The sequence below is a fragment of the Diuraphis noxia genome, unplaced genomic scaffold, assembly GCF_037042655.1.
Source record: "Diuraphis noxia isolate RWA-SAM2 unplaced genomic scaffold, SU_Dnox_SAM2 contig0001, whole genome shotgun sequence".
Taxonomy (NCBI): domain Eukaryota; kingdom Metazoa; phylum Arthropoda; class Insecta; order Hemiptera; family Aphididae; genus Diuraphis; species Diuraphis noxia.
The window spans coordinates 6,245,550-6,317,638 of NW_028301711.1; the positions used below are offsets into that span (position 1 = coordinate 6,245,550).

Here is a 72,089-nt window from a genome sequence, read left to right on the forward strand (position 1 = left end):
AACTATAAACATTTCATAAATTATTAAAAGCGATTATTACTTTAAGAGCTTTTTTAAAATTGCGAAATACAGTTAGTACAAGCTGTCCTAAAGGTTGGTTTCCAATTCCTCCATAATTTGCAAAAACTACACAATATCGGCAGTAAGCTCCATCTTCTTTTTTCGAATATACTAGCCACGGAAATCTTTCTAACCAAGTATATTGAAATCGCAAATTCTTTTTTGTATTCGTATCCAGTATAGGAAAAATAAAATCTTTTTTAGGAATCCATACATTTTTCAAAACCTAAAAATAAATAAAATAATATTGTGATATGCCTAGAACCTACTTTATTACAATTCTTTGTAAGTACTTAGTAGTTAATTAAGTCAAATACTAGAAGCGTGAGAATGATGTATTTGTAGTTTGTACCATTATTACGCTTAAAAAAGTAAGAAAAAAACTACATTAATTCTTACCTCAATTTTCTCTTTATCAGTTAAGGAACGATTTACAAACAAACAAATATCATTAGGCGGAGTCGTAACTTTGTCATTTTTGTTCACATTTTCATTCTATATATATTTAAATGTCAAATACCGCCAAGCAAATTTCATAAGGCAGCCAATATAAAAAATAAGTATAAGCATTTAGCAAAATATACAACTATGGTCTATGAGGAAAGCAAGCTTAACAACTATAGATTTCAATTATATAATCAAGATAATAATAAATACGGGTTTTAAACAGTAACATACCTGAGAATTTAATTTCTTATTCAAACTTTGTTCAGCGTCTTCGTCGATAGACCTTTTCAGATTCAAAGTCTCGGCAGTCTCGCTAGGGGTCTCACTACTACAAGTGGACTCTGTAGACCGAATCGCAGTGAAAAAAGTTGTTATTTTAGGTGTGTTGTTCATTTTGAAAGATTAATAAAAAACAACACAGTGAAGTTTCGAATTCGAACGGTTTTGAAGATCATGTAATGCATAATCATAAATAAGAAAAACCGTCAGTCATCATTATTATCTACCGGCTACCGCTATCATTTAATTTGTTTTGATAAAAGCAGAGCGTTTGTTCAATAACCAAGAACTCGGTATTTTTCAACCATGTTTGGTACCAAACTGATAACGAAAAATCATGATAACAATTGAAAATGTTGATAATACTGACGCTTCGAAATTTTTTTACAAAATTGTTCATATCGACATATGTCATATCCTATGATATGATTTGTTTTTATTAAACATATAAAAACACAAAAATTTACATGTACGAGACACTAGTCAATGGGGGGGTCCGGACCCCTTGGACCCCCCCCCCCGTAAATACGCCACTGGCCACCTCGTAGTCCTGATTTGACTTCACCAGATTATTTCCTTTGGGGATATCTTCAAAGTGTAGTTTATAAGGAAATGCCATCTAATGTAGAAGATCTGAAACAGAAAATTAAAGATGCTTGTTCAAACATCCCAAGTCATGTGTTAGTAAAAGCTACTACAAATGAATTACTTAGAAGACTGGCAATTTGTTTAGAAGTGGATGGTCATCAATTTGAACATTTATTAAAATAATATTATTGTAAATAAACTTAAATGAACAGCTTATATGCTTTGTATTTTAATTTAATTTCTTATTCTAATAGTAATTAGACAGAAAAAGTAACCAATAATTAAATAAGACCATATTTAAAAAGAATATTTTACTAATGACCCAATAGGTATTAATTCAGTATGCATGACGTGTACACATAGGTGTCCTACATTAATAAAATAAATCAATTTCCTACTTAGTTACTTTGATTTAACTTACCTTTGATATATCAATTTACTTATTGAACAACAAAATAAAATTATTATTATTAATAGTAACATTATTTCAAAAATATAGTTGATTGTTGATTAGTTTAACCAATAAATCGATTTAAAAATACAAAAATACATGACAATATTGTCTATGAGGGCTATACGCAAATTTTCATGTTGTTAATTCCCGCTTATCAAAGGTTTAACGAATCACAATTAATACCTATTCGGTAGTGAGAATTTTACATTAAACACTTGTTTTCAGAAACAGTTTACAAATTACAACAACTTATACCTACAAAAATTACTGATGAATGTTGATCACGATTTAAGATGTTCGTGCAATCGTGCTGTTAAATGTTGACATTTGTTAATTCAAGGCTTATAGATAATAATAATATAGATAATAATCCTATACTATAAGACCGTGGTGTTGATTAACCGTTAATTCTCGTTTATCTACAAATGTAATAAGTGATAAGACCGTATACTAAGAATCAGTAACCAGTGCTTTATTGTGTAACCATTTTGGTAAATTGTAAAATGTTATATTTATACGTTGTTCACTCGACACTCGATGTTCGGCTGAGAGCGGGGATAGGATAGGTAGGTCCAATTCGTACGACCTTTGTACATGGTACTTAAACCTACTATTAACTTTTTGTTATTATCGATTATGACTGTTATGGGTATCATTAAATTTAGATTTAATTTCGTTTTTACTTCTGGTTTTGACTGTTGGGCTTAATAAATTGACCAGTAGCAGTAAATTTAACGAATTTTTAAGCATTAATAAGTCGCTAACGGATTACTCAAATTAAATTCTGTAAACGTTAAAATGATTTTTTTCTATATGCTTACAGATTTTCGTTATAGAAAATAGGTATTTCCATTTGAAAATTGAAAGTTTATAGTGTTTTACTAAATAAGGGAGGCAGTTAAAATTATTAAAATTATAACACATTGTAAAACAGTAAAATCTATAAAGTTAAAAAAAAAATTTATATTAAAATTCCTAATACTTACCGAGATATTTACTGGTTCATGATAAAAGAATCACCCTGTATACAATAGTGATGATAGGCAATTGCGCAGAGGGGGGAGGGGGAGGGTCAACTTCCAATTTTTCAATTTTTTTTACACTTCATCGTGTTAACTTTCTAAATTAATGATTTGTAAACATGTATTAATAGTATTTATTTCCTAACAAATATATATTCATGTAAAAGTATATAAAAATAGAATGCTTTCCCTTGTATGTTCTTCTGTTAGAAAAGCTGAATAAATTCTAGAATCCATATTTACAATAATTCTAAGTAGGGAAGATGGAGATATAGTATACTCAAATCAAAGTAACAATTGCAATGAACGACAATTGACTCCTTGTGCTAAAAGCAAGAAATATTTAAAGGATTTAATAAATTGCTCAGATCAATTAGAGAATTTACAATTTGAACAGGGTAATTCAAATAACCATGATGATATGACAGAAGACATTTCTTATGAGGACGAAAATGTATACAGTGAAGGTCCTAATAAATTCAAAGGTTGGGCTCAGGCTATTGCTAATAAAGTCAAAGTTAAAATTATGGGAATCAAAGGGTCGACAGACAACGCTCAATTTTGCCGGAACTTGAACTAGTTATAGTAAAAACAATGAAACTTTTTCCAATCTGGTCTGGAATTATGATAAACATATTTGGATACGGGACAGAAACAGCCTCATCGAGTAGAATAAATAGTAGTTTCAACCATATTAAAAAACGTGTGTTTAAAAACGAAAATATACCATTAAGAGTTGATATTTTTTTAGAAAAATTACTCGACTATTATAGAGGTGATAATTTGTTGTTACAAGGTCAAGATCAATACCAACCTGATGAACATGAACGTACTGATGATAATATTGATAAAAATAGTGAAATATCTAATGAATTAGTGGAAGGCATTATAAGCAACAATTTAAAAAATAAAATTACAAAATATTGGGAAATCATAGATTACGATAACTTAGAATCCGAAGATGATGAATACCTAAGTGATGATGAAGCAAATTATTATACACTGGATACAAATACTGAAAATGAGAAGGAAGAAAACATAAAATATGATGACTTTGGAACTGAAGTTGATGAACATCTCAGTGATTATGAAGCAAATAAATATATTATACAGGAGAAAAAAACCGAAAATGAGAATGGAGAAAATAACAACTGTGATAATTTCAACACCGATGGATATCACCTTAATGATGATAGAATCAATGAATGTAGAGAGGAGAATGAAATCGATGATGAATTTATGAAAAGCAAGAACTATGAATTTTTGATGATTAACGAAAATGAATACATGGTTAGTAAATTTGATAAAAAAGACCAACATAATAATTTAAGCAAAATTAATCAAGAAAAAACACAAAATATATTATCAAAACGCCTAAATAAAACAACTATAAAATCATTGTTAAGTGTTATACAAATGATAATATTTCTACTGGGCTTCATAAATGCAGTAATTGCAAGAAACCAATTAATTTTTTTAGACCAATTGTTGCACCTAATGCAAAAAAAGGTTGTGAAGAAGAAAGAATTTGTCTTCATTGTGAAAAAACAGTGTCTGAAGGAGCAGAGAATGATGCATTTGAGAATTGGAACCGAAAAGGTAAAAATCAAAATATTAAATCAAAAATAACACGTTCTGCTCGTTCTTATTTAGTTCATCAACCCGGGTTTGATCTAGTTGATTTGAATAAAAAAAATCTTCAACTTTGATTTATTTATTGAAAAATGGAAATAATCTGATGAATAAGCCAATTTCAGTACCAGGATCTGGAAAGATGATTTTAAATAATAAATGCACATTTGATTCACTTATTTCCATTTTAGCTTCTTCCGCTGCGGATAGCATAGGTTTTAGAAATTATTTAGAAAAAGAAATGGAGAATTAAAATTTGACTGCAAAACTTACTTTACAATTAATAACTCAAAAAAATACCAAACAGATTTATCACACTCGATTATCACTATTGCTTCAATCTTTCAAGGACAAAACTGAAACACTAATTGGTGGTCTAAAATGTTTGGATATTACAGACACAGTCGGATCAATGGTTGACAAGCTTTTAAAAGAAATGCCATCATTTAAAATATATAGTGAATAATTTTTGTCCTGTTCCACATTTAGAACAAACTTCTAATAAATTGTCACTTAATGTTTATAATGAAAAAATTTGTGTTCAAACTGAAATAGAAGAATATATAAAAAATAACAAGGCGTTATGTGTACATTGTGGAAATGAAAGGCAATCAATTATCGAAACAACACCACACATTGTAGTTGAACTAAACTGAATTCCTAAAAGTAATGTTAATATTATAGGTCAAATTATATATAATATAGAGCCATACGATATTTCGAGTGCTCGAGATTCAATAAATATTCAAAAAACTGTTTTTTTTTTCAAAATTATTGTTTATATATAATATATACATCACTGTTTTAAACCTATCTTCTAAAATGTTATGTTATTTTAGAGTTGTGGAATCAGCATTTTAATAATTAAAAATGCACAAATTGGATAAAAATACATTTTACTTATAGCTAAGAATTTTAGTAGGATTTATTATATAACAATGTAAGTAAGTAAACATACATGTAATCTACTATAATATTCATTCAAGTATGTTGATTTTCTTTATTTATTTATATATATTACTACTATCCTTTACATTGGCTTACACATATTAATAATAAATTGAATTTAAATTCCTCAAGTGGTGTAACTATTCTACTTTATAATATTTTATTATATTAAACTTTATTATTGTGTTTAATGTTATATATTAATATAATATATATATATATATATATATATATATATATATGTGTATGAAAATAATAAAAAGAATTAGGTAGGCATAACCTATCTCCTAAAAATACAATACACATATATAAAAATAATAATGCTATATTATGCTTATTATTATACTTTAATTAATAAATTGTAAATGTTCTCATTCATATGATGTATTATGTAATGTAATTATTTAATTTAATAATTTAAAATTATATATTATTGCTATTATAAATTAACGCACCAGGTACATTTACATTGTTATGACAATGCATACCATCTCATTTTTAAATACATGATCAGCATTTTATAATAATTAAAAATATAAGTAGTTTGAATGCACAGACTGCAATACATTTTACTCATACCTAAGACATAGTAGGAGCTTGGTGTGTCAATTGTTTATGACATTGTAATGTAAGTAATGTGCAAGTAATAATAATAATAATAAGTATACTATAATTATTTTTTATTTATTATTATTATTTATTTTTAACATTATTAGTATATATTATAATATTTTTATTTTATAATATACAAAAAAATAAAAAATACATTTCAGTGCAATAATGATTGGAATATACAATTGTATGACTAAACACTAAACTGCAGTGTACCTATATAGAAACATAATTAGTAATAAATAGTACAATATAAGGTTTTTCTGACACACAATTCACACAAATTTAATCAGTTATATTATATTATATTATTATCTAGATGATATTATGAATAATGATTTGTTTTAAATCACCACACCTACAGGCAGTGGCGGTGCCAGGGTGGGCCCAGGCCCAACTTTAACAGTCTCGGGCCCCCTGTGGCAAGGCCCCAAAATTAAATTTATTCATACTAGAATACTAAAAATATCTTAAGAATAAATCAAAATATGAAAATATTAAGTCATAATAGATGGTGTGAACAACATTTTTAATGGGTGGAAAACTATGATAAATAAATAAAAAAATTATAACCCAAACATTTGCAAAAATTTATAGTTGTAGGTAGTTCATTGGAAAGTTCAGAAACTGATTTTCAAAAAAACCTTTATTTAATTATTATAGATAAAATCAATGCTGAACTGAGAAAAAGATTTTCTAATAATGAATATTTATTGATGGGAATTAGTGTAGGTAATGGACCCAAGAAATAGTAATTTTTTGGATTTAAACTTTAGCTTATATGTGCAATATTGATTATAATATTAGATAATCAATAAAATAATTTGAATTAAAATGCCATTCTATAAAAACTATTTTTCAATTTCTTACAATTTTTATTGGAGTATCAATTAGCATTTTTTTGAATTATACAAGTTATGTACTATTGAAATTACAATACCTGTATCTTCAGCATCACGTGAAAGAATTTTTTCGTGTATGAAAACGATTAAATCATATTTGAGAAATTCTATGCTTCACGACAATCTTTCTAGCTTAAGCATAATTGCTATAGAAAAATCTGAAGCAAAATCATTAAATATTGAGGATATAATCAATATTTTTGCTGAATGTGTTTGTGTTATATAGGTAATTTATTTTTATTAAGTAAACAAATAATTAATATTAAAAGTTTTTAATTGTTCAATTTAAACTTTAAACACAGTTGTTTTTTATTTTATCTGAAAATATTATATTTATAATGTTTTTTTTTTTATATATATACATATTGCTATGGACTAGCGTCCCGCATTGTCTAGTTCACGGTCAACTATAGGTACCAGCCGAACCAAGATAGGGTAGGGTGCGACCAACTTTGTAATTATAAGAGAGAAAGCATTTCGTGGAAATCATTAACGTTAGGGCAACACGAATTCATGTGGTTAGACGACCATAAAAGATCGTTGATAGGTGTGCACAGGATGTGGGGTTATGTATCAATACAAAAGTTCCAAGAACCAATGTTATAATGTAATGTTATAATATATATTTTTACATAATAATAATGTTAATAATAATATAAATTATCGAGGTCTGTAGCTGCATGGGATACGCATTTAGCTCGTACGTGGGTGAGTGGCATTTCCGTCAGTTTAGATGATTATACCACATCCGTGAGAACAGCGACAAGAGCAAGTAGACTATGGGGAGTAGAGGGTAGCACTATATAAGAGACCCCGAAACGGACTGTATTCAGACGCGACTTGACCAGACTAGCCAGAGCACCTTCACGCCAGTCTGTTGTTTAATTTAATTCATTGGACTTAGAAAATTTCTTATAAACAATATTTTGAACTTAGAAAATATTCGAGTCAAACCGAATTTATTCTATCATTCAGAATACTTAACTTACATTCAGCTTTCATGTTATAAATAAATATATGTTTTACCACAATAAATAAACAATTAATGTGTACTGCAATACATTTTACTCATACCTAAGACATAGTAGGAGCTTGATGTGTCAATTGTTAATGACATTGTAATGTGCAAGTAATAATAATAATAATAATAAGTAAACATAAAAAAAATACAATACATTTCAATTTCTTATAACATACATGTAAAGTTGTATTGATATATGTATTACCAAGTTTAACTTATACCTATACATTGGCTTACACATATTAATTTTTTTTTCGACGGAGTCGACCTCATCGTTGGGGGAGACTTCAACGCCCGATCAGCGTCCTGGGCGGACCGCCTAACGGAGGTCCGCGGTGACGACCTGGCTGCGTTCGCCGATTCCTTGGGGCTGATCGTTCTGAACAGGGGGCGGGAACCGACGTTCTTCGGGAGGGGGTTGGGGTCGTGTGTCGACGTGACCTTCGCCTCTGAATCTGCCGCGAGGAAGATTCGAGAGTGGACCGTGCGTACGGACGTGGAGAACATTAGTGATCACCATCACTTGTGTTTCTCATATCGCACCGGACGCGCGCTCCCGGGCGTCCCCGGTGATCCCCCGGCGGCGGTAGCGGGCGGTCGGTGACATCCGGGGTGGCGAACATCCCGGATGGACGCGGACCTCTTGGCCGCGGCCGTACTCACCGCGGAATGGACGGGAGTGACTCTGCCCACGGCGGCTGCAGCCGCTTCCGCGAACGCCGAGGCCGAAGCCGAGATGCTAGTCGGCAGCGTAGCAGCGGCCTGTGACATGGCTCTCCCCCGAAGGAACCCTCACCCTCGGGGAAGACCACCAGTTTACTGGTGGAACGGCAGTGTCGCCGCTGCACGGGCCGAATGCGTCCGACGGAAGCGGCTGTGGATCAGGTGGCGCGGACGCGTTTTTGACGGAGACGGGTCCTTAGCCGACGCTGAGCGAGCCTACCGTGAGGCTCGAAAGGAGCTGAAGCACCGTATTCGTGACGCGAAGACGAAGTGCTGGGCAGAGCTGGTCAGGACCGTCGACGACGACCCTTGGGGAAAACCCTACAAGGTCGTCATGAAGAAGATCCGTGGGCCCCCGGCGACGGCGTCGATGGAACCGCAAACGGTCCGCGACATTGCCGCCGTCCTCTTCCCCCAAGGGGATAGAGACGGGGAGCCTGTTGACCTCGGAGGAGACTGGTCCGATGACGTTGCGGAGTTCTCTCTGGAGGAGGTTAGTGACCGCCGGTCAGACGCTTCGGGAGCCGCTCCAGGGCGCGGGGCCCGGATTGCATTCCAAGCCGGGTCTGGAGCGTCGTGCACGCGGTGAGTCCCGGGTGTCTTCTCGGTGTGTTTAACCTCTGCCTGAGCGAAGGCGTCTTCCCCGGACGGTGGCAACGCGCTCGGCTAGCGCTTCTCGCCAAGCCGGGAAAGCCGTGGGGGACGCCGTCTTCGTATCGTCTGCTGTGTCTCCTGGACGACGTCGGCAAGATCTTTGAGTTCCTGCTGGCAACCAGGACATGGCGGCCACGGGGATCGGACTGTCCGAAAGGCAGTTTGGCTTCCGTGGCGGTTTGTGCACGGACGACGCGTTGCGGTTGCTTCGCGGGCGGTTATACTCTGCCGTGAACGCACGCCGCTAAGCGGTCGCCGTGAGTCTGGACATCCAGAACGCCTTTAACTCCGTCGGGTGGGGTGTGGTGCGTGCGGCGTTGGTGCGTATGGGTTTCCCGGCATACGTCCGACGGATCCTCGATTCGTACCTCAGCGACCGCGTCCTGCACGTGTGCGACGATCACGGGGGCGATCCGGTGACTGTGGCTGTCACTAGCGGAGTCCCTCAGGGCTCCATGCTAGGACCGCTCCATTGGAACGTCGCGTTCGACACAGTGTTCCGCTTGCCGTTGCCCGCTGGTACTACCATCATCGGGAACGCGGACGACACGCTCGTCGTGTCGGAGGGGAACACACTGTAAACCCTGCAGGACCGCGCAAACGAGGCTTTGGCTGTAGTTGCCGGGCAAATCGGGGACTTGGGTCTGCGGCTAGCCGTGGACAAGACGGAGGATGTGGTCTTCAAGGCCCAGTATGGCCCCGCTGACCTGAGTTGGGGATCAGGCCGTCCAGTTGTGTACGACTCTCAAGTACTTGGGAGTTGTGCACGAAGCTAAGGGGACGTGGTACGGCGCGCACTATCGTGCCGCGGACGACAAGGCCAGACGCGTCATGGCGGCGCTGCGCAGGCTGATGCCAAACATTGGTGGCCCCCGCGAGATCAGGAGGCGTCTCTTGTTGGGCGTCGTACACTCAGTTATGTTGTACGGTGCTCCGACGTGGGGCGCCGACCTGGCTCTCAGTCGGACCGGCCCCAAGGTGTTGGCTTCGGTTCAGCGCCTGGCCGCCATCGCCAGCGTAGGTGCGTATCGTACCGTGTCCTACGACGCCGCTACGGTCGTCGCGAGCACCATCCCCATCGTCCTGATGGCCAAAGAGCGATTCGCCTCGTTCGAGACCAAAAGGGATGCGCGGTTGGCAGGAACACGTGGCGGAGGATCCCCTCGGTCGGACCATCCAACGGAGATAGTGCGGGCGGACGACGCTCAGTCACTGAGGGCTCGTTTGCTGGCAAAGTGGGCCCGGGCCATGCGGGAGTCGGCGCCACCTGCGGACAGCGGACGCGAATGGACCCACGTCCTGATTCCCCCGGACCTGCTCTTTCGGTGGTCCACCAGGAGGCAGGAGGCATGGTTGCTTCAACCGGTTCCTTCGGAAGATCAATCGTGCACCGTCAGAAGGGTGTTCCCATTGCGGTCCAACCGACGGCTACAGTGAGGAAGTCGACGACGCTCGTCACACCCTAGTTCGCTGCGAGGCGTTCAGGGGTGAACGCGAGCGTCTAATCGACACGATGGGCCATTCGGCTCGGGTGGACTGGTGTCCAGGATGCTGGAGAGTCCGGCCAACTGGACGGCGGTTGCCCGCTTCGCGAGGGACGTGATGTCTGCCAAGGAGTGGGCAGAACGGGACAGGCAGTTCCGTCAGGGTGTCGCTCAGTCAAGGCATCGGAGGTGACGTGGGGCGTTCCCGGTGACGGTGGCTCGACTCCTTCGTCTCATCGGTGGCCAGTCTCCTTGTCTTTGGCTAGGCTTAGGTTAGGTCGATTTGTGAGGGGCTGTGGTTGGGGTTTGTCCCACCCATTCCCCATATATTTCTGTATATTGCTGTGAGGGGTAGCGGTTAGGGGATTGTCCTTTCCGCTTCCCAATGCGTACTGTTGTATCATTTTATTTTTGTTTAATAAATGATGGCGCTAACCTAACCTAACCTGACGCATTGCTTAACGGCAGTTCCGGGTGGCGAGTGTATTGCCGATAGTTTGGAAAAAAAAAAAAAAAAAAGGTTCTCCCCCGACGTGACTCACCTTGACGTGGTGGGGGAGCTTGCGGGTTTTTAGCTAGATCTTACCAAGCGGTCCCAGCCCTACTAGGGCTATTCACAGAGCCTTACCTTAACTGGTCGGGCAGGTCCGCTCCACCTGCAAGCGCCTGCAAACGGAGATAGGTGAAGGTAACACTGACCTAAAATCCCCCTGGCGGTAGGGCTAAAACGCAAGGGAGGCACCCTTTCAAAAACTAACGATGTACGTTCAAAACGAAAATCTTGTTACTGTATCAGGGGATTCGGGCCCCAGATGTCGGCGGTTGGGGGACAGTGCTCGCCCCAGGTGTCGTTATCACCCTCAAGCACTAAAAGCGTAGGGTTGCCGAAGCAGGACCCTACCGCCAACAACGGTGTTGGTAATGCTACTGCTGCCGGGGGTGCAAAACAGGCCCCCGGCGATGGTCGGACAACCATGGACGTGACTGCAACAGGCTACGTAAAGTATTCGAAAGACATGTGAACTGCGCTAAGAACACTAAGGAAGTGTCTCTCGACCCAGGAGGGTGGGTTCAAGCTGCTGGACCAGAGGGCCCAGTCGCTGAAGACTTGGTCCGCCAAGGTCTGGAGCCTTGATGTCAAGAAAGCGATCGAGGAGTTGCTGGAGGTCATCGATTGCTTTGGGGAATCCCGAGACGCCGTCCACAAGGCGTATAACTTTCTTGCGGAGAAGATTAACCGCAGCGCCGACCAGTCGCAATCGAGGGCGTCCTCCAAGCCTGCAGGTCGGACCGCAGGCACCCAGACTTCGGTCAGCAATACCGGAACCGTGACGCTGACAGACGGTGATCTAGTGGCACCGCTTAAACAAGCTGTCACAAGCAGGTCTACGCAGACCGTCGTGGAGTCAGCAGATGTGGGGACGGACACGCCGTGCTGGTGGGGGGATCCACCCCCTCAACGGCAATCATCGAAGAAGTTCCTGGGTAAGCAGAGCCAAGGAAAAGATGCGGAGGACCCTCAGTCATCTATGGGCATGGAAGATGCGGAACCATGTGAATCACAGGTAGATGTGGATGAGTTTAAGGTAGTTAGGAAAAGAAGACCCAAGGCAAAGAAGAAACCGGTCATTCCTGTAGGTGGATCTGCCAAAGTGGATACTGCTGCAGTCAGTCCAAGGAAAACGCAGGCGGCCTCCTAGAACGCAGGCAGTGGTCCTAGAGAAGCCGGGTGACAAATCCTATGCCGATACCGTGAAGGAGGTGAAGGAGACCGTCCAGGAGTCCCTGAATTTCGAGATATCAGCCAGGAGATCCAAGTCTGGGAACTTAGTCTTGGAGACGCTTGACAATGTCGTATATTGTAGACAGTCATCGGAATAAAATTATTTAATATATATGTAATATAGGTGGGAATATTTTTATTATAAATTGCTAGCTTAGGTCGGGCCGAGGAAGCAAAATGTGCTGAGGCGACAATTATATTCTGTATATAACACCGCCATACGCGCAGGCACGGGAGAGTCCGAGGGTCGCTGAGCGTTTAGGCGAGAACGCTGGTACTACGATCGTACGTGTGAAACGACGATTATAGTACGGGCTACCCATCTGGACTTGTCAGTGTTTTATTATTATTTTATGTTTGTTTTGTTTTAATAAAAGTGTTTCCGACCTATAAGATTATATGTTTTGTTTGAGTAGTCACATAATTCTACCGTACTCCTTGAATCCGATCTGTAACCGGTTAATTTATGGCCGTTGACGATTTAAGGTTTAAACGGTGAAGGTATAGTCCTACCTAATATACTAACCTAACCTACGTTAATTGTATTCTTTCAAATCTGATCTGTAACCGGTTAATTTATGGTCGTTGAGGATTGAAAGTTTATTTAACAGTAAGGTAGCGATATCGTTTTTCTTGAGAGCCAAATTGTAACCGGTTAATTTATGGTCTTTTGGTAACTCAAGTGTCGATAGAGGTATATTATCAAAAGGTGCATATACGACAGTGGAGCCCAACGGGGTTCTCATTCACGGTCGGAGACATTTTTATTTTTTTTTTTTTTTTTTGTGCGTGTGCCCTGGTACCTCAACCTTGGCACATTGAATTTTTCGAAGTGTTTATATGTACGAGAAGTACAAGTAGTACAACAGTTTGTGTGTGTTTCGGGTGGAGTAACCTGAAGCGCAAATTTTTGATTTTTTGAAAGTTAAAGTAAATTAAATCGTTCGAGTGTTTTGGGTGTGCTATGTACTGACGTTCCGCTGAGACATCTAAACACGCATATACACATAGATATGTATAAGTGACCCTGGGGCGTATGAATTCGCCAACCAATTCTATTGTGTAGGACCTCAATAGTTATATCGAAGGCCAAACTTCTAGCCTTTCCAAAATATTACTATAGTAATTAGATATACGAAATATTAAATATTAAATCGTAGTCTTGACAGGCGTATCTAGAGATATGATTAATGTCGTCGGGTTATGGAGATAACGTATCGCGAATAACCAGGATGTGGACCGACCGGTCGCATGGGCGTGGGAAGCTGCGATATTAAAATTATACACGCGTACGCTTTTGCACGACTCGGCCATGGACACATACGTATCTTATCGATAGGAGAGGAAATGCAGAGAGTAGGACTATCGGGACTATATAGGAGAGCCCCGATTAGACCCAATTCAGACGTGAGCCACCAGAGTCAGAACAAGCACCTTCACGCCAGACACCAGTCCAATTTAATTATTCGGACTTAGAATATTTTACAACCAAATCATTTTGTGCAGTAAAAGTGTTTTATATACATAGTAATCAAATAAATATCTAATAAATTAATCACAAATTAAGTTGTTATACTTATTACACCCAATCCATCTACCTCAACACCAGTCGTTTGTCCTCCTGTATGCTGGGACGCTACAAATTTGGCGCAGTCGGTAGGATTTTCCATCAACGGGAAGCTGAAAATTTTTTGTTTTCAACTTCACGGAGGCAACTCACCCAAGAGTCACGTTTGGAGGACTGATCACCTTCCAGCAACTCCGGAAAAAAGAGAATCTACGTAGCAAGCAGCTAGAGCAGTCAGGACAACAACAAGAGCAACAATGGAAGCAACTCAAGCAGTGACAGTATTGTGAGTTGTAATTTAAGTTTTGGGGTACTTATTTATGTAGGAATTTTAATTATAAGGCTCTGCCACGTCTCCTTTGGATCTGTTAGGACCATCGTATAAAATTTATTGTGAAGGTGTATATATATATATTATCTACTTAAAGAAATAATATGGTAGGTAATGTATAAAAGTGTAGGAAAATTTTGAGAAATATATATATGTTATCTACTTAAAGAAAAATATGGTAGGTAATGTATAAAAGTGTAGGATAATTTTGAGTATATAAAGGGTATATGTACCGATAAAAGTGTTATAAAGAGAATAAATGAGTATAAAGTGAATTTAAATAAATGTTATATGAGAATAATTTTGTGGTATAAATTAATATGAAATGAATATAAGTGAAAATAAATGAGAATAATTTTGAGATATAAAAGTGAATATTGAGAAAATAATAAAGAGTATATATATAATTGGAATTACGCGCGTAATGTCATATAATGCAATGTCATATAATAGATTGAATTGAAATAAAGAGATATTGAGTTAAAAAAATAATTGAGAGTTTATTAAATGGTAGTTAAACCATAATTTTTGTGATTTTGAAAAATATTGATATAAATGGATAATTGAGTTTTAAAAAGAAGAAATAAATAAGTGAATAAATATTTGAAAAAAATGTGCGCACATACATATATAAGTTGAATTAAAAGAGAAATACTAAAGAGTAAAATTGAATAAAGTGTAATTGAGAAAAGATATATAATAGAGTAGCTTAGGGGCCCTAGAATAAGCATTATATTAAATAAATTAGTGAGAAATAAATCGTAGTGAATATTGGAGTATTGGGTAATAAATATTATAGTTACTATTAGTAGGTAATTAAATTAAGAATTTCAAAATAAATATTTTGAACAGTTATAGAATTAATAATAAATAGTGGTTATTATAAATAGTGATAGAATAGTTAGCGAAATTAGAATACAATTTAGGTATTTAAATTTTAGGCACATAAAATAAATAAATAATTTTATTATTTAATTTTACTAAATGAATAAAATATACATTGATGAATAAAAATTTGGGAGATACGTCAGATAATCCGACAGGGAATTTAACGGAAATAAATAACGATAGTACTGCGGACATAGGCGTACAGGTAGGAGAGGCAAGCGGTACTAGCGTAGTAGCTGCCGAAACAAATATAGTAAAAATCGAAGAGTTAATCGATTTGAATAAAATAATTGAATACCCGAGTCCACAATATTCTGACCAAGATAGGTATTTAAGAACAGCTAAGGGAATAGCTTGGGTAGATTTAATTGAAACACCGAGTAGTTTACCTAGAAGAGGAGGAACTCGATCTGATCCGGGGGTAGTACACACGGAATTAGTCGCAGAAAAACGAATCAGAAAAGTTAGTAACGCTACACTAGAAATGGAATTCGATAAAGCTACGTCCCTTATACCGATATGTACGGGCGCTAACAATGTCGCGGAATTTATTAATACGTGTGATATTGTTGTAAAAGCAGTAGATAAGGATAAATTAGACTTATTAGTTAAAGTAATAAATTCGAAGTTAGCCGGAAATGCTTTAGAAGCATGTAAATACCGCGAGATTAGTACATGGAATAGTATAAAGTCAATTTTAAAGGGAGCTTTTGAACATAAGTCATCTGAGAGGACACTGACTTTAGGGTTACACTTCGAATCGAGGAAATCTATTATAAATTATGTACAATTGCAACAGAGAAATTAAATGAAGCCGAAGCCAAAATCTATAAAAGTCAACTTAAAAATCAGGCATTAATAATAAAAGATAAAAATGACTTTAACGAAAATAAAATATGTTTCACATTAAAACCGCGAACGGAAACGGTGGTTTGCATACCGATTGCAGATCCCGATATAGAAAATAAAAATATTTTAATAAATAAACAACATTTAACAGAGGATGTGTATTGTGCAAATATATATAATACGGTTAAAAATGGCAAGATTACAGTTAGTGTATTAAATATATCAGAAGTAACACAGGAAGTGAAAGTAGCTCAGATTAATAAAATATCATATGAATACGACGTGGATACAGATAATCACGAAATAAAAAATATAGTTCATGATAATGCACGCGTAGATAAAATAAAAAGTCTTATTAGGAGCGACCATTTAAATACAGAAGAACGCGAAACGATAATAAAAATTTGTGAGCAATATGCCGACATATTTTATTTAGAGAACGATTATTTAACTATGACAACAGCGGCAGAACACGTAATTAAATTACCTGTTGACCAAGCCCCAGTTCATCGAAAACCATATAGGCTACCGCATGCGCAGTTACCTATAATTGAGGCAGAACTTGCGAAAATGGAAGAAAACGATATCATAGAACGGAGTATGAGTCCGTTTAACGCACCACTCTTATTAGTGAAAAAGAAGGCAGACGCGTCAGGGAAGGAAAAGTTTCGAGTAGTTATAGATTTCAGGGCATTAAATAATGTTACCTTAAACGAATTCCACCCTTTACCGAATATCACCGAGATTCTAGACCAACTAGGTCAATGTCAGCTTTTCACTCTACTCGACCTTCGAGCGGGATACCATCAGGTACCTTTAGCAAAAGATTCTAGAGAGCTTACGGCCTTTTCAACAGGTCAAGGTCATTACCATTTCAAGCGATTAGTGATGGGATTGGCGTCAGCACCCAGTACGTTCGCACGTATGATGGCAAACGTTTTATCGGGACTAATTGGAGTAAAGTGTTTAGTTTATTTAGATGACATAATAATATACGCGAAAAACTTAAGTGACCATAACAATAAATTAATTAGCGTATTCGAAAGATTACGTATACATAATCTAAAAATAGAACCAGACAAATGTGAATTTCTAAAACGAGAATGTCTGTTCCTAGGACATATAATTTCGGAACATGGAATTAAACCAGACCCAAAGAAAGTTACTGCAGTTCTAGATTTTCCAATACCAAAGAATGTAAAACAAATAAAAAGTTTTCTTGGACTTAGTGGATATTACCGGAAGTTTATAGAAAATTATAGTTCGATAGCTAGACCGATGACTAGGTTGTTAAAGAAAGATGTAAAGTTCGATTGGGACGATGATTGTCAACAAGCGTTTGATAAATTAAAGACATTACTTTGTTCAGAACCAATTTTGCAATACCCAGATTTTACGAAAGAATTTATACTTACGACCGACGCGAGTGGGAAAGCGCTAGGAGCAATATTATCACAAGGAAAGATAGGGAGCGATCTACCTATATCATACGCGTCTAGGACGTTGAGTCAGTCGGAAGCGAATTATTCAACAACGGAATTAGAATGTTTAGCAATTATATTTGGGGTTAAACATTTCAGACCATATCTCTATGGTAGAAAGTTCACGATTCTTATAGATCATCGACCATTATCTTGGTTGTTTAACTTAAAAGATCCTTTATCTAAATTAGCTAGGTGGAGAATCGAATTGGAACAATATACATATGAAATTAGTTATAAACCAGGTGTACAAAACGCGAATGTAGACGCGTTAAGTCGGATGTATAATATTAAAGAAATAAAAGATGAAAGTTACGCAAACTTTCTTGAAAAATCGGAAACTACCAATAGAAACGTGAAAGAGGTACACGGTGAACTAATAGAGTCACCAAATGAATACAATATAGTGTCAGAAATAGAAAAGTATTATAATTTTAGGTCAGGAATAAATTACGAACTAAAACAAAGATTCGGAAAGGATAAAACGCTAAAATCGAATAAGGATATCGGGGGCGTTGTAAAATTTAAAACGGACGATAGATATATAATATTTTTGATAACAAAAAGTAAACAAAAGCAATTAGCGACGTATGAAAATATGCATCTCGCATTATTGAATTTAAAATATTTCTGCGAAAAACATTCATTAACTAAGTTAGCTATGAACCAGTTAGGGCGGAAAGACGGTTTAGATTGGGCAAAAGTTCGATCTATGATACGATATGTATTTCGTAACACAAACATCGAGATAATAATCTGTACTAAATTAGAATACAGTAAGGAGGAAAAATTAGTTATTTTTAAACAATTTCATGATTCTTTACTAGGATGTCACGCAGGAATACATAGAACATATAAAAAAATTAAACGGCAATTTAACTGGCCAAATTTAAAGCAGGAAGTAAAAGATTACATAAAAGGTTGTGCTTCATGTCAGGCGAATAAAACTACTAACAAACATCATAGAAGTCCCATGGTAATCACTACGACAAGTTCTAAACCATTCGAAAAATTATTTATGGACATTGTAGGACCATTAATAGAAACTGAGTCAGGTTTCAAGTACATACTTACTTTTCAGGACGATTTGACAAAATATTCGTTGGGAGTCCCGTTACATGACCACACGGCGAATACGGTAGCGAAAGAATTTGTTACTAAGTTCGTATGCGTGCATGGAATACCTCAAACGATTTTAACAGATCAGGGCACTGATTTTCTTAGCAAAATCTTTTCCGAAGTATGTAAATTACTAAAGATTAACAAAATAAATACAAGTCCTTATCATCCACAAACCAACGGTAGTTTAGAAAGGTCACATAGAACTTTAGCCGAATATCTAAGACATTACGTAGATAAAGATTTAAATAATTGGGATCAGTTACTGCCTTACGCACTATTCGTATATAACTCGACAGAACACACCGCAACTAATTACCAACCGTATGCGTTGTTATATGGAAGAGATTTAGATATACCAGTAAAATTAAAATGTAATCCAGAACCTAGGTATAATTATGACGATTATGTATTCGATCTAAAACAGAAAATGCAAGAGTCGCATAAAATCGCGAGAGAAAGGTTAATACAAAAGAAAATAAAATCTAAAAATCATTATGATAAAAAGGTTCACAGTGAGGACTTAAGGATAAAAGATCTAATATTACTTAAAGATAAAACCCAAAAGAATAAATTGAGCGCGTTATGGAAAGGACCATATGAAATTCTAGAAGTCCTAGATAGTGAAAACGTGGTAATAGCGTGAGGTAGACAGCGGGTCACCGTGCATAAGAACGATGTAAAGAAATACTATGAGACCATGGTATAAAGTAAATAAAAAAAAAATAGATAATTAAATATTGTGTAAAGAAAAAGTAATAGACGTAAGTAATAATAGAGTAGTACGTAATTAGCGAAATTAGATATAGATATAAGTAGTAAATAAGTGAAGAAATGGAATAATCATAAGAAGAAGATATTTTCATAAATAAATAGGTATAAACCCAAAATAGTAATAAGAAAATGTACTATTATAGATTAATGATCGTAATGGCAGCCCACGGGGACTCAGACATTCCGGACGAGTCAAGTGTGCAAACTAAAATATATTATAAATACACGGCGGGTAACGTAGTTATCAAAAATGTGACGGAAACTCAACATAATGATATATTAATACCTTATATGTATGGACGGAGGTGTAACTTAAACAAGTTGCGAATTAAGTGTACTACGTCAAGTGGCGATGACATGGAAGTAGGAGTAAGAGATCACCCAAGAATGATGGTGCTAGAAAGGAAGTGTGTATTGGTTATAATGAGTTTAGATGGTAAAGAGGATACGACCGTTATTGCTAATAACCTTTACTTAATGCACCACATATTGGATTTGGAACCGGTAATGGAAATACAGACTACAGAAGCAACAGAAGTGACACAAGGGGGAACTGAAGTGAAGAAGAGATCCCTACCTGATAGTCTGAACTCTACCACCGCTACGAATAATATGAATGAAACAGCAAGGACAGAATCAATCATCAATTCGACATTATCAATAGCTGAAGCAACGAGACCAGTTAATGGAACGAGTTTGGTTAAGCAAGACAACGCGACGACCACTACTATGACGACACGAACGGATAATGCCACTAAACTTACGACCGAAAATCCACCCACAACTAGAGTAAAGAGGGGGACCACGCAATATACGCCAAGTTTTATGATCAAGGTACCACAAAGAACCACGGACGCTGGACAGAACAGTCCCAAGCATACTAAATTTTACGACGCATCTGATGATGAAATAATTAATAAATTGAATACGGACGACAACGGTATCAATAACACGAATAGTATATTCGAAACTGTGTATACAGAGAAAGAAAAGAGCGATAAAAAGGCAAAAACTAATGGGAATATAAATCTTTTAAACTACATGGTCTATGTTTTAACAGGATCATTGTTAATGACGACTATTGTTACGAACCCCTGAATCTGATTATTATAAATATGAATAATATAATGAATATTATTCTACATGATATTTTGTAAGACCATCAGGAATAGTGTGTTGTGCGACGGCTAGACCGTGGAATCTGCTGACACAGGATTTTGATTGTGACACGGAGCGTCGTCGTACAATACACTATACGGGAGGCCAGTCAGTCTTATAATTACGTCTGAACTGATACATTGTTATTAGCCGTAGTAAATAATAAAATATAATTTTTATTTAATTATTTTGCGTACGTTATTTTATTTTGTTGTGTAAAATCATAACATTTTTTGGTGGCAGCGGTGGGATCCGATAGTATTCCAGTTCTACGCTCAAGAATAATAATTACTTAAATCGGCAAATTAATAACCGTATTTTATATACCGTGTATAAGTAGTGAACAGACGTAATTTGTTTTCGTCAAGACTCAACAGATACTTCAGACCATCCACAAAAATTCAAGAAAATCGCAGACAATCTACCAGAATCTCATTCATCTCAAATTCCTGAAAAACCAGGTATATTATTTTTTTTTCTTATTCAACACATGTTCGGGTGACGCCTACAGAGCGCAGCCCGAATCGTTGACTGATGAAAATAATCGATAGTGAAAATCGATAGTGAAAGTCGATAGTGATAATCGATAGTGAAAATCTCTTGCTGAATATTGTATGATTTATACTATAAAAAATAATAAAGTGATTACAATATTATTATTGTTTATTATATTTTTTTTTTCATTTAATTTATTTTCAGCTTAATTATGAAAAGAAAAATGGTGACAAAACGTCAGCGAATGACATATGCTGATGAAGGAATATTTGAAATTGAAAGATTTAAAAAATGTTCAAAAACTTTTATAGTTAAGAATAATTTAAAATTTTTAGACTACACACTTTTTTTTAACTATACTTTAGACAAAATAATTCCAAAGTTAAAGGAATCATGTCTACAAACATCTATAAAATTTAATTTATATGTAGATAGTGTATATGAACGAATTATCACACAAGAAGTACAGGATATAGCATTTAAAACCTCTAATACACTTACATGTAATTCCTCTGATTTTAATAAATTACTGAATGGGATGTTCAATAAATTATTAAGTGAAGAAGATGATTTTTTAGCAAAAGCTTCTGGCTGGTCACTTAAAACAATAGATGCATTACAATTGAGAATTAATATAGTAAATCCTCTCAGAGGAGGAACGTATCTAGATCTTCCTGAATATATCAAAGATAAAAGAGCAGTCATAAATGTAAAAAATAATGATGTTAAATGTTTTAAATATTCAATACTATCAAAGTTTGACAATCGTTCAAATAAAACTTATTTTAATAAGAAATATTTTGAAATGTTAGAAAAAAAAAGTGGCTTAGATTTTAAATGTATAGATTTTCCTACACCAATCAGTCAGATAAAAAAATTTGAACGTATAAATAATGTATCAATTAATATTTATAGTTTAAATGATAAAAAACATATTTTCCCTCTATATATTTGTAATACTGAAAGAAAAAAACATTTTGATCTACTTTTGTTTAATAATAATAACACATCACACTATTGTTATATAAAAAATTTTTCAAGATTTATTAGAAGTCAGAAAACTAAAAACTGTTCCAGATTAATTATCTGTAAAAGATGTTTTACTACTTTTAGTGAAAAGCCATGTAAAAGCAAACTTTGGGGTAAGAAAGGGTTGAGTGAACACCAGCATAATTGTAGAAAGAACCAATTAAGGAGACCAATAATGTTTGAAAAGGGGGATGATGATTTTATTTATTTTAAAAACTATAAAAATACACAGAGAATACCAATTGTTATTTATGCAGATTTTGAATGTATTTTAACTCCTAAAAATAAGTCTAGTGAATTTAATAGTTACGAAAAATCTAAAACTTATGCTACACATTTACATGAAATTATGAGCTATGGGTTTTATGTCAAAGTTAACTATGATGTTATATCAAAAGAACTAGTAAAACAGTTCAAAATTCCGAGAAAGGTGGTAATTTATAGAGGTGAAAATGCTGCAAAAAAATGTATGGAAAATATGATTGTTATTGGAAATAATATTAATAAAATTTATCAAACAAATAAACCGATGAATAAATTAACTAAAGAAGAAGAAAGTAATTTTAAAAATACTAAGTTTTGTGGAAAATGTTCGAGACATTTTAAAAATAATAATTTAATTAAAGTTCGAGATCACTGTCATTTTACTGGTAAATATAGACAATGTCTTTGTCTTCAATGTAATTTTGAAATAATTAACCCCTCATTCGTACCAATTTTCTTCCATAATTTATCGTACGATAGTCATTTCATAATTCGGGAACTTGGTTGTAATGATAAAGATATTCACGTTATTCCTAATTCGTCAGAAAAATATATATCTTTTAGTAAAGAAATCGCACATAGATTTAGTATTAAATTTGTCGATACATTCCGTTTCATGAGCGAATCATTAAGTAAACTTGCATTAAATTTATCTGAAGATAAGTTGAGGTTTAGAGAAACTCTTAAAAATTTTTCCATGAAAGCATTAGATCTAGTCACTCAAAAAGGAATCTTCCCTTATGAATATGTCGATAGTTGGAGTAAATTAGATGATACTTTCTTACCATCAAAGTCTGAATTTTATAACTCTTTGACAGACGAAAAAATAAGCGATAAAGATTATATGCATGCTAAAAATATATGGCGAACATTCGATATAAAGACTTTAGGTGAGTATAGCGATCTTTATTTAAAGACTGACGTTACCATACTGGCTGACGTGTTTGAAAATTTTAGAGACTTATGTTTATCTACTCTCAGATTAGATCCTGCTCATTACATGACTGCTCCTGGATTTGCTTTTGATTGTATGCTTAAGTACACTAAGGTAAAATTGGAAAGGTTAAAGGATTACAACATGCTCCTCTTTTTTGAAAACTCAATCCGGGGGGGCATTTGTCAATCAACTAAAAGATATGTTAAAGCAAATATACCAAATATTGAAGGACTGGACTATAATTCGAATGAACCAATCACATGGATTACATATCTTGACTGTGTAAATTTGTATGGTAAATCTATGTTAACAGAATTGCCTTTCAAAGATTTTGAGTGGGTTAATGATCTCAATATCGATGTCACTAAAATTGCCGATGATTCAGAAGTTGGGTATATATTAGAAGTCGATATCGAGTACCCTAAGTATTTACATAAAAGTCATAATGATTTCCCATTTTTACCCATTAATGAGTGTCCTCCTAATTCTAAAGCTAAGAAATTGCTTACTACATTATCATCAAAAAAAAACTATATAGTACATTATAAAAACTTAAAACAGGCGATTTTAAACGGTATTAAAGTGACGAAAATTCATCGAGCTATTAGCTTTTCACAAAGCAAATGGATGGCATCATACATTGAATTGTGTACAACTATGAGAGTTGAAGCTAAAAACGAGTTTGAAAAAAATTTTTGGAAGTTGTTAATCAATAGCGTTTTCGGTAAATGTATGGAAAATGTTCGCGCAAGAACTTCTATAAAACTTGTTTCATCAGCAAAAAAAGCTAGGAAATTAATGGTTAAAACTAATTTTAAAGACAGAACTATATACACTGAGAATCTTATGGCTATTCATCAGCGTAAGGAAATCATTAAATTTGACAAGGCAATTTATGTAGGATTCGCAATTTTAGATGTTTCAAAAACATTTATGTATGACTTTCATTATAATGTAATGAAAAAAAAATATGGTGCTAAAATTAGTTCTTTGTATTCAGATACTGATTCGTTGGTATACGCTATCCAAACAACAAATTTTTTCGATGATTTAAAAAATAGTTTACTACCATATTTTGATACATCTAATTATCCTAAAGACCATTATTGTTTCAGTGAGACACATAAAAATCAACCAGGATATTTTAAGGATGAAATGAAAGGAATAATTCTAAAAGAATTTGTCTCATTAAGACCGAAATTATATGCGTATAAAACTGTACATAGTGTTGAGGAAAAAAAAGCAAAATGTGTAAAAAAGTATATAATTAAAAATCACATGAAATTTGAAAATTACATGGATATATTAAATGCATTTATAAACCATATAACTGTTGAGGATAAACAAACTCATAGAAAAATGAATTTTATTCAATCCAATAAACATATTGTCCATTCGAAAACTATGACTAAGCTTGTTCTTAGTGCTAACGATGATAAACGTTATATAATGGATGATGGGATTAATACATTGGCTTATGGCCACTATAAATTAAAAAACTTTATATATCCGCAATCGAAATAAACAAAAAGCGCTATCTATCAGTATTATATAATGTTTTAATTGTTAAATGTTTCATGTAAATGAACAAATTTTTATTGTTATCAAAGAACAACAGTAAAAAGGTAAAATATAATAATATGATAAAAATAATATAATATAAAATTTTATTTTAATATATCTGACAACGTTATCCATGAATTATAACTTGTATCAAAACCTAACCACTTGACAAACATTTTATTCCCAACTTTTTTTATAACACGTTCAACAAGAAAGGTGTTTGGAAAATCAGTTAATTTAATTTCTTGTTCATAAAAACCACCTAAGATTATATTGTTCGATTCATCTTTTAATTGATACGTTACTGGATTTGTATGTAAAATTTTTGAAATTGTAAATATTTCTGTCGTCCAATTTGGTGTGTATCCCTTATCAAATATATGTTTATATTTAGATATTCTTACTTTGTCATTAATTTTAAATTTTGGTTTGTATAATGTTTTGATATTTGTATGTGTGTTAAGTTTAATTTTGTTTGCATCCATTCGAGCTTCACTTGGTGTACATTTAATTGTTCTATGTTTTGTATTATTATAGTTTTGTATAATTTTTGATATTGTATTATACCAATTCCATGTACCTGTTGCAGTAAAATGTTTATATATTTTATTTTTAAGAGTTTGTATTACACGTTCACAAATTGAACACTTAATGACACTGAATGAACTATAATGTTTAATTTTATATTTTTTCATTAAATCTTGAAATTGATTATTATAAAATTCTGTACCATTATCTGTCTGTAACAATTTTGGATTAGCTTTTTTCAATATATTAAACATAGCTTTTGTACATTCCTCCGCTGTTTTATTTTTCAATGCTTCTACCCATACATACTTGGTAAATGTATCAATTATGATTAAAATGAATTTAAAACCTTTATTTTGTCTAGAATGTGACTGCATGTCTATTAAATCAGCTTGCCAGAGATCATCTTTAAACCGTGTAACTACGCTACGTCTAGGAAATATTTTTCTCGCTGGTCGATGTAGCTCATTAGCTATATTCTCTAAGGTTGTCATTATACTATAATATTCCTCTCACGTAATTCTTCTAAAATAGATATGATTTCATTACTAACGCCAGTATTACCAACTCTTTGTGATGATGTTAAAAGATTTAATCTAGTTACTAATTCATTTGGATCATCATAATAAACTAACTGTGTTTGAGGTATTACATCTTTATATAAACCAGAACCTTTCTTAGCATGTGGTGATGCAGTAAAATTAAACATCTTTTCAACTGGAGGATCTACAGACATAGAACTGTTTGCTGTAGGGTTAAAATCAAATGGTTCATTTGTTATGGTTGTATTATTATGAACGTTACTACGTTTAGCACTCGAACTAGATAAATGTTCGTTTAATTGTTTAAAGCTTATCCGAGGAGCTCTAGAGTTATTAATTTTAACTATTTCTTCGTTTAACTGTTTTTCTTCATTTTTCATTCTTTCGTAGAGAGGTTTTACAACGGTCGCCCATTTATGAAACTTTGAGGTTTTTGGTTTCCCATCCGCTTTTAAATGAACTCGAGAAGTTTTCAAAATATCGTAATAAGATTCCATATCTTGTATAGTTGTATTTTTTGGTTCTTTCTCACATAATAAAGACTGTAGTCCTAATGTCCATGGATAGTATTTATTAAGCAGCTGTAAGTTACCATGGCTAAAAGTTACAGAGTAATCTCCTATTTTGTAAGAATCACTAGTTCTATCATAATGTAAACCATAAGATTTATCATAACGTTGTGATTTAGGACGTTCAAAAAAATTTACAAATGTCGAATTTAATTCATCATCTTCATTTTCTCCACTAGTGTATGAGGTTTCTGCATTTTTATAATCAGCTAGTTGTAAGTTACACGATGTATTTTTTTCTATTTTTGTACTGAGTGGTTCAGTTATTGGTTTAAATGCTTCACGGAAATAGTTATCTGAATCTATAATACCACGTTTCATTTCCATTATTTTTCGTTTAATATTTTTTTTTGATATTATTAAATTTTTCAGCAAAACTTTTTCTTTGTTCATAGTAAATAATAAACTCAATATTACTGTATCGTATGACCACTGGCAAGACTATGTAGATAATAAAAATGTTACATTATATATATATATTATATATATAATTATTTTATTTTAATAAACGTATGAAAACCACATCTATATCTTCCTTCATTCATTTCTCGAGTTTTATCAATAACCATAAACCCATAATCACTTTGATTCCAACATAAATGAGAAATTTTCCGAAATTCTGAGAAATCCATATCTGTCGACGAATGATCATTGAATATATGACGTAAATTCATGTCATCTTGTTTCAGAATTATTAAAAAGTTTGAGTTATCTCTTACCAACTGTTTTGGAATTTTAGAATATGTTTGTGCTAAATAAAATACGGAGCTAGCACCTGAATGTCTACAGATGCTAAAGTATTCTCTAATAACAGACTGTGAGTCACATATTACATCATCAAAAATTATAATAGAATTTTTCTTAGTTAAGTTAGGTTTTATAACTTTATCTGCGTTTGTAAATATGAACAAATTAGCACCTTGTATATCATCCATTATTTTTTTTAACAAAACATATTTTTCTTGATTAGAGGTTTTAGAGTATAAATAAATATTTTCAAATCTTAACCCGTTTTCATGTGTGATTAGATTGTACATTATATTTGTTTTACCCGATCCACTAGGACCAACTAATATAGCACGTATAGTATCAGGTAATAACGAACCATGTCTTGATGGTTTTTTCGATATTTGTACATCTACGTTTATTATTTCTAATTTATCTTTCTGTTCAATTAAATCCATTTTCTTATAAATACTCAAAGATTTTTATTTTATATTCAGTTATTGATGATGCGTTCAACTCGAAAGTGTAAATCGAAAAAGACTGGTAAAGGTATTGTAAACTCTCTTATAAATAGTCTTCCGTTTGAATCTCATGTTCCAGGTTATCAGTTTTGTGGGCCAGGTACAAAATTAAAAAATAGTTTACTACCATATTTTGATACATCTAATTATCCTAAAGACCATTATTGTTTCAGTGAGACACATAAAAATCAACCAGGATATTTTAAGGATGAAATGAAAGGAATAATTCTAAAAGAATTTGTCTCATTAAGACCGAAATTATATGCGTATAAAACTGTACATAGTGTTGAGGAAAAAAAAGCAAAATGTGTAAAAAAGTATATAATTAAAAATCACATGAAATTTGAAAATTACATGGATATATTAAATGCATTTATAAACCATATAACTGTTGAGGATAAACAAACTCATAGAAAAATGAATTTTATTCAATCCAATAAACATATTGTCCATTCGAAAACTATGACTAAGCTTGTTCTTAGTGCTAACGATGATAAACGTTATATAATGGATGATGGGATTAATACATTGGCTTATGGCCACTATAAATTAAAAAACTTTATATATCCGCAATCGAAATAAACAAAAAGCGCTATCTATCAGTATTATATAATGTTTTAATTGTTAAATGTTTCATGTAAATAAACAAATTTTTATTGTTATCAAAGAAAAACAGTAAAAAGGTAAAATATAATAATATGATAAAAATAATATAATATAAAATTTTATTTTAATATATCTGACAACGTTATCCATGAATTATAACTTGTATCAAAACCTAACCACTTGACAAACATTTTATTCCCAACTTTTTTTATAACACGTTCAACAAGAAAGGTGTTTGGAAAATCAGTTAATTTAATTTCTTGTTCATAAAAACCACCTAAGATTATATTGTTCGATTCATCTTTTAATTGATACGTTACTGGATTTGTATGTAAAATTTTTGAAATTGTAAATATTTCTGTCGTCCAATTTGGTGTGTATCCCTTATCAAATATATGTTTATATTTAGATATTCTTACTTTGTCATTAATTTTAAATTTTGGTTTGTATAATGTTTTGATATTTGTATGTGTGTTAAGTTTAATTTTGTTTGCATCCATTCGAGCTTCACTTGGTGTACATTTAATTGTTCTATGTTTTGTATTATTATAGTTTTGTATAATTTTTGATATTGTATTATACCAATTCCATGTACCTGTTGCAGTAAAATGTTTATATATTTTATTTTTAAGAGTTTGTATTATACGTTCACAAATTGAACACTTAATGACACTGAATGAACTATAATGTTTAATTTTATATTTTTTCATTAAATCTTGAAATTGATTATTATAAAATTCTGTACCATTATCTGTCTGTATGTGCGTTTGTAAATATGAACAAATTAGCACCTTGTATATCATCCATTATTTTTTCTAACAAAACATATTTTTCTTGATTAGAGGTTTTAGAGTATAAATAAATATTTTCAAATCTTAACCCGTTTTCATGTGTGATTAGATTGTACATTATATTTGTTTTACCCGATCCACTAGGACCAACTAATATAGCACGTATAGTATCAGGTAATAACGAACCATGTCTTGATGGTTTTTTCGATATTTGTACATCTACGTTTATTATTTCTAATTTATCTTTCTGTTCAATTAAATCCATTTTCTTATAAATACTCAAAGATTTTTATTTTATATTCAGTTATTGATGATGCGTTCAACTCGAAAGTGTAAATCGAAAAAGACTGGTAAAGGTATTGTAAACTCTCTTATAAATAGTCTTCCGTTTGAATCTCATGTTCCAGGTTATCAGTTTTGTGGGCCAGGTACAAAATTAAAAAAAAGATTAAATCGTGGTGACATAGGAATAAATCCATTGGATACTGCTTGTCGTGATCACGATATTGCGTATGCATCTAGTAAAAATTTAAACGATAGACATAAAGCTGATGAAGTGTTTCTAACTTTCTAATCGTGCTTGGGAAAGATTTAAAGCTATAGATACTCCTAAAAAGGAGAAAATTGTTGCGTATGCAGTAACAAACGCGATGAAAGCTAAAAGAAAAATAGGAATGGGTTATAAAAAGAAACGTGCTACAAAAATAAAAAATCTTATGATAGCAGTAAAGAAAAAAAGAATGTCTAAGAAAAAAAATGGTAGCAAAAGACTGATTTTACCACCGAGACAAACAGGAGGTGTAATTCCCTTAATACCTATATTTGCGGGATTGTCAGCACTTGGTAGCTTAATGTCTGGAGGTGCTAGTGTGTATAATGCAATTCAAAATTCAAAAAGAAAAAAAGGTAGTGGTTTAAATTTAAACAAAAACAAGGTATGGAAAAAAAACTGTTAAATACGCTACCTAACAGACCGCTTTCGTCAGAAGATATTATAAAATGTATAACAAAGTTGAAAATCAATCATTTCCGTGGAGTGTTTTCACGTGATAACTTACCTAAAAAACCGTATGTAAATGAATGTGGTATTTTAAACTTAGATATATCTTCAGGTAATGGAAGTCATTGGGTAGCGTTTCATAAAAATAAAGATAAAGTAGTATATTTTGATAGCTTTGGTGATTTACCTCCACCAATTGAATTACAACACTATTTTAAAGAGTATAAAATAATATATAATTATTCTAACTATCAAGATTTCAATTCATTCAACTGTGGACATTTATGTCTTGAATTTTTATTATGCATGAATCTGTTACATTAAGTTTGACTGGAAACACAACTTTATTATCCACGAATTATTTCCCACCTCTTAACGTTTACGAGGATTCGGAAATAGCTTTGTTATATTTGAAAACACGAAATTTATTTCCAAACATAAATTTAACTAATAACCGACTGGAGATAGATGTAATTCCGTCATTAAATCATGCGCATAAACAAAAAACGTTTATATGTATTTTGGAAGAAGGATGTTATGAAATTGAAGATATTAACAACAAAATTAAGAAAGAGTTATATCACTTCAATAATGAATGGGGAACACAGCTAACATTCAACGTATCTATTGATCACGTCGATTTTAGAACATACATTAAATGCAATGGAAGACTAAAGTTAAATGTTCCAAACAGTATAGCATCTGTTTTTGGATTTGAAAAGAGAACCTATGGACCATTACATGAAGATCTTCGTTCGGGAAAAGCTGCTAATTTAAACACAATTAACTCTATAAAAGTTATGTGTAATATAGCACATGGGTCATTCAACAATCAACTTCAAAGTCATTCAATATATGAGTTTTTCCCTAGTGGAAGAACTGGATCGAAAGTAGTTCAGTCGCCACCAAATTTGATATATTACAGATTAAACAAAACAGTCATTAATTCAATAACTGTACAGTTAGTTGATCAAAACAATAATCCGATCGATAACTTTAATGAGACATTGACAGTTGCTCTGCATATTAAGCGTCACTAGTTTCATTATTAAATTTATATCTCAGATATTAGAATGTACGAGTCAGTCACTTTAAGTTTAACCGGGGACAAAACCACATTATCTGCAAATTATTTTCCGTCTATAAACCTTTACGAAGATTCAGAAATTGCTTTGTTATGTTTGCAGACATTTAATTCATTCCCGAATATCAATAAACATAATAATAAATTTGCTATAGAAGTAGGTGATCATAATAATAATAATGATCGTATGTGGTGTTATATTAAACTGGAAGAGGGATGTTATGAAATTAAAGATATTAAGCATCGCGTTAAGGAACAAATAAATATTTATAATGAAAAATTCAAAACTCAGTTAACATGTGACATTTCGGTTGATCCTAACGATTTCAGATCAAATATAAAATGTAATGGAATACTACACTTTGAGATTGCACATAGCATGGCACCTGTATTGGGTTTTGAAAAACGAGAATATAAGCCAGAGTATGAAAGACTCTTATCTACTCATAGATCGGAAAAACCTATGAATTTAAACACAATTAATTCTATAAAAGTAATGTGTAATATAGCTCAAGGATCATTCAACAACCATCTTCAAAGTCATTCGATTTATGAGTTTTTCCCTAGTGAAACGCTAGGATCGAAAGTAGTACAGTCACCGTCAAATTTAATATATTACAAATTGAATAAAACAAATATTGATACGATAACCGTTCAGTTAGTTGATCAAGATCATAAATTGATTAACAATTTTGGTGAGGCATTGACAATCGTGTTACATATTAAACGTTACGGATCTTGATATGGGATTAAAATTCAATATAAATCCGCTACTTCAGATCAGTTCAACTAGTCATAAGACTAAAGTGGTACCGGTAACATCAAATAAAGTAAAAAAATTGACGTTGAAAAATAAAAAAATTTTGCAAGCTCTAGGTTATCAATTAAAACAAAATGCCTGAAAGTGATATTTTAGATATAAGTTCACGGTACGAGACGGATTCTAAAATAACGAAAATTGAATATCATTCATATACACCGTACACAACATCGTTTAATAATAATGATGAAATACGAATATCAGTACAGCAAACAGATGTTTATCCGTATCTACACGAGAGCTTTATTTTTTTAGAAGGAACAATATCTGAACCTGATAAAGTGAAACTGTGTAATAATGGTTATTCATACCTCTTCGAACAAATACGATTAGAAATAAATGGAATAGAAGTAGATAGCACACGTGTTCTTGGAATCACAAGCTCGCTGAAAGGATACTTATCTGGTACACCAGATAACTATAATTGTTACGAAAATTCTGGCTGGAATTTGAAAAATGGAACACAATTAACAAACGATAAAGGTGAATTCAGTGCTTGCATTCCATTGAAATATTGGTTAGGACTGTTTGAAGATTATAAAAAAATATTAGTAAATTCAAGATTGGAATTAATATTAACTCGAAGTCATACTGATTTAAATGCGTTAAGTCTTAAAAGTGATATAGTTGCTGCTTCAGGTAAAGTTGTATTAAATAAAATAGTCTGGAAGGTTCCGCATATTACTGTTGATGATGAAGAAAGGTTAAAGTTATTGAAACTTGTAGAAAAAGAAAAAAGTTTGTTTATTCCTTTTAGATCTTTTGAAACTTTTGAATATCCTGAACTCGGGACTACTAAAAAAGTAGTATGGAACTTGAAAACCGCTTCAAAATTAGAAAAACCACGATTTATTATAATTGGATTACAAAAAGGTCGTAAAAATACACTAACAAAAGATTGTAGTATATTCGACCATTGTAATCTAACGAACGTTAAAGTATTTCTAAACTCGATTGCATATCCGTATGATAATTTGAATTTAGATTTTTCAAAAAATAATTTTACATTATTATATGATATGTATACATCGTTTCAAGAATCGTATTACGAAAAAAGTATACGGAACCCTATATTGAGTCCATCTACTTTTCTATCGAACGCACCCATTATAGTTATTGATACTTCAAAACAGAATGATTCGGCAACAGCCTCAGCAGTGGATGTTCAATTGGAAATTGAAGCATCGGAATCTCTTACAGGTGTAACTGCTTATTGTTTGTTAATTCATGATCGTATTGTAGAATATGTACCTTTTACTAGAGAAGTAAGAAAACTTGTGTAATTTTATTGAACAAAATAAAAAAAGTTTATTAAATAATTTGTGTTCTTTACTTGAAATATAATTTTTATAAAAATATTTGATTGAAAAAATTTTAAAAAACGGGGAAAAATAGTTGATACGGTAAATATTTTTGTGTAAGGCGCAAATAGGTGGACAATCTTGTGTAATCACCGTATTGTGTTACGCGGTAAATGAGAGTGCTCCAAGGGAGAATTTTCCCCTTGAAAAAAAAAAATTACCGTGGAAAAGCTGGCTGTGAACATACAAATATATACTACTGATCCGCTATACGCCATATCATATTCAAATGCGTCGTGTGTGCTCGACATCGAGCCACCGCGCCACAACCAATTATGGCCGCGTTACCGTCGTTCCGTGTTCGCCCGTGCCGTCCGTTCAGCAACGTCGGTGTCGACTTCGCTGGTCCATTCCAAGTAAAAGAATCTCGTCGTAAAAATGCTAAATCGATAAAATGTTATCTTGCGGTATTTGTATGTACTGTTATTAAATCCGTACATCTAGAAATTGTATCAGATCTATCTACAAATGCTTTTATGGCTTCTTTCAATCGATTCATTTCTCGTCGGGGTATTCCATCAAATATTTATTCGGACTGCGGGACCAACTTTCAAGGCGCCAACCGAGAACTACACGAAATGTTAACGACCACAGCCAGTCGGCAAACTACACTGTTGCCGTGTAAATGGCACTTCAACCCTCCCGCGGCTCCTCACTTTGGTGGTATTTGGGAGGCTGCAGTCAAATCCGCTAAATACCACTTAAAGCGAGTTATTGGTGTCCAAACGTTTACATTCGAAGAAATGTCTACCCTATCCACGCAATTCGAGGCCATTCTTAATTCAAGACCTCTGACCGTTTTATCGTCCGACCCAAATGATTTACGCCCACTGACACCGGGCCATTTTTTAATAGGACAACCGTTCTTGACCCAGTCATGTACATATATACATTATCTGTTTGGTGGGGTCGTTATCCGCCTAGCCCAAAGGTCAACGCCGCGCTGTACGGCGATCAAGTATACTATATTAATATACAAAAAACCAGTGTGTATACGGCGTCCGAGCTTGTGACTGGCGTATGCTATTAAGCCGTGGTCGCCGCTTGACGATAAGTTCATTTTGTATATTCCGCCTTCTTGTGTGGTTTTCATTTTTTTTTACGCATTGTTACGTCGATTAGTGCGCGCGGTTTCGCCGTCCTGAACCCGACCATTAAGTTCGTGCGGTTTCGCCGTCTTAAACATAACCTACCATAATCAACGACTCAAGTCGCCAGGTCCCGGTCACCGTCCATACCCAGCAACTCAAGTCTCCAGGTCCCGGTCATATCGTGTTTTGCATTGTCACGCTGTCGTGAGTTATTTGTCCATTTATTTGTATTATTATTTAAATTTTGTTGTAAAATATTAAGCTCATGATAGTGACATATTGGTTAATTATTTTTACCTGCCTAATCCTCTGATTCATTACGGAACCCGCACAGCGTGTCCAATCTCCCGATTATTGTTAAAGGGATTGGTACGTGTTACAAAAGGTATTTCGACCATATCTCTTTGGACAAAAATTTAATGTCATAACGGATCATCGCGCACTAGTATGGCTCTTCAATCTAAAGGACCCTGGTTCCAGGCTTACTCGTTGGCGACTGAAATTAGAAGAATATCAATATACGATTCAATACAAGCCGGGAGCAAGTAATACTAATGCCGACGCTCTTAGTAGAATTCACAGAGTTGTCACTAGAGCACAACAAAACACTAACACCACTGACTCTATTCAAAACATCGAAAACCAAGTAATACCTTCAGAAATTCCTAATTCATCCTCAGAAACTCAATCACAACTTCCAGAGCATTCAGAGCCTTCAAAGTTACAAGGAACAGATGAGTACAATACAGGCACGTCACCAAGGGGGGGGGCCTTAGGGGGCCTGGCCCCCTAAGAAAAGTCAGTGGCCCCGAACTGGCCCCCTCAATTTTATTTTCAAATATAATGGCATTTGATTATTCCGAATGGCCGAATCAAACAATCGTATTAGGTAGGTACATAAATTAAATTCCAAGATTTTATTTTATTAGTCGTTATTATACTCGCCACGGACTAAAGTATCTTAATTCTTAGTATATGGCGACATGGCGTATATGCGTTAGTCCGTAAAATTCGTCACTCGACAATTTGAGATAAGAGTGATAATCATAAGATTAGAGTGAATTACACGTCTAAGAATAGATTGAAAACTAGAAATTCCAAATACGGGTCTCGAACGTGCATTTGATAAACACGACCATCGACCACAGACAACACGACTAGGTACAATAGTTTATATTCCACTATTCCAGTAACATTGTGATAGTGATCACCATTTACTACAGTCTACAATAACGTCAATAACAAATAAACATACCTCATCAATATAATATACACAGTGTATCGATTTGTATTGATTCATTATTCATAATCAGGCAGAGGCCAAGTCACAAGTAGTTGTAGTAGTATTACAATGAAGAGAAGTATAATAAGTTATTTTAATAATCCAAAAAACTTAAAAACTGAGAAAGGTATGTACGATAATATTATACACAATTCAGGTACATTTTATCTACCCAAGTCTTATTTACCTACATTTTATATTTACTAATTATTATTAGACTAATTTTCTTAAAGCTGTATATTCTATCATTAATAGGTACCTACGTCCTACATATTATTAATCCGTAGTTTTTTTAAATTTTTAAGACATTTCATTCTATTATATTGTTGAATTTGTAGTATTTTAATTTTTAATCATTAAGATGATTATTATTTTATAGTGTTTATGTGCATTATACTCTTTGCACACTCTTATTAATCTCAACATTTACACTATTTTTACAAAGTATAATTTAGGTAGGTAGTACTAAATATTTCTGGACTTATGGTATTTACTATTTAGTATTGTATTTACCTGTTACCATTCGGTGGATACATTATTTTCATAAATAATTGTTTTTATTTTATTTTATTTTATTCATGAAATTTTGATTTACTTATTTGTTGATCATAACATAGTTGATAATTAATACTAATTTGTACCTGCCTATTTATTATATTGTTATTATTATTATTATTATTATATGCAGGGTTTGAAAAGAATGCATTCAATTTTTACATTATGAATTATGATTGTGAATGCATTTATTTTACAAACGAATATGAATGGAAATTGAATGTAACTATGCATTCTTTTTCTAATCACATGGAAAAAATATTATATTTTTAATACCAAAAAATTTAAAAAAAAATTTTATTCATGTTTGATGTTAATGTTACTATGATACATATACATTTATATATACAGTATAGTTAATGTGGACTAAAGACAAGTATTTCTATACCTACTTTATTATATTATTTAATATTTATTGTGAAACAAAAGATGTTTCTCATTCATCATTTCAATAGTCATTAGCCATTTATATAACATGTTAATATATATGGTTCTAAATTATAATTATAATTATTATTATTTTTAATATCTTATTTATTTATTTATTTATATATAATATTGTTAAATTGCAGTTAATGTTTAAAATGTGTGTTATTTCAATTTGCTATACCTCCTACCTCGTTTATTGTTATTGTTCATGAAATATATAAAACGCCTTGTTATTTTGTTAAACAAAAAAATAAATTAATAAATTATGTTTTATTCATATAAAATAAAACATTTTTTTTTTACATGAATGCGGTTAAGAATGCATTCTTTTTGAAAAATTGAATGTTGAATGCGAATACATTCAATTTTAAGCTCTATGAATATGAATGTGAATGCATTCATTTTTTGAATGAATGTTCCAAACCCTGATTATATGTAATGTAACCATATAAGACTTGGATAATTTAGATAACTTAACAAAAAATAATTTTAATAAATAATATGTTAAGTCCAATAATCATGTTTTAGTTAATGAAGATGATATTAGCAAGAAGTTATTATGTGAAGCATCTACTTCTACAGAGATAAAAGAGATAAATAAAGGTTAATGTTACAGTTGCACTGTTGCGCATACTTATACTTTATAATAATACTTACATAGTTTCATATTATCTACATACATATTTAATATTTATACATTTATTTATTAATACTTATTACTTTTAGATGTTGAAGATTTCAACAATAGCGTTGGTGACATTGTGACTTGTAATTATGAAGAAGAACAACTACAAGACTCAAGTAGCAATGATAGCAACAGTAGTGATGAACATGTGAGTTGTGCTACAATTGTTGATAGTGTTGATATAAATTCTTCTATAGATTCTTCCTCTTGTACACTTGAAATATCAAAAACAATACCAGGTCCAAAAGATCTTGCTCAACATTTGGATGATGGACCAAAACAACCCAAATTATTATTTTATCCAAAAACAATGTTTTCTAACAGAATGAGACATTTCTCAGATACATGGTACAAAATGTTTAATTGGATCGAGTACAGTATAATGGACGATAGAGTATTTTGTTTTCCATGTCGTTTTTTTTCTAAGCATTATGACTTACACACTGTGTTTATTACAATTGGATTTAAACAATGGAAAAAAGCTTTAGACAAAAGTTCAGGGTTTAAACGACATGAATCAAGTAGTGAACACAAAAAATGTCAAGTTATGTTTGTTGAATACACAAGTATGAAAAGAAAAAATATATCTGTATCAACTTTAATTAATGAAAATCATTTAAAGTTAGTAAAAGAAAATCGTAAATACATTCAGTATATTGGAAAAGCGTTGTTATTCACTGCAGTTCAAGGTATTGCTCAAAGAGGGGATGACGAAAGTGAAAACAGTGTCAATCGTGGTAATTTTCTGGAGCTTGTACAGTTGCTCGAATATTTCAATGATGATTTTAAGCTAAAAAGGCAATCACTTCCAAGTAATTCAAAGTATACCAGTCCTAGCATGCAGAATGAAATACTTACAGTTTTTGGTCAAATGGTACGGGATAAAATCAGTAACGAATTGCAGAAATGTGAATACTTTGCAATTATGGTTGACGAAACAAAGGATATTAGTAAAACTGAGCAGTTGTCTGTAGTATTAAGATATTACCTGGATGGTATTGTCTATGAGAGATTTATGGGTTTCCGTGCTGCTGGTTCTTTATGTGCTACATCTTTATTTACATATATTAAAGAAATACTTGATATCAGTAATGTTGACATAAACAAGTGTGTGGGACAAACGTACGATGGTGCCAATGTAATGAGTGGTAAATTTAATGGTGTGCAAGCATTATTTCGCAAAGAAGTGCCACAGGCTTTATATGTGCATTGTTACAATCATCGTCTGAATTTGGTTATTGCAGATATCTGTAAAAATGTATCTGGAGTTAAAATGTTTTTTGATTTAATTGAAAGTCTGTATGTATTTATTTCTGGTTCTTCTATTCATGCTCAATTTGTTGATATTCAAAATGCCATGAAATTAACTTCAAAAGTTGAACTTAAGCGTATTTGCTTAACTCGATGGACAGCCCAAGTATTTGCATGCTTAACAATGAAAAAAGCAATTAGTCCATTACTTGTACTATTAAACAAATTAGCATATGAAAGAGGAGACCGTGCTGTAGAAGCTATAGGTTTACTTCATCAAATTGATTTTTTATTTATTTTAAATTTAGTAATGTTCTGTTATATCCTACATATGTTTAAAGGAATAAGCGATTATTTACAAAATGTAAGTGCTGAACTAGCTAATGCATTGATTTTAATATCATCTTTAGAATCAACCCTTCAAGATATGCGGTTAAAAGATACAGATACAACTTTTAGTAACATATATGCTGAAACCATTTCTATATGTGGTAAAAATAACATACCCATACCTTCACAAGATACAAATGTAAAAAGAATAAAAAAAATACCAAAACACTTTGAACAATTTATATTTACACAACAAAACTCATTAGAAGTAGAATTGTATACATCCAAAATAGATTTAAAAGTCAATCTTTATTATACAGTAATTGACTACATTTTGTTGGAAATTAAAAATCGATTTTCCAATAATAAAGATATTTTAAGTGCTGTCTCATACTTACATCCTGGTAATGAAAAATTTTTAAGTTTTTCGCACATTCAGCCTTTAGCCGAACATTATGGGGCCAATACTGATGTACTAAAGTCAGAATTAAAGATATTACCAAACACTATAAAAAGATATGAATTACAAAATAATACAGAAATTAAAACTATGATGAAATTATTGGAGCTGTTAGAAAAATACAAGTTGGCTTTTATTGAAACTCATAAAATTGTACAAATTATCATAACTATTCCAGTTTCAAGTGCTGCATGTGAGAGAACATTTTCTTGTTTAAGAAGGCTCAAAAACTATATGAGATCTCTTATGACAAATGAAAGGTTAGTGCAGTATTTAAATATGTAAAATAATATGACTAGTAAACTCAAACAATTATACACTTCTACAAAATATGTATTATTACATATCTTTAAAAATGCTATTATGTATAATACAATTATCTAACAAAATAAAAATAAAATATTTCATTCATAAATTCAAAAAATATCCCATTGAAAAACAATCAAACTGGAAATTTTTTGTTTTTGTAAATTATAAGCATCTCAATTACTTAATTAAAATTAGATACCTATGAGATAATAGTTTTGTTTATTATTTTTTGTTGTAGGTTGAATAATTTGGCACTATTGTCTATAGAAAAACATTTATCTAAATCATTAGATTTAGATGAATTTACCAGAAGATTTGCTGTGAACCATAAAAACCGAAGACTTATTCTAGTATAAATAATAAAATGTATATTATAAAATGTACCTACCTAATATAAATATAATATAAAACTTTAACAACCAATACAGACATTATACTGTTAAAATGTAGTATATATTTTTATAGATATTATGTGATAAGGAAAGGAGTGGTAGGGGGTAAAAAAACATAAAGGGGCCAACAAATATTGGCCCCCTCATAGAAAAATTCCTGGCTACGTGCCTGGTACAATAGTTTCTTAACAGCTGACTCAAGTAAAAAAAAATCTACACCAAATGTTCTCGAAATCCAAGGGAATATTTTTGACGAAAAGCTGAATGCATCTCTAGTAATAGATGTATCGGCAGATTTTAAAATGACACAAGGACTAGCGTTAGCTGTGCGAAGAAAATTCGGGAACATCCCCTCACTGCGTAATCTAAACAAATCCGTCACGGAAATTGCCTCATTAGACACAGAAAATACATCAATATTTTATCTAATCACAAGAGAACACTATTGGCAAAAGTCTACATACCAAAACGTGTTCCAAAGTCTCATAAATCTTAAGAAAATCTGCACGGAACGACAAATTCCACATCTGGCAATGCCGCGTTTAGAGTGCGGTCCGCAAGGATTGAAATGGGAAACCATTCGCTCCATGTTATGCTATATATTCCGGAATTCTACTACCACTATAAAAGTGATGGTAAAAGAGCAGCCGACACAAGAAGAACAGCTACAAATACTGAAAGAATTCACGAAAATCCTATGGGTGGACACCAAGGAATTACTCGTACTTATCGACGAATATCTCAACAATATCAATGGAAAGGTATGAGACGGATGATAAAAAACTACGTCTTATCATGTACAGTTTGTCAACTTAGCAAGACAACTAACCGAACAATCAAAGAGCCTATGGTGGTCACGACCACTGCATCTCGTCCTTTTGAAAAAATATTCATGGACATTGTTGGTCCATTACCTAAGTCGGCTAGCGGAAACACATTTATCCTAACATTACAGGATGACTTATCAAAATTCGCATGGGCAGTCCCCATGTACAATCACGAAGCCAATACTGTGGCACATCACTTCGTTACTCAATTCGTATGTCTGCATGGACTTCCACAGACTCTCGTCACAGATTGCGGAACTGAATTTCTAAGTAAAGTCTTTAAGGAAGTATGTAATCAGCTAAAGATCAAACAGACTTCGACAAGCCCTTATCACCCGCAGAGCAATGGATCATTGGAAAGGAGTCACAGAACCTTAGGCGAGTACTTGCGTAGTTTTGCAAATAAAGATCCTCAGAATTGGGACGCACATGTTCCATTTACTATGTTTTGCCATAACTCAACAGAACATTCTGCTACGAAATTTCAACCCTACGAACTAGTCTATGGAAACAAACTCACAGTTCCAAACTCATTTACTCGGACTCCGGAACCCCAGTATAATTATAATGATTATTGTCATGAATTAAAGAAAAATATGCAGGAAGCTCATCAATTAGCTAAGGCACAACTACAAACTAGCAAGATTGAATCGAAGAATCGTTACGATCAAACGCTAAAATCTCTAAACATAAACCCTGGTGACAAAGTAATGATGCAATAAAAGCAAAGCAAAGGGAAACTAGCACCGAAATGGCTAGGACCCTATATTGTTATAGAATCTCACCCAGACTCTCCAAATCTAACAATACAAAAAGGGAACACACTAGTAACTCTGCACAAAAATTTGTTTAAAAAGTTTCATGAAAGGAATTAAACTATGTTTCAGAATTAGCATGATCACTCTACAACCTATACAATCTTCAATCAAGAATCTCGAAATGAGTGATTTTAACAGAGCATTCACACCAATGTTTAATGTAACATCTTTTGGAAACAATCAAGGACTGTACTATGAGTCACATGGAGATATTAGATTATCACATCTCAGTTGGAATTTGGTAACTTACCTCGATCTCGATACATTCATTTCGAAATACGCCATGATAATGAAATACTACGAAGCAACTACGGATATTTGTAAGGAAATGACAGAAAATTTTGGAAGCGTGGAAATATCTAACACTTGTGAACTATTCCTACAACAGTTTTCTCGAGCAACATTACCCTATTTAAATGAAATTGACACAAATCATCGTAGTTTGATGTTAGCCATTGGTTATAAACAGACAGAAGACACTAGGATTCGCCGAGGATTGGGATCTGCCTTTAGGCGTGTGGCCAACGTTCTACATGGCATGTGCTCAAAAATCGATATTGAATTCATAATAAGCAAAATAATAGAGTTAAACAGAACCAAAGCTAACAGCCTAAACTTGATACCAGAGAAGATAAGAATAGCACAAACAGAAGCAAATCATACTACACAGAAAATTGAAAAACAACAACAAAAGCTGGAGGAAAACCTTCATTTCTTACAACAACAAACAAATAGTAGTATTCAAAACATTAATAAACTAGAATTTAAAACCAGAATATTAGAACAAGTTTTTACATTTGAAGTAATATTGAACAAGTATGCATATGAAACTCAGAACCTCGTAGCCGTATTAAATGCAGCAGTAGACGGAAAATTACACACTAGTATGTTCACACCACAAAAGCTATACAGAGAATTGCTAGAAATAAAAATGGAAATACCTATCGGAAATGCTCTTCCATTGGAAGTTAACACTGAAACTCTAATCGAATTTTACAAATTATCCGAAATCACCATAATTCACAAAAATAATTATTTAATATATGTTATGGAAATTCCTTTAATTTCCAGCGATGAGTATACTATGTATCAACCGATACCATTACCAATACAATACAATGGGAATACAATAATACTAATCGATCCAGAATTAGACTATATAGGATTTAGCAGAGACAATGAACATTTCCTAACGCTAAGATTAGAACAATGGGAAAAATGTATACAAGCAACACCCTACAAGATCTGTAAGGACATTCAACAAATCCACCTTAGTGCAACATCCGGGTTATGTGCTATCTCACTAATCACAAATCACCAATCAAGCTCGAATAATTGCAAAGTCAAGTTTTTATCCCTACATTCACCAATTTGGCATAGATTATCTCAAACCAACTCCTGGATATATTATAGTCAAACTGAGATAGGAACTATAACTTGCCAGAATTCACCACAAACATCTAAAATTGAGATTTCAGGGGTAGGAAGGCTGACTTTATCTCCCTTATGTAAAATCCACATAGGAAATTCTATACTTTTCACAACTAATCGATCAATTAAGAATACCCAGTATGATATTATACCAGATAATAAAAATAACTTAATGAAAAAATTGGAAGAATCTGTTAAGAATGTTTTGCCCCAGAACGTTACGAGCAACATCCCAATTAAAGATCTTAACCATTTAGCAAACATAGCATCTGATATTAGTAAGCTTCCACACGTTTCCTCAGAACCTCTATTAATATTAAGAATTGAATTTTATGTAATAATTATTTATGTATTTTCTATATTTTTCGCCATTACAATTAGCATAATAATTTATAAACTAAGAATTAATCGTATTAAAACATACAACCCTGAAATACCAGATAGTAAATCAAGTAGTAGTCAGGTTGAAATTCAAGTATAAAATTAATTGTATTCAGTAATTTTATTTAAATTTGTACAATTTGTAACTTTTATTTTATTTTTTTTTCTCTTACTGTAATGCACTGACCTCCTCAGAACATTTCGGATCCTCGCAGACACTTAGGATTGGGTGAAACTCGGTGGTCATAGGACCCCCGTGTTTCATTTAGTCTGGGGGGTGTTACGAACCCCTGAATCTGATTATTATAAATATGAATAATATAATGAATATTATTCTACATGATATTTTGTAAGACCATCAGGAATAGTGTGTTGTGCGACGGCTAGACCGTGGAATCCGCTGACACAGGATTTTGATTGTGACACGGAGCGTCGTCGTACAATACACTATACGGGAGGCCAGTCAGTCTTATAATTACGTCTGAACCGATACATTGTTATTAGCCGTAGTAAATAATAAAATATAATTTTTATTTAATTATTTTGCGTACGTTATTTTATTTTGTTGTGTAAAATCATAACACTATATTATTAGCACTTTTTATTAAATGTAATTATAGATGTGTACATAAAAGTAGGTACAGATATATGGTACAAACGCTAAGTGAAGGTCAGGAAATGAGACAAACAGAATGCTGAATAAAATATGAAAGTAACACGAAAGATAGTATAATATAAGAAATAAACTATAAGTTAATCACGTACATAAATAAATTAATAAAGGAAGTAGAATTAGTAAATATTGATAGAGATGTATAATAGGTACGCTGTAGGAAGTAATTGATTAAGTAGAAAAAAAAAAGTAATAAAGTAAATAAACAAATAAATAATAATGGCGGGAATATAGGAATTAATTAAGTTACTAAATATAAGGTATATGTATACTAACATGTACTAATAAGTATATTATTACGTAGGTTAACACTAGTGACAATGAGTAAAGGACAACTTCCGTATACCATCGAAGAATTTAAAAATCAAACAACAATGTTTTGCGAAAATCGAGGGGTAGTTAGAATCGAAGGGGCTATGTGGGAGTTCGTAACATATGTACCATTAGAAAATTACGATGCTAGGCATGATAAACTATATAATGAAATTATGTCAATGACCAGCCATTGCAAGGATAAGCTGATGGAATATGAAATCTGTTCACGGTTTGATAATATATTGAAAACGATGTTCCAAGAAATCTCTATACAACGAGAGCAAATGTATGAATCTATAGGCAGATATGTGTCCGATAGCAAGAGGGAGTCGACTACGAAAGGTCATAGGGCTAAGCGAGGTTTAGTAAACTTTATAGGATCGGCTATGAAAACGTTATTCGGAGTATGCGATGACGACTGTACAAAGGAAACAACCGAACACATAGGTCAGATAGAACATAGTAATGAGAATATGATCCATATACTTAAAAATCAAACGACAGTAGTAAAATCAGCCATAATAGGTGTGTACGGCTGCCGTCGAAATAAATAAATTATATGGGGAGTTGGAAGAAAAACAAGGGATGTTACATAAAAAGATTAGCGAATTAGCAAACAATACACACACACTAGAAACTCTGATTCTCACGAATAGAATACACAGTATTTTCACGGCATTACTAACACAATACGCATACGAAACCACCACGATCAGTGCGATTATAAACGCAGCTAGAACGGGGGTACTTCATCCGTCGCTTATAACGCCACGGGAACTTGCAAAACATCTAACTGAAATTAAGTTAGTTTTACCACTCAATTTTAATTTACCAATGGGTACAAAACCGAGCGAGATATATGAACTAAGCAAAATTACTGAAATGGCAGTTTTTTATAGCGGTAATCAAATAGTTTTTCTAATTAGAATACCTTTGATCACGGAAATAGAATTAACATTATACAGGATTTTACCTATACAACACCCGATAGAAACACAATTAAACGGAAATATAGATTATAAACACAGTATTATTCTAAAACCAGAATTCCAATACATCGGTATTACTAGAAATCGTAGGCAATACACCACGTTTACGGAAACGCAATTACTTCAATGTAAGGAAACCGAAGTTTTTACAATTTGTCCAGAATTTCAACCTATTCAACATGAGTCGGAAAACCAACCATGTGAAATAACGTTATTTAAAAATCCGGACACTCTACCAAGCTCATGCGAGGCAGGTATTATCATATTATCTAAAAATATATTTCATAAATTAAAATATGCAAATGCATGGATCTATACAACTAGTGGGGAAACCTTAACAATAACATGCCAAGGAAATAGAGAACCATATATAGTAAAGCTAAAACATCAGGGGTTAATCAAACTAAATCAAGATTGTAGGGCATATGCCGAAGATATCATATTGAATCCAACGAGAGATATTAAATCTAAATACTACGTTAACTTTATACCACGAGTAGGGGAAGGGAAGTTAGTAGCAACGCTTCCTAGGCAAATTAAAAACTTGAATTTACCTAATATAAAGACCAGACATGATTCACATAAATTAGATAACGTAAACGATTTAACACATTCTTTAGACGACGTACAAAGTATGATCGATGACGAAATATTTAGGCAATCGGGACATGTGACCGATAATGAAAATAATAATTACTTGATATATATAATAATAGGATTGATGACCTTTGCGACGATACTATTGTTATTTATATATATAACGTATAAGTGTAGATTAAGCACTTGGGAACCGATTAAACCACGATATAATATAACTCCACACCCTATACCAACAAGTCGAAGTACATTTTATGTTGATACACCGATAATTGCGGAAGAAAGACCTAAAAGTCCACTACTGGGGGATACACCGGACAGATTGTCCTTATCTCCACCAAGAATAAAAGATTAAATTACTGTAAGGGAAATGTAAAATAATTAATATTAGAAAGTAATAAAATTATAAAAATAAAAATATAAAAATAATAATAATTAAGTATAATTCGTAAATAAGATATAAGTATAATATAATAAAGTATAGTATAAAAGAGGGGGTAAAAATAGATTTAAAACTATACATATTAAAAATAATGACCTATTAAATTAATCAACAGAAAAGAAACACACAAGTTTGTCATCATGGATTTTGAATTTCGATGATAAATAGGACTGATATGGTTCTGATATCCGGGGACATATCCAATAGTTTGGACAGATACAAAATAAGGAAATTGGAGGGAAGACCGTTAGTACTACCAACCAACACGGAGGTCAGACCTATATTGGACCGAGAGGTTGTGGTAGTAAGAAAAGAAATTAAACGTATTTGTAAATGTAAGGAAGTGTTGAGAGATACTTGTTTAGGACAGTTAGAGTTAAGTTTAAACACAGAATTAAATAATTTAAATACGGAATATATAGAGGAATATTTAGCACACGGAGATAAAATTAATATAATCGTACTATGGAACGGACATTCGGATGTAAGAGTATTACATAAATTAAAAATAGACCAGGTTCCGGTTCTTAACATTACTTGTTACGACACGAGGTTTGACCAAAATGTCAGCATAAGGTTAGAAAAACTAGTAAATAAAGAGATAATATTCGAAACCGATATCGGAAAGTTCGATAAAATAGGGAGATTGCTGAACCTCCAAGAAACGCATGATGCAGTTTGTAAAAAGACACATAATATAACACATGCCCACGATCCTCGGACGGATGTACAATTTACGAAATGTATATTTGACCACGTGATAAGAAAAATGGGGTATGATAATTTAATTAAACATTTTAGATAACTATAGGTAGAGAATAGAAAACTATGGATGGACCGCTACGACTTGAGACCTATGCAAAAGAGTCGTAACGGATATGTCCATAGGTTGGAATCGATAAAGAACACCGGAAAAACCGGATAGTACCTATAAACTAGAATATATATATATACACTTAGGACGTATAGAATGTATGGTTAAGGGAATTAAATTAAAGGGATAAGTTAGTTAGAGGAACTTTATTAATATTGTTATAAAAAAAAAAAAATGAAAAAAAAATATAATGTAAACTATGGTTATGGGAAAATATTATTAGTATTATAGGACAATTATGTTAATCAAATAAATAAACAATTAATGGAATATACATGTACTACTAACACAATCTTTATTATTATATAAGTACGAACAAAAAAAAAAAAAAAAATATATATTATTAATATAACTATTAACCAAAAATATATCATATTATATAAAACATTATTATTATTGTAATCTAATTATTGTAAATGCGATAAGCATAGTATATTTATACATTCTAATCATTGCATGTAAAACTATGAAATTGTAAGAACTTGTAAAACATATAACATTTGAAATTGTACACAAGCTAAAGCTTGTAAATGTAAAAATGTAAAGTAACTGTTACAGATACTATTTAAAGATTTACGTAACATAACCACAAAGCACGTAACGACCGACCGACCACGCCGCCCGACTTACGGACGCACCGATCTCAGCGCGCGCGACACCGCAGACACACGGAGTAGGATAGGTAGGAACGCTAGAGCGCGACAAAGTCACACAACTACCGCCAAGCACCACCACCCGCAACGTCATCCGCGATCACCCGGGACGGAGATACAAATAACTGCCGCCGCATTCGTAGTTAATTTCTTAAAAGTTAAATTCGTTAATTTCGTATAATTACCTAATTATATTTATATTATATTTTTAAAGTGTTGTACAGTGTTATTCAGTGTTTTATTTTCAAATATTCCGATATTCGTCAATCGTCATTTAATCGCCGACCGCTGAGAGACTCGGGTCACTGATAGTAAAATATTATTTGATGGTGTTCAAAACGCTCTGACAAAGATATGGATCAACATTTGCAAGTAGGTACGTTGTTTCGAATTTTTCTAAGAAATTATTATAGCTCTCTTCTTTTATCTCATTTATGGTGTACATTCTCGATAAAGCATCTACATTTCCATTATGTACTCCCGGTTTATATTTTATTACATAATTATATTGTTCTAACTGTATTCGCCATCTAGCTAACTTTGATAACGGATCTTTCAAATTAAATAACCAAGCTAATGGTCTATGATCACTCAAAGTTGTAAATTTTCGCCCATAAAGATATGGTCTAAATTGTTTTATTCCGAATATTATAGCTAAACATTCAAGTTCTGTTGTAGAATAATTAAGTTCACTTTTATTTAAGGTTCTAGAAGCATATGCTATTGGCAAATCCCTTCCTATTTCTCCTTGTGATAATATTGCACCTAATGCTTTTCCACTGGCATCGGTCGTTAAAATAAATTCTTAGCGAAAGCTAAAGAATTTACCGAAAGCTTTACCACACTCCTCATTCCATTCAAACTTTACATCTTTCTTTAATAAATTCGTTATTGGTTTAGCAATTCTACTATAATTCTCAATAAATTTCCTATAATATCCTGATAATCCTAGGAAAGATTTAATTTGTTTAACATTCTTAGGTTCAGGAAAGTCTAAAACAGCTTGAATTTTCTTAGGGTCCGGTCTTATTCCTGTTTCCGATATAACATGACCTAAATATAAACATTCTCGCTTTACAAATTCACACTTATCGGGTTGTATTTTCAAATTGTGCAATCGTAATCGTTCGAACACATCGATTAATTTTTTATTATGATCTATTAAATTTTTCCCATATATTATTATGTCGTCAAGATATACTAAACATTTTATTCCAATTATTCCAGACAATACGTTATCCATTAACCTTTGAAACGTAGCAGGGCTAGTTTTCATTCCCATTGCCATTCGTTTAAACTGATAATGCGCGTTATTAGCTGAAAAGGCTGTTAATTCACGTGAAGCTTTAGATAAAGGAATTTGATAAAATCCAGAAGCAAGGTCAATGACACTGAATAATTGACATTGTCCTAAATGATCTAATATTTCCGTAATGTTCGGTAAAGGATGAAATTCATTTAAAGTGACCTGATTCAGAGCTCTAAAGTCTATTACAATACGAAACTTTTCTTATCCACTGGCGTCTGCCTTTTTCTTTACTAACAAGAGTGGTGCGTTCCACGGTGAACTAGAAGGTTCTATAATATCATCTTGCTCCATTTTATCTAATTGATTTCTTATTTCTGTCTGTTGTGAGTAAGGTAACCTATAAGGTCTTTGATAAATTGGTTGTTGGTTAATATTTAAATTAATAACATGCTCGGCTGCATCTGTAAAAGTTAATCGATCTCCTTCTAAATAGAATATTTCTGCGTATCGTTCACATATTTTAAATATCGTTTGCCTTTCCTCATCACTCATATGATCGCTTCGTATTAGATTTAAAATTTTATTTACACGATTATCATTATTAATTTCGGTTTTTATCGCGTGTATGTTATAATTGTTTGCGGTTTCATACAATATTTTATTCATAATATTCGTATCTATTTCTTGTGAAAGTTCGGACACATTTAATAAACTAACCATGACCCTTCCTGTTTCCACGGTCCCTATTATATTCGCACAATATACATCTTTTATCAGTTCCTGTTTGTGTATTATAATATTTTTATTTTCCATGGCTGGGTCTGCAATAGGCACTGCCACAACGGTTTCCGTTCGTGGTTTTAATACAAATTTCATTTCATTTTTATTTATTTCATTAATTAAACTATCATTACTATCATTATCTATAAATAACGAATTTTTAGCTATATCTATAATTGCTTTATTCTCTATTAAAAATTTTTGTCCTAAAATACCATCCTTAGGTATTGGAAACGAATCATAAACTACTTGAAACTCAGTTTCTATATTAATATCATCAAATCTTAAAATTATTTTTACTAAACCTACTGTTGGTACAATTTAGTCATTAATTCCTTTTAAATATATTTTTTTATTTTCATGTACTAGTGTATCTGGTATCAAAGTACTAAATTTTATTAAATTAACATCACTTCCAGTATCTAAAAGTAAATCTATAAATTCCTTCTTTATATTAACACTTTGGCATGACACATGATTATCATTTATAACAGTTACAAAGTATAAGCATCTTGTTCCTCGACAGCGGCTATTAAATTTATCGGGCGAGCGCCACTTACCAGACATATCGGATTTCAATAAAAACACGGAAATTGAAAAAAATAATTATATAAACTTTATAAAAGATTGGTACGAATCAGCATTCTTAAATAAACCTCATATTAAAATAAATTATGACGACGATGAAGTAATAGAAAATATTGTTACGCTTAATCACTCAAACAAATTGAATGAATTCCAAAAATTTTTATTTTGCAACAATGACAGAATAAAAGTCCCATATAATTACTCTGAATACGCAGTAAATATTTTTTCATTACCTGACAATATTGCAATTGGCCACTGCGTTAGTAAATGTCTGACAATGTCAAAAGGAATCACGTTACAATTCAAAAATAAATTCAACAATGTAAACAAATTAATTGACCAAGAAAAAAAAACCACTGAAATAACTTATCTAAAAGACAAAAGCGATGGATTTTGTATCTAATTACAAAAGACAATTATTACGATAAACCCTCCTATTCTAATATATTTAATACATTAATAAACACTAAGCAATTTTGTATAAACAATAAGATAACAACATTAGCTCTGCCAAAAATCTGTACCGGATTTGATAAAAAGAAATGGAACATTATTTCTACCATGATAAAGTTTATTTTCCAAAACTCATTAATAAATATTATAATATGCTTACTACCAGAAAAAGAAAAAGACGAACAACACATGTACAATAAAAATAATAATTCGCAAATTACAAACATTACGTTAGGTAATAATTTTGATGACGAAATTAATGACAAATTAAAAATTGAAATAACCAACACTGCCGGTTCATTCATAAAATCTGAAAACGTTTTAAGTGATGGTGATTGTGGTGCCCACGCACTTCGTATTTGTTTAAAACAACGGCACAACGCGGTATCTATAGAAAAACCATAGAGATACTAAATATGCTTAATATTCCGAACTGCAAATCAGGATACTACCTTAAAGATGACGATTTGGCATATATTTCTGACCAATTTAATATGAACTTATACATTATATACGAAACATCTGACTATACTAACTGCATAGTACATTGGAAACCAAATAGAAAAGATATCACACTATTTAATAAAAATGTTCATTGGACGCCAGGGATTATAACAAAAACAGACCACCCGCTCAAATTCAATAATTTAACAATTAATACAACTTTTCCCGATTTCCGCAAAATCAAAAAACACATAGACCATTTTCTATACGAAGGTTTAGAACGTTTAAAAATTTCACACCAAAATTCAATAGTAAATAATTATACCGATTTCAATATTAATAACAGCAAATCAATTGACAAATCCACAATAGGGTACTCTCAATTTTGTCACAATTGCGAAAATTTAGCTGTGTCGCAGTACGATTCAAACATAATACCTGAAAAAGGTGAAAACGAAGCGTTTTGGACTAAGGATGAAGATACTATGTTGTGCGAAATATGTAGAGACTACGTTACACAATACTCTGACAGACCCATACAAGACGAAGAAATGACCTTAGTTAATAATTCGAATGAATCACTAAATCAGCATAAAAATATAACTAAAATTAATAATAATAATAGTGATACTTATAATCAACATTCAGATATGGAGCGTAAACAAAGAGTCCTATCAAAAAAAATAAATATTGACAATATCGAAAGACATGCAATTATAGATACCGGATCAAATATTTCCTGTATAGACTATTCTCTAATAAACAATATAGATCTGATAAAGACAATAGAAAATATTAAAATAACAGGAGCAGATAATTCTGAACTTGAACAATTAGGGAGGATCGATTTAAAAATTAAAATAAACAATATAACATATATGGTAGACGCATTCGTAATCAATGGGCTAAGCTGTAAAATACTCTTAGGTAATGATTTCCACATTAAAAATAGTTTAATCATAAATTTTGAAGAAAAATATTTAAAGCTAAATAACGATACTATACAAATGGACGAAATATGGTATAATTACAATAAAACATATAATATCAATTTTAAAATCGATGTTATAGAACAAGAAACCTGTCCAAACATAAATAAGAAAATGCTTATTAAAATTATATCAAATGAAAATATAACTATATCCCCAAAGATTAGGTCAAAATTAAAGGTGTACACTAACACGCAAGATAAGCAAACACATTGTATAATAAAACCAATTGAGCGACTACACAGTAACAAACACACAACTCTAGAAACACGATTATTAAATAGTGATGACGAAGTCATATTATACAACTTCTCTAATACTTATAGTAATATACCAAGAAACATGGTTATAGCTACTGCTACAGAATTAAATACGATAAAACGAGGTAAATACGAAATAAAAAATATTAACTCGGACAATAAAAATACTAATAAAGAAAAATCAAAAGTAACAGAAATAACCGATAAACAAAGTACTAAAATACAAATCTCTAACGAACTTAGTCATGAGCAACATATAAAAGCAGAAAAACTAGTAAACAAATTCAGGCATTTATTCACCTCAGATCCTTTAGATATTGGGTGTGCAAATGTTGAACCTTGTGAAATAAAGCTAAAATCCGACAAACAATATTTCAACCTCCGTACAGAACACCCCCGAATCAAAGGGAAAAATTAAAAACACTGATAAATCAAATGATCGAAGCTAATATTATCGAACCCAGTAGAAGCAACTACGCGGCACCTGTATTTTTAATACCAAAGAAAGAGAAAGGCGAGTATAGGTTTTTAGTTGATTATAGAAAACTAAACGACGAAACTATTAGCGATAAACACCTTATACCTAGATCGCAAGACCTTTTTAGGAGCTTAGAGGGAGCAAAATATTATAGTACATTAGACCTCGCCCAATAATATTTTCAGGTACCAATAAAGGAAAAAGATAGACATAAGACAGCCTTTATCACAGATTTCGGTCTATATAATTTTAAACGGATTCCACAAGGCTTCAAAAACTCGGGCCCTATTTTCCAAATAGTCATTAACAACGTATTTAGCGACTTCTTATATAGAACTATGATAGCATACTTGGATGATATATGCTGCTTCGGAAAAGAACTTCGAAGAAGCACTAACCAGATTGGAGGAAATATTTATTAGATTAGACGAAGCAGGATTTAAATTAAAAACGAACAAATGCACAATATTAGGTACCGAAATAGAATTACTAGGCCATAAGGTATCCTTATACAGGTATAAAACCACTAGAAAAAAATATCAGGGCGATAACAAATTTCCCCATACCTACAAAAATCAAAGACGTGCGGGCATTTGTGGGACTTACAAGCTACTATAGAAAATACATTAAAAATTTCACAAAAATTTCTAGTCCATTAACCGACCTGACAAAAAAAGACTATAAATTTCATTGGGGAGAGTCTCAAGATAACGCTTTGTTATTATTAATGTATAATATTATTTTGTTATAATTAATACAACATAATTGGCTTTAAAAGAGATTTATAAAGAAGTAATTTAATATTTAATTTAGAGTGTTTGTTGTTGACTATTAGGGTTTTGATTATTTGTAAACGGGAATTTAATTGAGAAGTTTTGGCTTTGATGTGGTGAGCCCAGGTTAGACGGCGGTCAAGAGTTATGCCGAGATATTTAACGTTTGGGGATGAGGGGATCTGAGTACCAAAAAGCGATACCTCTGGACATGGTGCTAATCTGAGTGTAAATGTAGTATGTGCTGATTTGGCTTGGTTAATTTTAAAACGCCACTTTTTATACCAATCTTCCATTAATGAAAGATGGTTTTGAAGGTTCGTAGAGGCTAGAATAGGATCTGAACTGGATGATATTATGACTTTATCGTCCACATAGTCTGCTACTAGTGTGTTGGGCGTGGTCGGTTGGTCAGAGGTATAAATATTGTACAGCATTGGGGAGAGGATACCACTTTGCGGAACTCCTGCCGCAATACCTGCTATATTAGAGTCAGAAGAACCATAATGGACCTGGAAGTGTCGGTCTGCGAGATATTATTTAAGTATAATGTAGTATGTTGGGTGTAGGAATTGTTTTAATTTGTAAAGTAGACCTTCATGCCACACTCTATCAAAGGCCTACGATACGTCAAGGAATGCGCAGGTGCAATAACGTTTTTTTTCGAGGGCAAAAGAGACAGCGTCAACAACTCTATGGACTTGGTGAATAGTCGAGTGTTTAGTACGAAAACCAAATTGATAGTGGTAAGATTTTTTTATTTAACATGATAGGTAGGATACGTTTAAGCAAAAACCCTTCCCATTATTTTGCCAAAAAATGGTAATAAACTAATTGGTCTATAAGAATTTAATAAGTCCAGTGGTTTGTTTAGTTTTGGAATTAGGATGATTTTAGAAAATTTCCAGAGAAGGGGAAAGTAAGAGAGTCTTAAGGAAGCATTGAAAATGTGGGTAAGGAGGATGATTGCACGTTTGGATAGGCATCTAGTGACTTCCGCTGTAATTAAATCAAATCCTGGGGATTTCCTAAGTGAGTATTTTTGTATTGTAAATTTTACTTCACTGGAGGAGAGTCAAGATACATTTGTACAGAGTTTGTAGTAGCTAGTGAGAATGTTTCAGGGTTAGGTTGGAAAATGTCATGAAGATGATATTTGAATAATTCTGCTTTTTCAGCATCAGAATAAGCAAGGCTACCGTCTGGGTTTTTTATTGGGGGTGATGCGGCTTTGTATTGGAGAATTTGTTTGGTTGCTTTCCAGACACTCCCGTCTTTGGTCGAGAGGTCAGTCAAGCGATTTGCAAATGAGATATCTTTATTTTTAGATAAAACTTTCTTGAGAGAGTTGTCCAATTTATTATATTTTTGTTTCAGAGTAGGGAGACGGTCACGTTGGTACAGGGCTCTTGCTCTCCGTTTTTCCACTATAAGTGTACGTATATGACTCGGCAAGGAAGGTTGGTATGAACAGGAATGGTTTGCTTCAGAGGTGGTTGACCAAGCCGCTGATTGGATTATATTTGTGAAGCTATTTACTGCTGAGTCAATATCCTCCGTGGATTTTAATTTAACATTCAGTTTTATTTTTTGGTTAGGTCATGAAATCTGTAACGATCAGTTGGAGCATTGAAGAGTTTGGGAGGTTCCAGGCGAATTAATGGATATTCGTTAAGTGTTAATACGCCTGAAGAGTGGTCAGAGTTTAAGTCCAAGATATTGTCAATAGAGTGAAATAAATTGGATGGGGTTTTTGAGACAAATATGTCGAGTATATCTGGGTTTTTTTGAGCAGAAGTTGGCCAGTAAGTAGAGCCTGGGGGAGCAAGTATTTTAAGTTTTTTTTATACATGTGACATCTCGTAAGACAAGTCCACGTGGGTTATTTGTTCGACATCCCCAACTTTGGTGTTTGGCATTAAAGTCGCCTCCAACTATAAAATTATTGCCAAAAGTACAAAAGTAGTTATTAAAGTCTGCAATTGTAACGGTATGTTTTGGAGGTGAGTATAGTGCAGCAATTGTTACAGGGATATTATTTATGTTAATTAAAATCGCACAGGATTGTAGGAAGTTCTGACAGAAATTGGGAAGAATTTGGAATGTTATGGTGGATTTAATTAGTATGGCGACTCCGCCGTGAGCCGTATTATCTGGATGATTGGCTTTCAGTAATTTGTAACCTGGAATATGTACATTAGAGTGTTGAGTAAGATGTGTTTCCGTAATTAATGCTATATCAATACGTTTGTTTTGTAGTACTGCTTGGATTTCAATTACATGATTTTTGAGGCCATTTGCGTTGAATAATAAGATTAAAAGGGATTTGTTTGTGTGTGTGTTGTTAATCATTTTTTATTATCTAAGAGACTAGTTATTACTTTGGTAAGTAGGGATATTAAAGGATTAATTAGAGATTTAAAATCCTCTAGAAAGCTTGTTATTGTTTTGTTGATATCAGCTACCAGTGGAGGCGGATGTTGATTTGAGGATTGACCTGACGTGGCCTGAGCATAGGATGGGTTGGGGTTTGGGTTAGTGTCATTAGTAGGGTGGCTATCTTTTACAACTGGTGCCTTATCTCTAATATTATCTGATAAAAAGAAATGATTACTAGTGGAAGGTTTCTTGCGTCGTTGGAGATCCTTGTATACTGCGCATCCTTTGTAACTGGCTGGATGGCTCCCTTGATAGAGTGCACATGTTGGTGGAGTATCACGTGGATTTGGACAGGCGGATGAAGGGTGGCATTCGCCACAGCGGACGCACCGTGGTGGATAACCGCAGTACGTTTTGGTGTGACCGTAGTTTTGACAATTTAAACATTGGCTTATAGTTTTGGCTTAGAAAGGTTCCTCTACTTTGATTTTTGTGTGTAAAAGAGATGTCAATTTGTATATATCTTTTGATTGGCTGCTGAGTTCCAGATCGACAAAAAAAAGTGGTAATGGGTGCTTATTTGTTTTGTGTAGAACATTGGTAATATTTCTCACTTCAAATTGACGTAATTCTAATTCAGATTTTATAAGACTAATTGGCGTTGTTGGGTGCAATTTGCGAATTACGACTCGGACAGGTTTGTCTTGTTGAAGTTGGTAGGTGTGGTATTCGGCTTTTTCTTCCTTTAGATACCGTATTAGTGACCTATATGCGTCTGGAGTGCTAGTTTGAATTTTTAGTCTGTCTGTAGATGATTTGCAGACAAAATTATCAACACCGATTAGTTCTATAAGTATCGTGCATAATTCCGGAAAATCCTCGACGCCTCTAACGAAAATTGGGGGAGGAGGTTTAATTTGTGGATCAGTTGTACAATCAGTCTGCATGTTGGTGGTAGTATTTTCAGTAGAATCATTGAGAGAAAAGTCGAATTGATTCTTCGACTGATTAGAATCTTGAACTTCGTTAGAAGCGAGAGCTTCGTAACGATTTGCTGATTTGAATATTTTTTTTTTTGATTTGAGAGGTTGCTCACCTGGAGAGTTTGGTTCAAAATTAGTAGAACTGGAGAGATTTCTTTTAGATTTTTGTATGGTCCATCCTTCATCTAGTTGATTATTACTTGTACCGAGTGATGAGTTGGAGGTTTTATTTTTACTAATAGTTAACGGGGATACGGTGTTATCCATTTTACTAATATCTTTATTATTATTATTGTTGTTGTTGTTGTTGTTTCTGCTAGGCATTTTGATTAGAATAAATTATTAATTAGTTTCTGAATAAATACAAAGCAATTGCGATAAGTACGATTGAAGACGACGGCGGGTTGCGATAGCGTAATTAGATTGTTATATAACAATATCGAGGCCGCCGAGGCGGTCGCCGATAAGACCGTATGCGCTAGCACGCTGACAATATTGCAACTATAGGACAATATTACTGCAAAATAACTCGACAAATTTTAACCTTATTAAAAAATATAGATGAAAATATACAAGAAAATCTTTTTGACATGTCAGATAGGTTACTAAAAATATTTAATGATAATAAACGATAAAAAAGGGGAATACAATTCCTAGGCAACTTATACCATTTCTGCTGTAACGTGGCCACGGAAAAGCAATTAAAACAATTTTATACTAATGAAGAACTATTAACTACACAAATAAAAAAATTCAAGGATGCTTTTGTTTCCGATCACCGAGATTTAATAAACATAACTTCTGAAATAAATAAATATACCAAAAATATTGATAACAACTTAGAAGTTTTAAAAAATTCATTTATTGAATTCGTTAGGGAAGAAAAAGGTAACGACATGCAAGAAAAAAATAACCAACAAAATTCAATACAGGGGCTTCAGGAAATAATATATAGCCTAATGACAATAATCTCAAAATTCACCAAGCACGAAACAGATTCAAGCAATCACTTACATTGTAAGCTACATAAAATTCCAACTAGAATAATAAAACCAGACGTATTGCAAAATTATTTAATCAAACTATCAGAAGTATTATTAAGAGACGGTTATGAACTAGTTATTCCTATTGAAAACATACCCGCTTACTACAACTTACCTATTACAGAATGTAAATTTTCAAGAAATCAAATTTTAATAAAAATAAAAATCCCAATACAGGAAGAGAAGGCAAGATGGAAATTGTTTCAATATATACCAATTCACTTTAAGTTTGAGGAATCTATTTGCTTAATTTTTTCCGAAAAAACATATATTGCCATCAACTCCTATAACAATGAACACAGGTTGATAACAGGTGTAGGGCTTCAACATTGCGACCCACCAGTCACAGACTTATGTTACATTCCTAGATTTTCTTCTGACATTACACTTTCCCCAAGATGTGTAGAATCTATATTCAAAAATGAACCGCTAAACGTAATTAACGAATATTGTTATTTCCAATGCGTAAAACAACGCAGACGATACTATAATTATTAAACAGATAGGGATAAATATATTCGCAATAACAAACCCGCAACCTACGTTATTATTAAAGATTTATAACAATAAAAACAATAAGATACGAACAGAGAAATTAAAGATTAATTATAACCACCCGGGTCTTATAAAAATATACCTTCCGTGTAATTACGAGCTTAAACAAAACACTAAAACTATCATCCCGAAAATGTACCCCTGTGAAACAAACAACTTAAACACATTCAAATTAAAAAGAATCCTACCAATATCTTGGACCACTATAAAATCTCTAAAAATCGACAACGAAGAAAAGAAAGAAGAAATGTATTTTACTAATATTACCGAAATATTAAATAGTAATTGGAAATCTGACATACCTAACTTTCACATCACCAAGAAAATTAAAGACCCTGAGAAATATTTTAACGACGTAATTTTAAAAAAAATACCACAGTCATATATAGACGATTTTTGGGGAGACATCTTTATTTTTCATGGCTTACAATACTTACGATAGTTGTTGGGTTTATTTGTTTTAAGATATTCCCAATCATAATTAAAATAGAATTATTATTTAATCCCCCACCAATCCCTGCAAGGTTTTAAATAACATATAACCTTATAGTGGCGCAATGGATGTCATCTAACGGCCTGACTCTCGCACCGGAAAAATCCGAATGTATTATATTGACACGCAGCACTGCTTTGGATCGCCACAGCTAAAAATCCAAGGAGTCCAGGTACCAGTGAGACGGGATATACGATACCTAGGGGTGCAACTGGACACCCGACTCTCGTTTATCAACAACCGTTCGGCGGAGCGCAACTTGCACTGGTCTCTGCCCCCAGGGACGCAGCACAGGTGATCATCAGACAAGGCAGACTCAGGGTAGGCATGGTCAGTTGCAGCGTCTGGCGTTGCGACGCGAAAGTGAGATGCTTTCGGTGCCTGTCGCATGGCCACGAAGCCAAGTCTTTCCAAGGCCCAGACAGGACTAAGTGCTGTAGGCGTTGTGGACAGGATGGACATTACGCCAAAACTTGTACAGCCACCCAGGAGGAAGCTTTGTCCTTTGCGAAGACTCTGGCGGCAACCAACCAGGCAGCAACGACGGAAAGGAGGTTGCTGAAACCTCGCAATGATAAGAGTCCTACAGATAAACGTAGGAGTCTGCAGAGCGGCACAGGACCTATCCCTGGCGTCAGCTACAGAGAAGAATATCGACGTTATTGCCTTCAGCGAGCGATATCGCCACAGGGACGAAGAAAATGGTTGGTACGCCGACGCCAGCGGACGAGCAGCGATCGTCGTCTTCTCTGGTCAACACATTCAAGCCGTAGGACCACGCCAACTGGGCTTCAGATGGATCCAGATGAACGGACACAGGTTGTACAGCTGCTACTGCTCACCCAATGTAACCCTTTCTGATTTCGAGGACTTCCTGAGCGCGCTGTTCCTCGAGACGAGTGTTAGGAGTTCTCCCGTTCCGACCATCATTACCGGCGACTTCAATGCAAAATCGAGGGAGTTGGGCAGTCCAGGAGAGGACAACAGGAGCAAAGCACTGGCCGACCTCTCCGCTTCCCTAGGGCTGATCGTGTGCAACAGGGGCCAACCGACGTTCGTCAGGGGGGCTTCGGAATCACACATCGACCTTACTTTCGCGAAGCGGTCCACGAAGTGCTGGGTTGACGGCTGGAAGGTCCTCGACGAAGAGTCGTTGAGCCTCCACAAATACATCGAGTTCAGCGTCAAGACGACAAGTCAGCGCGGGCAGGAGATGAGCACCCGCAGGGGGTGGGCATACCGGAAGCTGGACCAGGGCAAGCTGATCGAGGCGCTGAAACGCGACGCCCGACCGGTTGCACCTGAAGCAGAGGACGCGTGCAGGCAGACAGTCGACTGGCTGACGCGCGCGTGTGACGCAAGCATGCCGAAGGCAGGCAGGGCTAGACGCCCCCCCCCCCCGTCTCCTGGTGGACGACGGACATCGCTGCGCAGAGTGCAAGATGCCATAAAGCAAGGCGAATCTATACCTGACTGAGGAGGAAGACGGACGACGCTGGGTGCGCGGAGCAACTGTCCGCATTCAGGTCCGAGCGTAAGCTCCTAGTCATCAAAATACGGGAGGCGAAAGAGGAAAATTGGAGGAAGCTGTGCGAGCTCATCGACAACGACCCGTGGGGTCTTCCATACCGCATCGTTACGAAAAAATTGACCCGGAGGAAAACGATCCCGGGAATCAACTTGCCGGGGAGACTGGAAAATATAGTTAGCAAACTATTCTCCACGAAGCCCCCGTGTACGAGAGATGTTATACTCGTCAGCCAAGAGGACACTGACCGAGCCTGCTTCTCGGTGGATGACGTTAAAGCTGCTGCGAAGGGATTACCAAACGGCAAGGCGCCGGGGCCAGATGGTATCCCCAATGAAGTGTTAAAGGCTGCGGTCGGACTGTATCCCCAGATTTTTGCAACGCTGTTCAACAGCTGCATGAGGCAAGTGTATTACCCACCGGAGTGGAAGACCGTGAATTTGGTACTACTGCGCAAGCCGGGCAAGGAGCTTGACAACCCGTCTGCGTACCGCCCCTTGTGCATGCTGGACTCAGTGGGCAAGCTGTTTGAGAAGCTACTGACGGGGAGGCTGCGCGAGCAACTCATGAAGGCCGGCCAGGCGGGCAACCAATTTGGCTTTCGGCCTGGAAAGTCCACTCTGGACGCGATGTCGAAGGTCCGATCCGCATACAAAAATGCGAACGGGAGGGGACAGGCATATAACCTGTTCGTTGGCATATTAACGCTAGATGTGAAGAATGCGTTTAACAGAGCCCTCTGGGACAAAATCATTGACGCGTTAGCGCGAAAAAACACCCCGCCGTACCTACTAAATATAATAGGACGATACATGTCGGAGAGCCAGATAATAGTGCACGCGCCAGACACGTTGACGTCAGCTGTGGCGTGCCACAAGGTTCATTCCTTGGGCCGGATCTTTGGAACGCCCTGTACGATGAACTCCTGGAGATTCAGCTCCCACCCGACGTGGAGATAATCGCGTTCGCAGATGATTTGGCGTTACTGGCAACGGCATCCGTTCCGTTCCTGCTGGAGGAAAGACTTGAACAGGCCCTCGGCGATGTAGTAGACTGGCTGACTGCAAATGGGCTTGAACTGGCCATTGAAAAGTCAGAAGCGGTACTACTCACAAATCGTAATAAACATAACCGAATGACGGTAAGATTCCAGGGACACCTTTTCGAGTCGAAGCCGGCTGTTAAATACTTGGGTGTATTGATTGACCCAAGGCTCCACTTCAGGGAGCATGCTGAACTGGCTGCCAAAAGAGCGTCGGATACCTGCCGCTATCTCACGCAGATACCTAACCTAACCCAGACAGCGCACTAGGAAAGTACTAGCCACGGTGGTAACCTCCCAAATGCTGTACTGAGCCCCATTTTGGTTTCCCTCTATTACGGCGGAGGCATTGCACAAAATGGAGGTGGTGTACCGGAGAGTCATGCTGAGGGTCGCCTGTTGCTACCACACGGTTTCGTACGAAGCTGCGGCGGTCGTATCGAGTATGCAACATCTAGCTCTGCTGGCCGAGGAGCGGCTAGAAATGTACGGGGGTATCCTAAAAAGAGTAGCCAGGGACCATTCGATCAGAAAATGGCAAACGGCTTGGGACACGGCGGAGAATGGTAGGTGGACGCACCGACTGATTACGGAACTTACACAATGGCTAAGGAGGCAACACGGTGAAGTATCCTTCCACCTCAGCCAAGTGCTGACTGGTCATGGTTGCTTCGGCAAATACCTCCATCGGTTCGGGAAGTCAGATAGCGATAGCTGCGCGCTGTGCGGGGTATCTCCGGACGACGTCGAACACGCAGTGTTTCAATGCGACGCTTTTCACCGTTGGAGGGCAAGGGCAAGGCACCTGGACCTGACCTTATCCCGAATCAGATCATTAAAGCAACCTTTAAGAAGTTCCCGGAGGTGTTTTTTGACTGCTATAACGCCTGCCTCTCAGAGGGGTCTTTTCCCACACCATGGAAATGCTCCAAGCTGGTGTTACTGCACAAAGGCAAAGGGAAACCAAAGAACGAACCGTCGAGCTATCGTCCGATCAGCCTACTGGACGGCTCCGGCAAGGTTCTGGAGAGGCTGCTCCTTGAGAGGTTGATCCATCACATCGACAGCGCTGGTGCGTTGAGCGATATCCAATTTGGTTTCAGGCGGTCGAGATCCACAGTGGACGCAATCCACCAAGTTCTGAACGTGGCCAAAGCTGCGGGCAGCGGTCCAGTCCAAAACAGAGACTTGTGTGTCTTGGTTACGATCGATGTAAAGAATGCTTTTAATACAGCTCCGTGGAAGCTAATCGACGCGGCGCTACGCCGCGCCGCTGTGCGACCCCGGATTACTTGTTAAACATCCTAAGATCATTTATGGAGAATAGGAAATTGTTAATAGGGGACGGTGACTTCCTCCCAGTCACCTGCGGCGTTCCACAGGGATTGGTGCTGGGCCCAACACTGTGGAACCTGTTTTACGATGGAGTGCTCAGGCTCCCAGTGCCTGAAGGAATCAAACTAATCGCATTCGAGGATGATGTGGCGGTGGTGGCGGTGGCCCATAATGCGGATCTGATCGAGCAATTGGTGAACCCTGTTCTCAGCATGATTTGCAAGTGGATGGCAGAGAATCGATTGCGGCTCGCCCCCGAAAAATCAGAATGCGTGGTTCTAACAAAGAAGTATGTTTATCGGGCTCCAGTGCTACACATCGATGGGTGCCCGGTAGCTGTCAAAAGGGCGGTAAGGTATCTAGGTGTCCAGTTGGACACCCGCCTCTCCTTCGGTGATCACGTGGAGTCGGTGACGACTGGCGCGAGGAAAGCCGCCTCTGCGCTCGGTAGGCTAATGCCAAATGTAGGTGGTCCAGCCCAGTGCAAGCGCAGCCTGCTGATGAGCGTGGTACTCAGCCACCTTCTGTACGGTGCTGACGTCTGGGCTAATGAGGTACATCACGTGGCTAAGTACAGAAACCTGATGCTCCAGAGCCAGAGGTGCGCTGCCCTCAGGGTGGCGAGATGCTATAGATCGGTTTCAGACATGGCTGCTCTTGTACTGGCAAGGATGCCGCCAGTCACACTGCAGGCAATCGTGCGCAAGCGTGCCAATGCTCTCAGGCACGAAGGTGTGGTCTTCACAAAGCAGCAGAAAGAGGATGAAATGATTGGTCAGTGGCAGGCGATGTGGGACGTCTCCACTAAAGCTGGGTGGACGAAGGAGCTCATACCGGATCTGCGAAAATGGTGGAGGCAAGGACCAAGGGAAGTAAGCTACCACATGGCCCAAGCCCTAACGGGCCATTGTTGCTTCCAGAGCTATCTGTGGCGGAAAAGGAAAGCTGAAAATACGGGGTGCGTGCACTGTCCGGCTGTGTTCGATGATGCTGAACACACGTTATTCGCTTGTCCATTCTGGGATGCAGAAAGACGTGGCGTTCAGACGTGTATCTGCGTCGCTTCCGCGTAATCGTCCTGAATACCAGGAAATAGTGCTTCATTTTTTGCGTTCTTAGTTTTGATCGACGCGCAACCAACTACTGAAGCGACCAGTGCAGACAGCGAGGAAATCGTTAAAGTTTTCATCGAGAAAACTTGATTTTTCTGCGGAAAACGTGATTCAGCTACCGTATTACGCAGTCTATCGTGATATCGCTAAAAAGTGCGCGTTCGGGCTAGTGTCGGTTTTGAGTCGGCCTGATAAAACATTCCGACACCCCCCCCCCCCCCCCCAAAGCGTTTCATATAAGGTGCGTCGAGTTTGCCCCCCACTAGGCCCGGAAAACCTAGTTTTTCAGGTCTCTCGGTTCTCGGCGGTTAGCCGGCGAACAGAGAACTGCACGTTCGCGCGCAAACGCTCAGTGTACGCAGCTTGGCGCGACGAGTTCAGGGACACCTCGTCCGACCAGGTCCGACAACTCGCTGGTGAGTAATTATCATTTTACTACCTCCCCTATCCGCCCGTGAGAAAACGGGAAATCCGAATCAACAGCTGTTTACGGCTGGGAACAACTTCCCGAGTGTGAACAAGTGTCGGGGAAGAAAGCACAGTGTGACTAACTGTCGCGACCTCCATTGGCGGGCTTTTCAAATTCATAAGGAGGTAAACTTAAGTAGGCCGTATCTCGGGCTCTAGACACCAGGGAAGGACGGGGCAAAGTGCAAAACCGCAAACTATATAGTTGAGCTGCGTGGATTCCCCACACCAAGCACACACCCACCACACTCACACTACCAAAACTTTTGTCTGGGATAGGGACAGTGTCCGAAATTGGGACAGCGACTGGGATAGGGACAGTGTCCTAAATAGGGACAACGACCGGGATAGGGACAGTGTCTGGGATAGGGACTGTGAGTGACCAAGGTTAAGTCCTAAGTGGCAATAGCCAACCAGCTACGCATAGTAGGGTGCTGATACCTTCGGATTTGGCACTCCTACTATTGATGATCACCGACATGGATTCCTCGTCCTCGCAGCCAACCCCACCGACACTCGAATATCTAGAGGGCCAAGATGCGGGGCTCTTCCACATGCTGAGGGCAGAGGTCGAGTCGCTGAAAGAGATGGCCAAGCGCACGCAGGTAAAGGGGCTGAAGGAGAGCGTCGACCAGGTGCTTAGCATCATAGGGTCCATCGAGAACAATAACGCTGGGCTGAGAGCGGCAAGGAGCCAGTCAGCAGGCAGTAAACTCATGGTTGTTGACGCGAAGAAAGTGGTGGCTATCCTCACTCAGAACATAAATGTGGTGGTCAAAGAGTCCAGCAAGGTGGTATTAGACGCTATCTCTAGCGTAGACAAAAAATTAGCTGGAGCAAACGAGGCTGACGACGATGACAGACCTGGCGGCTCTGACAACGGGGAAGTCAAGGCGGCAGTCGCTAACCTGCAGACGATGCTCCAAGCTCAGAGCGCTAAGATAGACGAGATGGCCGAGAGGGGGATGCAGACCAGTTGGACGGAAGGAGTAAGGGCAAAAACAAGGTCTCGGTCACTACAGCGGGTGATCCCCAGGTGCGACCCAAAAACAGGTGGAAGAAAAAAGACGTGGTGCGAGGACTAGGCCCGCGGCAATAATGGTGAACGTCAACAACCAAGATGATTTTCCGGAGTTGGTGAAAAAAATTAGAGGCGGTGTGAACCCTGAGGTCATGGGTGAGCACGTAGTGGGAATGCGGAAGACCAAGTCCGGGCGTCTGCTGATTGAGGTAAAGGGTAATACTGACGAGGTTGAGGCGGTCAGAGTGGAGGTATCCAAGTCCGCTGGAGATGAAATCGAGGTGCGGTCTCTCCAGCAGAAGTCGATGTTGGAGATTCGGGACCTAGACCAATGGACGGAGACAGACGATGTAACCGATGCGGTTGCAGCAGCAACAGGAGCCAGCCGAAACACCCTGAGAGTGATAAGTCTCAGGAAAGGCTACGGAGGGGTGCAGACGGCTCTCGTTCTGCTGCCTACACCATGACAGAAGCGTCATAGAACACGGTCGGCTACGAGTCGGCATGGTCAACTGCCGAGTCAGGCAGGGTGAGCAGAGGACTAGATGCTTCCGTTGCTTGTCGTTCGGTCATATGTCTAGCCAATGCAAAGGACTCAATTAGTTAAGACTATTTATTTGTGCGCCGAAGGCGGAATTAGAGGAGTAGAGGCTTTTCTTTTTTGTGGAGCAAAGCACATAATTGTTAATAATTGTCATAATTATTGTATATCGTATGTCATTTTTCAATAAATGATACGGATACGGGGAGAAGGACGGCCCTCACGGGTGAAGTTCCTCCCCGTAGCGCCGTGGTTCAAACACAAAAAAAAAAAAAAAAGGTTAGGTTAGGTTCCCCCCCGACGCAGTCGCGCGTATATATTACTCAGTCGCGCGTATATATTATCAGTCGCGCGTATATATTATCAGTCGCGCGTATATATTACCACCATAGAGTAATATAGAGGCGGCGTTACCTATCACTGGCGCGTAACAGAATTGAAGTCAAACTATCGGTCATTGATCCCGAAAAAGAGGAGTCTAACACCGATATTCTTTTCCACTAGATCGCGCTGCACTTCACAAATATTAATTCCCATAAGTATGATTATATTGCATATTTTATTCAGAAAACTATCTACTTATAGTTTAAGTATTCGAATAGTGAATACATATTCTGTATACTATTTTACACAAGTATTCAAGTATTTATTCCAAATACTTTTTTGTAGTATTTTATCCATGTCTGCCCGCATGGCACTAGAATTACCCAAGGAGATCCCCGGTAATCCGGAACAGGAGTATTGGGTAAGTAATGGGAAATCCAATACTACTCCAGTTATATTCCTGATGTCCTGTCCTATGGCAATCCTGTTTCGGATTACCTTTGCATATAATGTTTAGGCATTCCTAGGATACTATTTTCAATCTCAAATCAATCCTATGGTTATCCAATGAGACATAATTTGCTTAAATTTCAGGACTAGCTTTATCCAACATCGAGTAATCCACAATTGTGGATATACTTGTTCCCACAGAGTTCGTGAATAAATTATCCAAACAAGTTTTGACAAAAGTACCAATATCTGATCCACCATACATTGAAATAATTTTTGACTGCAATGTACACAATAAAATAAATTTATACTATTACTAAGTATTGGTAAAATAATTCATCTTTCAAAAGATCTTCAATATAATTAAGATCATTATTGTTTTTTAAGGGGGCTGGAGCAACCTTCATATTCCACGCATTTATACCAATAAGCAAAAGTAAAATAAACATACTTCAAGTTGCTCGAATTTAATTTTGAAAACTACATCTGATTTGTGCTTATTTATTCTAGGTTTGCTCGGAAGTGAATTTTTGATTTTTTAATTTTGTGACTATCTAAATTTTAGTCAAAATATAAGTATTTTTTGAAAATAAAATAAACTTACAATGCATAATACTCTATTAACTAAAAATAAAATCGTAAATCTATTTCCGAACAAACCTAGAAAATAGACCAACGAATACAAATCACTTTTCAAAATTAATATAAGTCGATCAAAACAATACGAATTTTTCTTTCTTTTTTGGTACTGTTGGCATAAAATTTGTGCCGGAGAACCGGAACAGAATATTATTCCTCGTTTAATTAGACATGTGCATACGCGTACGGGCCTTCGAACATTTCTAAGAATCTAGGTAGCCGCAACAAAAATAATACCTGTATGCCGGGCGATTATAAATCGATTAGTGATAAGTTGGTTTCCTACTCGATCAAATTTATACTATTACGACAAAACGAAAAAAGTATTACTTGTTTCCAAATAATCGGACAGTGAAGTTCAATTTTTCATGTCACTTATTTTGTTTGAATTTCAAAATGAATAAAGACTGGCGATTGGGTAAAAAAGCGCGCCTCAGGTTGGGTGCACCACGAAAAAAACCTAACCTGGCTAATCTTAAATGTAAAAAACTTGAAAAAGAACCTGAAGATCATGGAAACAATAATGAGGTAATTATAATACATTGATTATGGTTTGATATATTATGGTTATATTTTAAATGAATAAAAACTGTTTTGTTAGTAACATAAGATTTTATCAAATTTAAATATAATATAGAATTATATAATATATTTGTTTTCGCCACAACCGCTCCTGCCATGAGGTTGGCGTCTGCGACTTGCACCTAAACTGGAAAGCTGCTAAGGAATAGTGAACATAATATATGGTATACGATTGAAAAATAGAACAATATCTTTTTATAAGACCTCTAAATATATATATTAATTATGCTAATATGAAATATTGACAACATTTACCCACCAGTGATGGCCAATCTACTGGGAGGTAATACATAAAAATATAGCAAATGCTGAGTTAATACAAATAATATAATAAAAAGGGGGAGACAACTGATCGTACAATAAATAATACACAAAGGGGGAAGGATAATCTCCGGACCGAACTGGACTGGATGACGAGCTGCCACACACGCTGCGAGCTGCACTTGATGTAGTAACAGGAAGATTACCACGTACCGAACTGGAATGAATAACGAACTGCCAAACAGGAGGCGAGCGGCCTTTGTCGTAATAAGAATAGAATCTTCTGATGGACAACAATATCACACGATATAAAAGGTGAATATTAAAAGCCTTTAAAAAATGCTGAGCTGCCATGCGCTTTTTACGAACGGTAAAAACAAGAATACAAAACTCGACGCCATTGACCACACACACCAATACAGTTGACCCGGCCGCTGTCCGAGCTGGAACGGGGGAGAGTGGAAGTAGTCTTGGTTGGTGAGCAGCCTAACTACTCGCACGACCCCATCTGGGCCTGGGAGGAGCTCCTGAATCCTGCCTAACTTCCACACTAGTGGAGAGGATAAATTATCTTTAATAACAACTAAGTCACCTAGCTTAACATTTTCTTGGTCCTTTACCCAACGAGCCTTAATTTGTAGGGTATTTAAATATTCATTGGACCACCTGCGCCAAAAGGACTGAGACAACTGCTGGAGGAGCTTCCAACGATTTTTGAAGCTTAACGAACTGTCAATAAATGGCGACAAACGAGCTAACAGTCTAGAAGAGACAGTCTTACCAGAAGATAATTCAGACATCAATGTTTTTAGAAATAAACCCTGAGAACACTTAACTACCACAATAAGAGCATCATTATATTCCTGGTAAGACAGGAATTCAAGATTTAGTGGTCTCTTAAGGCATGCTCTAACGAAGCGACGAAGACGTATTATAATTCTTAACATACGGTTGAATGAGGAAAACCTGGAAAACCATTCCGGATGCTCCCCCGTGGTTTCCACCACGCATGAAGTGAAAGCTTTCACTTCGGGCAATTGATCCGCGGGAATTTGACTGCTTTCCTGAGACCAACCTTTATCGAGCTGACGAAGGAAGATAGGGCCCCGCCAATAGAGCTCAAACTGAGCTAGCTCGGATGGACGAAGACCCCTGGATGCACAGTCTGCAGGATTCAAGTTTGACCTAACATGAAACCAACGACAGGAAGGTAATAGCTGATGAATATTATGAAGTCGATTAGACACAAACGCCTTATATGCCACTTGTGGGTTATTTAGCCAAGATAACACTACAGAGGAATCAGACCAAGCATAGATATTCCAAATCCTAACTTGAGAAGACAGAATATCCGACATTCGATGGAGCCAACGGGCGAGCAGCCCCGCTGCGCACAACTCAAGTCTAGGGATTGACGGCATAGAACTGGTGATAGTGGGTAAGGTCTAAGCGGGTAACTCCAACGACCTCTGATCCGTCGCTGACTGGATCGAGAGTTGAACCCTCCCATCGACAGATTGGACCAACTGTCCTGCCAGACCTGCCACCGGAACTGTCCATCTTTCACGATGCAAGCCTAACCGTTTAACACAATCAGACGTAATAATACTAATCTGAGAACCTGGATAAATTAACGCCCTTACTGGTTGAAGGCCAACCAGCTAAGTCACGAACATTAACGGATGCTGTACCCAATAGAACCGATCTGGAACGTTGTGAGCTAACTAAGGATACAGCAGGCTGCTTGACTGGATTAACCTTGGCATGCGAATTGTCTCGATGTAACAATTGATTGTGACGACCATGACAGAGGGAGCACGAAGACTTGCATTTGTTAGCCCAATGATTATTGGCAAAACATATCATACATAAGCGATGACTGCTTACTAAAGCATACCTGTCATCATTGGACAGTTCTTTGAACTTGGAACATGCTGACAATTTATGACTACTACCACATTGCTCACACCTGTGAGGTTCTGTAGAGGGTTTCTGGGACACTAGCGCAACTGGAGGAACAGAAGAACTACGAGAAGATTTCGAGCTAGCAGCGACTATTTTGTTATTCCCGAACTTGGGTCTACTAATTTGGTTTTTATGCTGAGGCTTATTAACTGTGGGAGTCATGGATGTACCAGCATTCTCCAACACCTCGACCCGATCCTTGACGAAGTCTAGCAGACTATCGATCGCAGGAAAATCCAAAGTGTTGTCCTGTTCAAACAAACGGCGACTAGTGGCAGGCAAACATCGAACAGCGATTGCATATAACAAAAAAGAACCCAGATCGGAGATGTTCAGAGACCTTAGCAAGGCTACATTTTCACCGAACTTGTTGAGAAAAGCAATTAGCGCAGTTGGAGATTCCTGTTGGTGACTATCAGCATTGAGCATCTCAGACACCAACGTAGTTGCTAATTGGCGAGGGTTGTCATAACGGTTAATCAGAGCTGACCAAGCTAGGCCATATGTAGCATCGGAAACCGTGATGCCTTTCACAACATCAGTGGGTCCTGCCTGCAAGCAGCCCAACAAATAATAAAACTTTTCAATATTAGTCAGATGGGCCTTTTGATCTACCAATGTAACAAAGCGATCCCTAAAATCGGGCCAATTCTGAAGACGCCCATCGAACGTGGGCAACGGAATTTCCGGCAATCGAATATTAGACCCAGATGGAGCGAGATTGGTAATAAGAGGACCCACCTGAGCTGACGGGTTCAACACCGACTCCACTTCGGGAGCAACCTGATCAATCGTGGACTTTTCGGGTTGGCTAACTTCACTAGCCGCCACACTACCGGAACGATATTGTTGCGCTAACGACTTCGCGCTGATGACAGTACTACGCACTTCTAATTCGACGTTGTTAGAAAATTCGTTATCGGTGCCTAACTCGATCATAGCCTCTAACATCGTATCA

General features: G+C 35.6%; 8 protein-coding genes and 3 pseudogenes across 8 annotated transcripts; 8 read left to right on the forward strand and 3 right to left on the reverse strand.

Annotated features, from left to right (window-relative positions):
- LOC149059351 (52 kDa repressor of the inhibitor of the protein kinase-like) overlaps positions 1 to 900 on the reverse strand; it is a 3,554-nt pseudogene extending 2,654 nt beyond the window's left edge.
- A 20,543-nt stretch (positions 901 to 21,443) lies between these two features.
- Positions 21,444 to 22,934, forward strand: LOC149059352 (uncharacterized; annotated as a pseudogene).
- A 3,082-nt stretch (positions 22,935 to 26,016) lies between these two features.
- LOC149059353 (uncharacterized) lies at positions 26,017 to 27,096 on the reverse strand. Its single transcript, XM_089217947.1, has one exon. The coding sequence runs from the start codon at positions 27,094 to 27,096 to the stop codon at positions 26,086 to 26,088; it is 1,011 nt and encodes a 336-aa protein (XP_089074073.1). The 3' UTR covers positions 26,017 to 26,085.
- A 148-nt stretch (positions 27,097 to 27,244) lies between these two features.
- LOC149059354 (uncharacterized) lies at positions 27,245 to 27,895 on the reverse strand. The gene is made up of 3 exons (XM_089217971.1): positions 27,755 to 27,895; positions 27,423 to 27,598; positions 27,245 to 27,337 (listed from the first exon to the last, which is right to left on the reverse strand). Exons 1-3 carry the CDS (start codon positions 27,885 to 27,887, stop codon positions 27,245 to 27,247), a joined length of 402 nt encoding a protein of 133 aa, XP_089074097.1. The 5' UTR covers positions 27,888 to 27,895.
- Positions 27,896 to 31,420: 3,525 nt separating this feature from the next.
- LOC149059355 (uncharacterized) lies at positions 31,421 to 32,173 on the forward strand. Its single transcript, XM_089217962.1, has one exon. It carries the CDS (start codon positions 31,421 to 31,423, stop codon positions 32,171 to 32,173), a length of 753 nt encoding a protein of 250 aa, XP_089074088.1.
- Positions 32,174 to 32,323: 150 nt separating this feature from the next.
- LOC149059356 (uncharacterized) lies at positions 32,324 to 33,570 on the forward strand. Its single transcript, XM_089217943.1, has one exon. The coding sequence runs from the start codon at positions 32,326 to 32,328 to the stop codon at positions 33,532 to 33,534; it is 1,209 nt and encodes a 402-aa protein (XP_089074069.1). The 5' UTR covers positions 32,324 to 32,325; the 3' UTR covers positions 33,535 to 33,570.
- Positions 33,571 to 33,887: 317 nt separating this feature from the next.
- On the forward strand, positions 33,888 to 35,496 carry LOC149059357 (uncharacterized). Its single transcript, XM_089223715.1, has 2 exons — positions 33,888 to 34,491; positions 35,150 to 35,496. Exons 1-2 carry the CDS (start codon positions 33,888 to 33,890, stop codon positions 35,494 to 35,496), a joined length of 951 nt encoding a protein of 316 aa, XP_089079841.1.
- A 352-nt stretch (positions 35,497 to 35,848) lies between these two features.
- LOC149059358 (zinc finger MYM-type protein 1-like) lies at positions 35,849 to 39,162 on the forward strand. Its single transcript, XM_089223720.1, has 5 exons — positions 35,849 to 36,112; positions 37,498 to 37,572; positions 37,696 to 38,220; positions 38,338 to 38,888; positions 39,136 to 39,162. Exons 1-5 carry the CDS (start codon positions 36,055 to 36,057, stop codon positions 39,160 to 39,162), a joined length of 1,236 nt encoding a protein of 411 aa, XP_089079846.1. The 5' UTR covers positions 35,849 to 36,054.
- A 42-nt stretch (positions 39,163 to 39,204) lies between these two features.
- Positions 39,205 to 40,370, forward strand: LOC149059359 (52 kDa repressor of the inhibitor of the protein kinase-like). The gene is made up of 2 exons (XM_089217954.1): positions 39,205 to 39,955; positions 40,243 to 40,370. Exons 1-2 carry the CDS (start codon positions 39,216 to 39,218, stop codon positions 40,358 to 40,360), a joined length of 858 nt encoding a protein of 285 aa, XP_089074080.1. The 5' UTR covers positions 39,205 to 39,215; the 3' UTR covers positions 40,361 to 40,370.
- A 1,714-nt stretch (positions 40,371 to 42,084) lies between these two features.
- LOC149059360 (uncharacterized) lies at positions 42,085 to 43,953 on the forward strand. Its single transcript, XM_089217931.1, has one exon. The coding sequence runs from the start codon at positions 42,085 to 42,087 to the stop codon at positions 43,951 to 43,953; it is 1,869 nt and encodes a 622-aa protein (XP_089074057.1).
- Positions 43,954 to 44,862: 909 nt separating this feature from the next.
- On the forward strand, positions 44,863 to 45,863 carry LOC149059361 (uncharacterized; annotated as a pseudogene).
- The last annotated feature ends 26,226 nt before the right edge of the window (positions 45,864 to 72,089 follow it).

Excerpts from the sequence above, each read along its gene's own strand:
- LOC149059353 (XM_089217947.1), bottom strand. The coding sequence starts at position 27,096 with ATGAACAAAGAAAAAGTTTTGCTGAAAAATTTAATAATATCAAAAAAA.
- LOC149059354 (XM_089217971.1), bottom strand. The coding sequence starts at position 27,887 with ATGGATTTAATTGAACAGAAAGATAAATTAGAAATAATAAACGTAGAT. Across the intron at positions 27,599-27,754 it reads AGTTGGTCCTAGTGGATCGG|ACGCAGATAAAGTTATAAAA; the intron begins GTAAAACAAATA and ends TCATATTTACAA. Across the intron at positions 27,338-27,422 it reads CTAAAATTCCAAAACAGTTG|ATATGGATTTCTCAGAATTT; the intron begins GTAAGAGATAAC and ends ATTCGTCGACAG.
- LOC149059355 (XM_089217962.1), top strand. The coding sequence starts at position 31,421 with ATGTACGAGTCAGTCACTTTAAGTTTAACCGGGGACAAAACCACATTA.
- LOC149059356 (XM_089217943.1), top strand. The coding sequence starts at position 32,326 with ATGCCTGAAAGTGATATTTTAGATATAAGTTCACGGTACGAGACGGAT.
- LOC149059357 (XM_089223715.1), top strand. The coding sequence starts at position 33,888 with ATGGCCGCGTTACCGTCGTTCCGTGTTCGCCCGTGCCGTCCGTTCAGC. Across the intron at positions 34,492-35,149 it reads ACCGTTCTTGACCCAGTCAT|TATGGCTCTTCAATCTAAAG; the intron begins GTACATATATAC and ends ATCGCGCACTAG.
- LOC149059358 (XM_089223720.1), top strand. The coding sequence starts at position 36,055 with ATGAAGAGAAGTATAATAAGTTATTTTAATAATCCAAAAAACTTAAAA. Across the intron at positions 36,113-37,497 it reads AAACTTAAAAACTGAGAAAG|TTAATGAAGATGATATTAGC; the intron begins GTATGTACGATA and ends ATCATGTTTTAG. Across the intron at positions 37,573-37,695 it reads GATAAAAGAGATAAATAAAG|ATGTTGAAGATTTCAACAAT; the intron begins GTTAATGTTACA and ends TATTACTTTTAG.
- LOC149059359 (XM_089217954.1), top strand. The coding sequence starts at position 39,216 with ATGTTCTGTTATATCCTACATATGTTTAAAGGAATAAGCGATTATTTA. Across the intron at positions 39,956-40,242 it reads TCTCTTATGACAAATGAAAG|GTTGAATAATTTGGCACTAT; the intron begins GTTAGTGCAGTA and ends TTTTTGTTGTAG.
- LOC149059360 (XM_089217931.1), top strand. The coding sequence starts at position 42,085 with ATGAAAGGAATTAAACTATGTTTCAGAATTAGCATGATCACTCTACAA.